General features: G+C 35.3%; 1 protein-coding gene across 1 annotated transcript; it reads right to left on the reverse strand.

Annotated features, from left to right (window-relative positions):
• Positions 1 to 24,163: 24,163 nt before the first annotated feature.
• LOC133814217 (uncharacterized) lies at positions 24,164 to 25,972 on the reverse strand. The gene is made up of 3 exons (XM_062247209.1): positions 25,519 to 25,972; positions 25,179 to 25,461; positions 24,164 to 24,338 (listed from the first exon to the last, which is right to left on the reverse strand). Exons 1-3 carry the CDS (start codon positions 25,970 to 25,972, stop codon positions 24,164 to 24,166), a joined length of 912 nt encoding a protein of 303 aa, XP_062103193.1.
• Between the last annotated feature and the right edge of the window lie 46,117 nt (positions 25,973 to 72,089).

Genomic DNA, 72,089 nt, shown 5'->3' on the forward strand with positions numbered 1-72,089 from the left:
TCGGGACTTAGTTGGAAACTCATAGAAACAATTATAGATTTTATAAGCTTAACCTATAGTTCAGAAATATTAATTATAACATAAGGTTTGATTAATATAGCTGGTCCTAGAAATATTATTTATGATAACCTAAGGTTTAGATAGAATTAATAAGAACGTGTCACTTGTCACAAGCATGTTTATTAAGGATTTAAGCATTTTGGATAAATAATTTAATAAAGGATAAATCTAGAAGATTTAGAACCTTCTAGCAGTTGTTAGGATAACGTTTTACTCAGTCAAAGTTGATTAAACAAATTCAAAATAAACTCGAAAAGTGAAAAAACATGTTTGATATATCAACGTATGCTGATATATCACAGCTTTAGGGGTCGATATATCGCCTATGGAAGATACGGAAAACACATCGACTTCGCACGAACGAAACCAAGGAAGCTCGGGGCATAGGAAGGGGCGATATATCACCTAGGGTAGGCGATATATCGACTCCTAGAGCCAATTTTTGAAACATTGTAGACGTAAATTAGAAACATCCCCCAACCACTTGGACTTACACTCGAACGTTTTTGACCGAGTTCTGGGCGTGTGGTGAAATGAAAATTCAAATATTTTCAATTTTTATTCATTTATTTATTCATTCTAAAAGGGTGTAGCGTCCCAAATTTGCTAATAAGTCTTAGGGCCTTGATTAGCGTGCATGGAGGGCAATAATTGATTTATTATGTTAATATGTGAATTTGATTATTATGTGATTAGAAATGCATGTTTAGGTGAATTAAATATGCATGTGGGCCCCATTTGGCTATTAGGGGCATGTTTGTAATTTTAGCCCGCTGAGGGCATAAATGCAATATTTGTGTATACTGTGATTGATACCACGTGTGAGTGGTGATATATTTGTGATGCACGATCCAAGACTGTAATGACCCAAATTTCCTAATAAGTTTTAGGACCTTGATTAGGAGGCCGGGAGGGCCATAATTGATTTATTATGCCATTAAATGATTATATGCATGATTATGTGAATTATATATTTTAATATGATGAGAAATGCATGCATATGGGTCCACTTTTCATTATAAGGGAATTTCGGTAATTTGGCCCGTTAAGGGCATATTTGTATATTTTCATGCATGTTGGTGAATTATGAATAAGACCACATTGTAATGTGGATTTTTTCGAGCCATTCGGCATGAGATGATCTTTGAATGCAAGTTAGCGATTTGGTCATAACGGGGTTAACTTCGGGGCTCGAGGTGAGTCTCAGGGTAATTTGAGGATTAGTACATTACCGGAAATTAAAAGGGTAATGGGATATGGTTTATCATTATTTGAGAATATTTAGAATAACGGGATTTGGAGGACGTTAATTATGATTAGCGAGATTAGATGGGAAATGAATATTTTTCCCTTAGGGGCTGTTAAGGAAAGAAGATAGGCTTGGGGGCATTTTGGTCATTTGACCTTAAGATATGTGTTAAGTAGGAAGGCTATAGAAGAAAGCTTTAGGCAGTAGAAAATAGAGCGTTTCCTTCCTCTCCCTCCCCAATCATCTCCTTCTCCTTCCCTTTGAATTTTTTGAAGCCCAAATTGAGGGTTCAAGCTTGGGAGTTGAGGCTTAAGGGTTTAGACTTGTGTTCATCCATTGAAGGGGGTTTAATTCTAAGTTTAAGGTAAGGTTTTAGTTCAAGTTTTCTGGTTTATGTTCTATTTTTCCAGCTGGTTTTTAGTTGATTCTTTGGACTAAATAGGTGGGAATTTCATGAGGTTTTAAATGATTCAAACCTTAGTTTTTGTGGTTAAACTAGTGGATATGATGTATGGATGCTTGGTTTTGATTTTAGGTTGGTTTAATGAAGGTTTGGTGAAGGTTTTTGGCTTGTTTTAATGGAGGAAATGGCAGGGGAAGTTGGGTTCGTGGGGTCAAGTCGCAACTCAATAAGCCAAGTCGCGACTTGGACCCATGTCAAAGGCTCCATGGGCTTAGTGGGGGAGGCACGCCATGACTTAGCTTGGGTCAAGTCGTGGACCACCCCTATTTATCCAAGTAGTGCTCTCTATTTTTAGGGCAATTCATGAGCCACTAAGCCAAGTCACGACCTGACCTTCGTATTTGAACTAAGAGGGGTTTTTCAAGGGTTTTAGGCTCAGTGTTTCAATTCCTAAGGCTCAGGATCGAATATAATAACTATTTGAGTATGATTCGAGGTCCCAGGAGTGAGGTTTAGAACAAGAACCTTTTATTGTTGATTTCATTAATTGGATTCCATATTTGGTTATGACTAGGTGACCGCTAAGAGATCAAAGGATCAATCATTCTCAAGGGTCATTCATTTATTAATTCTGGCTCGAACCAGAGGTAAGAAAACTGCACCCAGTTTGTGACATACATGGTCATTAATGAAGCATGTTGAGTGCTCTATATGTGGACATTGATTGCATATTAAATGCTTAGCAAATCTTGCTTATCTGTGAATGGTACTGAATTATTAGTCAAATCGGCAATGGTGTCAGTATTGATTGTCAAGCTATGACTTATCAGTCAAGATCAGCAGCGGTACTGAGCACTGGTCGTATGGTATTGGCTTATGAGTCAAGACGGTATTCGCGTGTTTAACGCAAGCCCAAAAGATTAGATCTAATCGACATAAGCATGATCATCATAAGCATGAGATACTTAACCGACCTTAAGTTCGATGAAAACTAAAAGCGCTTGTCTGGTCTAAAGGCTAGTTATTTAGAGCCAGAGCCAAAAGGCTAAGGTGACCTACATGTCACATGGCTAGGAAGGTATGGGACCTCAGAGATGGACTTATCTATCATCTATTTAGAGAGTGACTTATTAGTCAACTATTCAGAGGGACTTATTAGTTGTCTACCTCAGAGATAGACTTATTATTCATCTGCACAGAGATAGACTTATCAGTCATCTACATAAGGATAGACTTATTAGTCATCTATATAGAGATACTTATTAGTTATCTATACAGAGAGACTTATTAGTCATCTATACAGAGAGACTTATTAGTTATCTATACATCGAGACTTATCAGTCATCTACCTAAGAGATAGACTTATCAGTCATCTAACCGAGATAGACTTATCAGTCATCCACGTAGAGATATACTTATTAGTCATCTATACAGAGACAGACTTATTAGTCATCTATACAGAGATGGACTTATTAGTCAACTATTGAGAGAGACTTTTCGTCTACCTCAAAAAGACTTATTAGTCATCTACCTCAGAGCGAGAGACTTATTAGTCATCTACTCAGAGCACAGGACTCCACAAACATTTATTTGTACCTGCTTGCATGCATGAGTAGGGTTATTACTGCTAGGCATGCCTATTATGACTTAGTAACATGTTATTACTTGTTCATGAGCATATTAAGTTTTCTTGCTGAGCTTTGGCTCATGGGTGCTATGTGGTGTAGGTAAAGGCGAAAGAAAGCTGGACCATCCTTGAGTTGGAGAGCTTGGGTGACGATGTGTACATATGCGGCTGCTCGACCGCCATGGCCAAGGGTTTAAAGAGGAACTAGGGTTAAACCCTATTTTCCGCTTAGGTTGGCTGGTTGTAAATATTTTGTTGTAATTAACCTTTAAATTATATTTTTGGGATCCCAATGTATACAATAAACGTTTTAGTGAAACGTTGTATCTTAACCAAAATTTGTAACTCTAAATCATTACTCATACTTAGTTACACGATTATGGCCAAATGGCTCGGTTAGCGAGTATAGCACTGTTTAAATGCACACTGTAAAAGTCCTTGGGTAGCAGGGCATTACAGAGACAGTCCTAGGGAGCGGTTTAGCTAGAAACTCACAACGGGGTCAAATACCTGGCTTAGGAGGAGCCTAGGGGTATTTTGGGAATATAGTATGCATTCGAGAATTACTGAGTAATGGATAGTAATTTATCAATGATTTGTACATGTTGGGATTAAACAGGGGTTTATGGGAACACTTGGGGAATTAACGGGATTCGGCAAACGACTGAATTTCCCCTGGTGGCACTTGAGGATTTAAGTTAAGTTTAAGGGGGCAGTTTGGTCTTTTGGCAAGAGTAATACCTAGTTTATAATAATCTTGGGAAGCCACTGTAACAAAATAGAAGAAATTAGAAGGAAAGAAACAAAAAGAATTCTGAACTCTTTTTCTCTCTCTGTCTCTCGGTTTCTTCCTCCCTCTTTGGATGCTTGAAGGCTGAGGGAATTCTAAAGGATCTAAGCTGGGAATTAAAGTCTAGAGGCTGGCAGAACTTGGGAAGGTTGCTCAAGTGTGTGGTTATTGCAGAGGTAAGACTTTAACTTGATTATTAAGATTGGATTCTATTGGTTTTATTAGAACTTAAGCTTGCATGGAGTTTGATCTTGTTAGCTGTGTTTGAGTTGAATTTGGGTGTCATGTGAGAGTATAAATTGTTTAGAGGTTTAGTTGTGATGATTAGACTATGGGAACATAAATTCTAGACTTTGGTATGAGTTTAATTGATGTTTGAATTATGAGAATTGGGGTTTAGGCTCGAAGAAAATGCAGGAAAATGGTGGTTTTCTGGGTTCGGAGGCTCGAGCTGCGGCCTTGTCCTTCAGGTATCGTGGCCCGTGTGTGTCGAAGAGGCTGGAAGCCTTTATCTGCTAGGAGCACCATGGCCCGTTTCCCTCAACCAGTGATGCTTTTTCCTTTGACTTGAGCGCACCGTGACCCTTAAGGGGCTGGCTTGGGACTCAAGTTCGTAATGTTGGCTATTTGAAGTTTTTTGGCTCGAGAACCCAATTGTTAAGGCTTAGGAAGGATTTTACCACACCGGTTTTGTAAAATCCAGGGTCCTGGAGGCTAGAATTATATCCTAAAGTTCTTTATTGGATTAGAGCTTGATGAATGGCTATAGTTAATGCGTTGTGACTAGGTTTTCATCGAGGCTCGGGTTAGAGGATTGTGCTCAGGATTGCGGTGCTCAAGAAGCTTGGGGCATAGGTAAGAAAACTATTGCACCCATAGATCAGGGCATAGCCCTATTGATCGTATTGTTGTAATGCAGGGCATGGCCCTATGTGATTGAATTGCAAGGCGTAGCCTTATTTTTTGTGTTTAGTATATGTTTAAGTATTTGTTGATTATATGTTATGTATTGCATATGTGTGAATGAATGGCAAAGGCCGGGAATGGAGAAGGCCGAGAACAGCAGGAAGCCGAGTACGGCAAGGGGCTAGGAACGGTGTTGAGCACGTGGAGTGTAAAGCTGAGTACGACAAGGGCCGGGAGTGGCGCTAGCACGCAGAGTGCAAAGCCGAGTATGGCAAGGGGTCGGGAACGGTGTTGGGCACGCGGAGTGTGAGCCGTTAGGGCGAGACCCTCTCAGGATGCTAAAGTCATCCACTCGGTGAAGACCACGAAACCAAGGCCTGATAAAGCGCCTGGGATGGCATGGCTGCTATGTGTTTAGCCTGTTGGTTGTTTTGTTATATGCTGCTGATAGATATGCATATGTTAATTTTTTTGTGTTGAGTTTTCTTGCTGGGCTTCGGCTCACGGGTGCTCTATGGTGCAGGTAAGGGCAAAGGAAAGGTCGACCAACCATGAGTACATGTTTGGCCTACCTAGCTGCCATGGCTAGGGGTATTTTTGGAAAATGTAATGTATAGAGTTGAATTTTTCTCCCAGTCGACCCTAAGTGTATTTTGAGTCGTAAATATTTTCTAAACAGTATTTTGGGATCCCAAATGTTTAACTTTTAATGTTTTCAATGAATGACTACATTTTTTTATAATTAATACCTTAAAACGATCTTCAACACAGTTAAGCTACACTTTTAGCCTAAAAACCTTGATTAGCGAGTGAATGGCGTGTTTTAAACTCACTTAGTAACGACTCTAGGGAAGTAGGGCATTACAAAGGGGTTAGTTTCACTCTTTGAACTCTATAAATAGGACCTAGTACTCAGCCATTTCATTCATCATTCAAGCATTCTTCAGAGCCTCCAAGCTGCTAAGATTACTCTAGAGAGAAAACACTTGGGCTTTGGGATAAAAGCTTTTCCAATCTAAGCTTTTATAAATACTTGGGAAGTCAGATAGAGTAACTTTTCGATATCGAGGTGTAGATCGGAGTTCTAGATCTTCCAAGGAATTCTTATCCTCAGGTTTAATCCATCATAGTTCTTTTATTTTCTCCATTTTCTTTCAAATCCTAACTCATTGTTATGAATTTTGGTTAGGTGTTTAAGTTTCTTGAAACATTAAGGTTCTTGGTAATTTTCTACTTTGATGGTTTAGTTCTCTTTTTCATCTCATTTTCTTTACAAACTCATGGTTTTTACTGTTGGTTTTAGGAGTGTTCCAATCCCGTTGTTGTCTCCAGTATCCCTTTTTTTGGTTAGGAAAATAGGATAGATTATATGTGTTATGATATGTTTATATGCAATGATATGTTATGTGCAATTTATATGTATAAATATGTTTTGTAGCCACTTGGGGCTTATAGTTGCTTAGATAGCAAACCCCAAGATTTTTTTTATCATTATCATAGTTTAGAGTTATGATTTACCCTACCACGATTAGTAGACAGAGTACCTAGATGGGTTATCATATACTATTTTGTGATCTAACCTACCTCGATTAGTAGACTGAAGACCTAGATAATTTTATCATAGGCTATGGTAATGAGTTAATGGCCATTAATAATGTAGTCCTATATGATATACGTTTTTACGTCATACGTTTTATAGTATATGTTTTATGATATGATATTATTATTTATGATATATGTTTTTAGTAGATTTTTCTTGCTGGGCATTAGGCTCATTCTTTTTATTTTAGATGGTCCAAGAAAATGAGCTTGGAAGGCGGGATGGATTCGTGGTAGCTTGGCTTGTGTATTGGGAGAGGACGGATCGAATGGACTACTGGAAGATCAAAAAATGATGTTTTCAAGTCTTTTAAATTTATGTTTTTATGTATTTTCGCACTTAGTATTTAAACATTTGATTAAACTTTATGTTTTTATGTTTTACGTACTAAACAATGGGATCCCATACTATATTTTGTATTCCGTACTGTATTTCGGATTTTTATAATAAATTCTATTATTTTTATGTTTATATTCAAAAGCTAGTGGTATGTCTTAGTGGTTTGAATGGTCCGATGTCTTTAAGTTAGTCAGGTCATTACAGTTAGTATCAGAGCCATAGTTTATATGCATGAAGTTTTCCTTGATACACACGCGCAATCTCTGAATTTAACCGCCAATGTAGGTGTTTATGTTATGATTATTATGTTTATGTTAATAGCTAATGTTTTAGTCATTATGTTTTTAGTTAAAATATGGATGGAGCCTTTACCTATCATGATATCCGAGCCATTAAGGCATTGCAAAAGATTAGAGAGCCAAGGAATACAATAGGAGTGTTAGGAAGAATCACTCAAAGATTGATCTTATTTCACAAGGAGATAGTTCACCTTCAAACTACTAAGCAAATTATGATGAGAGCTATGGAACAATATGTCTTATTAATTAGGCTTTTTAATGATTTTCCTTCTATAATTTCAACATTAGAAGAATTATGGGAGACTGTGGATGATGAAGATGATTTACCGGTAGCCATGAGATATTATTTTCACATACTTAGGCTCACCTCTAAGTTTGAATTTCAATTCACTAATGAACAAAAGCATAACATCTTAATGAATATTCCCCGAGGTAGTTTCGAGGCTCAAGATAATGATGATTATTAGGAAAACTTATACAGGATCTTTATTTATTTTCATGTATATCTAATATTAAACAAATTAATACGAGATAGCCTAAAACATGTTTCTAAAATTGAATTCAAAGAGAAACAATGAATAGCATACTTACAGGATACGCAGCAAAAATAAAGAGTCATTCCTTCAGTTTCTCTAACTTTTGTATCCTCTCTGTCACAGAGTATTATCAAGAAATTGAACCAATCTTCTATTTTCTTCATAATCTTCCAATGTATCCTTAGAATCACCTAGAATAGTGTTGGAAATTCTCAACACATGAGATAGATATAGAGAGAAGAAGAGAAAATAACAAAGAGGCTTAGAAAATGATATGTGTTTAGAGAGAATCTAAAACTATCAAAAAACCAGTGATTAAACTTCTGTTTTGACTTCTCTCTAAGCACTCTTTTTATAGACTCAATTAGGCCATTTAATTTAATTAAAAAATCAATAAAATAATAGCCAATTTGAAGCCCTAGGTCGAAATTATCATGGGCTTTAGGCCCGTAAAATTTCTCATTTGATTATAAGCCCATTGGACTTAAAATCAAAGCCTGCATTATTTTCTATTGATTTAATTAATTAAATAATCATTTAAATCCTTTATCAAATTAATTATTTATAACTTGAACCTTGATTTAACTTTATTTATTAATTTAGATACCAATATATCTTAATTAATAAATCTGCCATAATTTCTTTTTTTTTCTCTAAATTACATAACTCTGTGAAACTATCCAAAATTGACCCGGTCAACTTTGATAATTCTAATTGATAGTTAAATAAATTAATTGAGACTATCTAGATGATTTTATCCAAGGTACAATGGAGACCATGGGCCTATGAAATCAAGCTCCAATAAGTTATCATAAATCTAACAAATAAATTTACTAACTTATTGATTCCTCGTGACTCCACTATAGACTCGAAATTGCACTTTTGAATTCATAGAACGCTCTATAAAAAATATAGATACGCTATTAATTATCCATTGTTACAATCATAATTGTCACTCAATCCTCTATAGACGGTCTACAATGAGATAGGACTAAAATATTGTTTTAGCCCTTATTGTATTTTATCCTTAAAACACTTAGTTCCTTGTAAATGACATTTCAGTAAACTAATTTAATTACTGAAATGAGATCTCTATCATTTAGCATCTTGAACCAAACTAAAAGGAAACCATCGTTTCACTTCTTCATCAGAAGCTATAGATGTTCATATCTATGATTAACACTCCCACTCAATTATACTACCGAGTTCCCAAGATGTAAGTATGGGCTAGTCCGTAGGGTAACCTGGTAACGAACAAGTCAAAGAACTCAAATAATACAATCAGTTAGATTACTAACCACTCATAATTGAGATTGAATTGACCTATGGTTAACTATATGATATGACTAGAATAGATATTAACGGTATGTTTACTTATCTTATCAACTGTCAATATCGGTGTAATGACCCACTAATCTAGACTATTTGGACCATTAACGAAACTATACATAAACTTACATTTTTACGAAAATACCACAATTTTATTTAGTAACTTTTAAAATAAGAGTTACTTACAAATAAATAAAATTCTAATAAGGATATGGGATCCCATTGTCTTTAAAAACAAAAGATGATTTTAAATAAAAGACATTACATAATTGGTGCGGAAAATACACATAAAACCATAAAAACATAAAATGAGACTACATCCTCGAATCGAATAATGCTCGGCCCCTTGACTCCATTCACCATCGATACACATCCTCTAAGCGTCACGAATCTTACCGCCTCTAAAGTTTATTTTCCTGCACATAAAACAGAAAGGAATGAGCCTAATGCCCAGCAAGGAAAATCTAACACATAGTCATATACATAATTTCATAAGAAACATAAAGACTTAACATAATACATATAACATACACTTATTATAATGGCCATTATTACTTGGGGTCCCATAGACTAAACAAGCATATGCCCATGGAATTAGTGGGGTCCTACTAGCTAAGTAGGTCATATGCCCATAATCCATTTGGGGTCTTGTTAGTCATATGGGTCATATGCCCAACCTACAAACATACATACATATCATAACACATTAATAACATAAAACTTATAGATAACATAAGCACATAACATATTGATTCTAGCCTATTTTCCTTACCAAAGTTACCGGGATATAATGGATTGAGTTGGGACTTTTTGGAACACTCCTAAAACCATAAGAAAGAGTGAGTCTAAAGAAAGGAGATGAAATGAAAGAGATAGAAAGACTAAACCATTTGAGAAACACGCTTACCGAACTTATGTGCTCAAGAACTTAGATTCCCTAACCAAAATGAAGATTAAGGTTAGAGATTGAGTAGAAGACTATGAGAAAGAAAATAACATAATACAGAAAGGAACTAGAGTTTTGGTTACCTCAAAGACTTGAAAGACCAATCTACACCTCCACCAAAATACTATAGAACTCACTTCCCAAAGTGTTTGATAAGCTTATGATGTTTAAGCTTATAGTTTTCCCAAACCAGGAGTTTACACTCTCACACTCACTTAACACTAGCAGCTTCTGAACTTAGAGCAAAAGGTGAATAATGGCTGGGTACTAGGTCCTATTTATAGAGTTTGGGAATGAAAGTATCTTGATTTTACTTGAATAAAAATAATGGCTTTTTAGGTGAAAATCCTTTGAATAATCGTTCAGCAGAGGCTGAAGACTCGTTCAAAAGATGCTGGACTGTTGAAGGAGTTTGAATGGCTGAAAGGAAATGAATTCAAAAACGTTTGAAAACATACTGGAGGAGGCGATATATCTCCCCCTATAGGCGATATATCGCCTGGGCCAATATGCCCGAGGCGACCGTGCATCGTTTCGTGTTTTTCGTATTTACGTGCTGCGATATATCGCCCCCTATAGCTGCGATATATCGGCACACGCTGAATAATTAAACACGAAATTACACATTTTTAGCTAAGTTTGAATGGAGTAAACAGCCTTGACTAAGCCCTCAACGTATTCAAAGCTGCTGACTGACCCTATAACATTCAAACTTTACTCCTTATTAAATTAAATCCTCAAAAATCTTTAATCCTTAATCACCATTCATAACATGTGCTTAAAATCCTATTGGTTGATGTCTAAACCTTATAATATAATAAATATAATCCTTAATATCAGTCACATTAATCAAACCTTAGGTTATACTTAATATTCTTAAACTATAGATTAAACTTAGAAAATCTATAAGTACTACTATGAGTGTCCAGATAATTCCCCGTCTGAACCAAAAATCCATAGTAACAAAGATAACACTAAACATACTATAACACTACTAAACAATTAGCTAAGTAAAGTTCTTGGACTCTACAATCGGTCCTGTCCGATGTAACAAATACATCATATCTTATCTACTTTGCTAATGTTCTGGAAAGAACATAACATTGTAATGTGTAAGTAGATCATATCGTAGATTGGCAAGTCAGTGTAAATCCGGTGTACTGACTAATCTTAGGACTAACTTATTTTGAACATATAATCATATGTATATTCCACTGTGATTACGTCACTATAAATAAGATGAGCTATATGCTCAGGATTTAGTAAAAGTTTATATTATACAAAAAATCATGAAAATAAAATATGTGAGCAAAGTGATTAACCAAGTCAAAAAATGATTTCTATTCTTTTTATTGATAATAAATTGAGATTACAAAGAATTTGGGTTTTAATTAGGGCATAAAATCCCAACAATGATATGTTAGATGAAGGGTCAGATGTAGAAGATCCTGATTTTTAGATTTACCCTAGTTATTTTTTAGTTAGTTTATCTATTTCTTTATTTCCATTTCTGATCGTACTTAGTGAAAAGCTTTTTCTAAATGAATAAAATTGTTATTTTTGAATGACATGTATGAGTTTGATATTTTTTTTTAAAATCATAATAAATAATAAATTCAATAAATAATGACCAAGTTTGGTGAGGGTGGATACAAATCAATGGAGCGATTTATGTATTAAGAGTTTAGGGGGTAATAGTAGTGGGAACCATGTTACTGATCCCAGCCCTACTTCAATATGGTTAACTTTGGAACAACGATGAGTTTCGAGCCTTAGAATTAAGTCATATAGTATAATTAGAAATAGACATAGAAAATAATAAAGATGGCTAATTTTCTAAGTATAGAAACACACCCTAATTATAAAAAAGGCTTACATAATTTTTCATAAGATATCATAACTGATAGGTCTGAGTTAGGTTTGCTTAGACTAAGTTTTTTGTAGAATGTATTAGGGTATGTTCTAACGTATTTTTCTCGACTATTAGAAATTTGCTAAAGATGTCGCTCAGAAGGTCTGCATGCACAATCGGCAATGCTTCCAGCGCCGCCAACGAGACTAACAAAGCCCCTCCAGTCCGAAGAAGTGGAACGCGTGCTACAATGTTGTTGCCAACAGAAATGCACCGCCTCCAGTTGACAACACCGCTGAGATTGTCAGGATACATCAACAAGTGGAAGAACTACTGCAACAACAATTACAACAGACTCAGTCGTAGCCTCAGACTCAGACTCAGCCGCAACCGCAGCCAGCGGCTCAAGCACGCCAGCAAGTAGGTCCATATGGGGGACGGCCGATGGAGAATTATGCACTAAGTACATAGAGCCAGTCTATGAGCATTTTCGTAAGCAGCACGCTCCAAACTTTGAAGGGACAACTGACCCCTTTAAGCCAGAAGAATGGCTCAGGAATGTGGAGCCAATCCTAGAACATATGAACCTAGGCAATGCAGACTGCATATCCCGCGTTTCTTTTCTTCTTAAAAAAGATGGTAGAATCGGGTGGGATTTACTACAACGACCTCACGACATCGCCACCATGACTTGGGCTAGATTTGTGGAACTGTTTCCCAAGAAGTATTATAACTCAGCAGTCATCACTACGAGGGTGGAAAAGTTCAACAGTCTGATGCAGGGCAACTTAACAGTAGTAGAATATGCTTGACAATTCGATTGACTAGCCAAGTTCTCACCAAAGTTGGTCCCAATCGATTTCTTGAGGGTCACCAAGTTCACTAGGGGACTCAGACCTAAGATTGAGCTAGGAGTCAAGCTAGAAAATCCTAGAACCACTTTTTACGTCAATGCCCCATAAATGACTACAGAGGTGGAAAGGCTTCAAGCAAATGTTAGTAAGGAGGAGGCCAGCAAGTCTGAACTTAAGCAGCAGAATCAGATGCATAATGGTTGGAACCACAACAACAACCACCAGCACAACAATAATGGCTAGAAGAGGAAACATCCTGATAGTAACCTGGTCGACAATGACAAAAGAGCACGGAAAAATAATGGGAGTAATAGATCGGATCATGTAGAATACCCCCAGTGCTCCAAATGCTAGAAAAGGCATCCTGGGAGTGTCGTGCAAACACCAAGGGCTGTTACAATTGTGTCCGGGAAGGTCATCTAAAGAGGGAATGTCCACAACTCAAAACAGAAGAAAAGAAGGACAATAAGATGGTTCCAGCCAGAGTCTTTTCCTTGACCCAGGGAGAAGTCGAAGCTAGTAACAAAGTGGTCACAGGTCAGATTCCTATCCTCGATAATATATGTTCAGTATTGTTTTATTCGAGAGCTACACACTCGTATGTCTCGTTAGGAATGATAATGAAACTAGACAAACCTTGTGAAAGATTTAGAACTAGGTTTGTGATAGAATTTCCTTCGGGCGATATAGTCCTATCATCACGAATAGTACGAGGAGTACCGATCAAAATTGGGGGTACAAAACTATAAGGAGACCTGATAGAGCTAGAAAACAACAACTTTGACGTAATACTAGGCATGGATTGGCTAGCAAGGTAAGACGCCACCATCGAATGTATACGTAAGCAAGTGACGTTTGAGACTCCTGACGGCCAGAGACTATGTTTTATGGGAAAGGTTTCAGGACTATGAACACCGCTTATCTCATCTCTCAAAGCTCAAAAAATGATAGAGAAAGGATGTCACACATTCTTGACAAGCGTCACTGATGTGGAAAAAGAAACAACACTAAAGGTTCGAGACGTTTGCATTATAAAGTAATTTCCATAAATATTTCTTGCAACTTACCAGGGTTACTGACTACTCGGGAAATGAACTTCACAATCAAATTAGTATCGGGAACCGATCCTAACTCAAAGGCACCATACCTGATGGCACCTACCGAACTCAAGGAGTTGAAGACGCAGTTGCAATAACTTTTAGACTTGGGTTTCATCAGACCAAGCCATTCGCCATGGGGAGCACTGGTTCTATTTGTGAAGAAGAAGGATGGAAGCTAAACAACATTACAATTAAGAATAAGTACCCGCTACCCCTGATCGACGACTTGTTTGATCCATGACCAAATCTATACATGGACAATGAACTCTTTCTGGATCAGTATAATTTGTTTGGAAAAATTCTAAAAATTGGTTAAATCTATCTTGAAATTGGTGTGTTTCTCTATTCACAAGAATTCATGATTTATCCATAATGATAATATCTACCTGATTCCTAAGTCAATAATAAAAAGAAAATGAATATTTTAATTGAAAAAAAATATGTTCAATTAATAAATTCTAAAATGAAATGGCTAGAGTTGCCTCTATTTCTATAACATATCCAAAATTCATATGTATTAACAATTTCACATAAACAAACATAATTATTATACATATTAACCTATAAAACATGTTCAATTAATATATTAATCTTAAAAAATAAATTGGGCAGAATTTCCTCTGTTTTTATAGTATATCTTAAGTTATTACTACCTATAAATTCAAATCAAACAAAACATACAACAAACAACATGCATGCTCTCAACCATAAGCCAACGCATCACACACAAAATTCGCAGAAATTACTTCACTAAGACACACGTGTTATCAACCTTCTGTTATCTTTGCAACACACAATTTTATCTTAGAACCTACTTCACTATGGATGAATATCTAATATATTCAAACTCCTCTAACAATAGTTTGTAAATATCAAAAATAAAAAAAAAATTAAGTATAAATTATTACTCACCTTCAAAATTAATCTTCAACAATTTCAACACACGTGAAATTCAAATAAATATTTCCTACAATAAAAGTTTAAACATTGGTTAGTAATCATATGGTAATTGAATTGATCCTAAAATACTATAATTAACAAAAATAAACTTTGAAATAAAATTCATAATGTAAATAATATAAAAAATCATGTAAGAAATAATATTATAATATAAAAAATTAAGTAAATAATATTATAATATAAAAATAATGTAACATACAATACATTTTAAAGATTTAACATAACAAATATTAACTTTATTAGAAAACCAATAAATTAGGTAAATAATATAAAGTAACTACCCAAAAACTGAAATATATATTAAAAAAATCAAGTTCTAGTGATCAATACTTGTTTTGAACAATAAAAATGTCTTCTAATCCTCTATAAACGTTTAAAAACATTAGAAAAGAAGATTGAAAACCAACCTATAAACATACATTGAAACTCCATTAAACTCACCCACTATTTCTTTATTTTCGCCTTAAAACTTCAAAATAAATCAATATTAGGTATATATATATACATGATTCAAAGCGTTAATATGCAAGAAAATGAAAAAAAAAATGGTGAAAATGGACCTTACCTGTGGTTGGGGATGAAGACGGAGTCGTTCTCTCTTCTTTCTCATATGTCAAATGGAAAATGAGAGGAATAGGGTCTCGGGTTAGTTTTGCAAGGAAGAAGGAATTTTCTCCGCAGTTTCTTAGAAAAAACCACAGTGAAAAGTGTACTTTTCTCCACAGTTTTCTCTAAAGAATCGCGGAGAAAAGTCCCCACCTCCCCACACTTCAAACTTTAGATTGCGTTTTTTTAACCCGCAATAAAATAGTACGCGTGTATTAAATGTGATACTTTAGAGTCATTCAAACCTTTTCTCTGTGCTTTTTCTTTATGGTTGAAAAAAAAGCGCAGAGAAAGCCTATATTTGTAGTAATGGCCTAACTTGCTGAAAATTGATCTAGCAAAGTAAAAAAAAAATCAAAATTTGACTTTGTCCCAGCAGAACACACTCAATTCACCACAACAAAATAAGTGTTTAATGGCTATATGGGGGAGACATTGTAGACATTTGATGTCTCCACCCAGGGGAGACATTGTTGGAGGAGCCATCATAGATGGACCTACAATGACTCCCATGGGGAGACTTTGTAGACATTAACCGTCTCTCCCTGGGAGTCATCGTAGGGTGTACAGTATACACCATACGATGACTCCTAGTGGGAGATGTTGAATGTCTACAAAGTCCCTCTGTGGGAGTCATCGTAGGGTACCGACAACATCTCCCTTGGAAAGACTTTGTTACATTCAACGTCTCATATCGCAAGTCATCGTTGATTTTTGTATTTTTTTTAAACAATATATATAAATAGTTATTTTTACTATATTAATTAATAGAATAAAATATATATTTTTTTGTGAAATGGAATTAAATAAATTAATTAAAAAATCTAAATTATATGCAAATTTAAATTGTGAATTTTCATTAATAAAACTGAAATGTGTATATAATATGTTTTAGCTAGCTAAATATACAAAAATGTAATATTTATTATTAAACATACAAAATTAACAAATATTGCACTAGCTAGCTTTACATATAGTAAGAAAGAAAAAAATAAAAAATAACAACAAAAACCTAATATTTGGGACAATGATTGTAATACCTAAATTTCTTGAAGCGTTAACTTGACAATTACCATAATTAAAGTTTAAAATAAACATACTCTTTTATATATAAAAGTAGTTCATAGAAACCACTTAAACGTTAAAAAAAAATGAAACTCCGAAATTTCGCAGTTTTCATAAATGAAGTAAAATAAACAACATAAAACCCAATCCATATAACAAAAAACTTTCTAAAATAAATACTTAATAAATTTCCAATGTACGCCCGATCCTTTATGATCATTAAATCCTTGACATGTACGCCCTCCGCCAAAGCTCTCCAACTTATTTCGTTGTAACCACTTCTTTGCCTTTACCTGCAGCACAGAGTACCCATGAGCCAAAGCCCAGAAAGAAGAGTTGTGTAGGAAACAACCCCATAAATTTAACCGTGAATTTAAATCAATAATAGTAACAATAATATAACATAAATCATAACTCATGAAAAGACATAGTCCAAGTTGAGTTGGACAAGTATCGTATAATGTAAGCATGCAATTTTAACATATCATAAGCATGCATTTTCGTAGCGTAGGCATGCATTTTAAATGTAAGCATGCCAAATAGATTTCGCATACACATACACAGCACATAACCATAACTTCATTTAAGCTCATTAAACATAAACATTCACTAGCTCAAATCATGCATTAACATAAACATATCACATAAAATAGTTTCTACCATAGAGTACGTCAAGCGTACACCCTGCGTGCAGGTGTGCACTTTTCTTACCTAAATTCTAGCAATTAATTTGATAAACAACCCAAGTGTGATTCTGTTCAAGTGTCTCTAGCCAAACCTAAAGAAATCCAATCAAAATCGATTAATACCAAGCTTAGTTCATGATGTTGACTCCAAAGTAATAACATCTAAACTTGGAATAGGTTTTAGGACTGTATATCTTTTCACAAGCTTTCCAACCTTATAAAGAATGTTCAAATCCGACATCGGGGTCAAAAGTTATGGTCAAAATACAAAACCCAAAAATTATAACAAAAAAATGTATTTAAGTCGCGGTGCTACCGAAGTCAGAGAGAAAATATTAAAACCATTGTCTACCACAATTTCTTTTAGGGAAGATTTCCTAACAACATGTAACGCTAAAATGATTGGAATTTGTAGTCTTGTTGCTGTCCCCATGAACGCAAAAGGCTCATCTCTGTCAACCTTAAACACCACCATTTTCTACTTGCAATCGATGGTAGTGTTGTACATTGTTAGCCAATCCATCCCAAGGGTTTCATCAAAGTCAGTCATATCCAAATTAATCAATTCTGCATATATCTCCCTACCAACTACCCTCAAAGGCATGGCTCTACACCACTTCCTAGATATTACCACTTCCCTTGTTGGTAACGTGGTCCCAAACCCCTTAGCAGGCATCTCATGAGGTCTATTAAATCTATCCACTATTCTCTTAGAAACAAATGAATGAGTGGCTCCAGAATCAATTAAAACATGACAAACAATTCCAACGACAAAATCTGACTTGAGACCGCAGAAGTGCTTGGTTCTGTCTGAGGCTTGGTGAGAGCGAACACACATGCTGGAACCAGATTATCGTCCTTCTTATGCTGCTCTTTAACCCCTTCCTGAGTCTTCTATTCGCAAATCCCCTTGATTTGTCCTTCCTTACCATAACCATAATGTGTTTGCCTAGCATTCACCTTGGTGGCGCTTCTTACATTTATCACACTCTAGGAACCATACCCATTCCTTGTTACTATTGCGATTATTTCCCTTATTATCTCTCGCCCTCTTATCTTGGCTTGTTTGGCCTGCCTTGTCACTTCCTTTCCTTTCCTGATCATTAGAGTTATGACCTTGGGAGGCGTTCTTTCTTGCCTCTCTTTTAGTAGCACATTCCTTCCAAATTTTGTCTTCCACTCTTTCAGCAGTGAGGCCCTTCTCTAAAACCTGAGCATATGTATTGTTTCACCCTACTGATACATTCTCTGTGTCTCTAGCTATCATAGGCTTTAAGCCTCGAACAAACCGACCTACTCTAGTTTCATTGGTTGCCACTAAATCTACCGCGAACTTGGCAAGCTTGTCAAACTTTAGTGTGTACCCTGTCACCGTCATATTCCCCTGAGTCAAGGTGGCAAACTCATCAACCTTTGACGCCCATACTGCAACATTGTAATACTTGTCATCAAAACATTGCTGAAATTTTGTCCATGTCATTGCAGTAATGTCTCTTGCCTGGGAGATAACTTCCCACAAGATTCTTGCCTCGTCCATCTGTGAGTTGCACAGGCTACCTTGTCATTTGCATCAACTCGCATGAATTCCACAATTGAGCCCATCATGCTCATCCATTGCTCTGCCTTCCATGGATCAATACTCCTATAGCATCCCAAAATTTTACATAGCTAGATAGTAGTAGTAGTAGCAGTAGTAGTTGTAGTAGCTGTAGAATTTTAGTTTTCGTGGATATTGGTCAAAGCCGGGATTTAGTTGGAAACTCGTAGAAATAGTTATGGATTTTATAAGCTTAACCTATGGTTTAGAAATATTAATTTTATCATAAGGTTTGGTTAATGAATATAGTCCTAAAAATATTATTTATTATAACCTAAGGTTTAGATAGATTAAATAAGAGCGTTACACATGTCACATGTTTAGATAGATTAAATAAGAGCGTTACGCATGTTTATTAAGGATTTAAGTATTTTTGATGAATAGTTTAAATAAAAGAAAGATCTAGAAGCTCTAGAACCTTCCATTATCTGTTAGGATCACATTTTACTCAGTCAAAGTAGTTTTAATCAATTTCAGATTATCCTGAAATGTGCAAAAATGTGTTTGAAATATCATCGTATGCCAATATATCACAGCTATAAGGGTCGATATATCGCCTATAATTAATATGGAAAACATGTCGACTTCGTACGAACGAAACCACGGACCCTTGATATCATGGTAGGGGTGATATATCACCTACCCTAGGCGATATATCGGCTCCAATGATCAATTTTTTAATTTTTGTAGAATTCTGAACTACAAATAGTCCTCAACAACCTTGACTCGTTCTTGAACATTTTTGACCGAGTTCTGGGCATCTGTTGAACAGATAATTCAAATTTATTCATTTTTAATCATTTATTTATTCATTTTAAAGGATTTAGTTTCACTCCTTGAACTCTATAAATAGGACCCTTCACTCAGCCATTTCATTCATCATTCAAGCACAGTTCAGAGCCTCCAACTTGCTAAGTTCATTCTAGAGAGAAGCACTAGGGTTTTGGGGTTAAAGATTTCAAATCTAAAGCTTTTATAAACACTTGGGAAGTATGTTTGGTGTGATTTCGGTGTTCGAGTATAGATCGAGGTTCTAAGCTATCCTAGGTATCCATTGTCTTTTGGTTTAGTTCACTATAGTTTCTATTATTCTTTCATTTTTCTTCAAATCCTAACTTGTGATAGCGAGTTAGGTGTTCAATTCCTTTGAAACATAAAGTTTTCAGTAAGTTCTTATATCGATGGTTTAGATCTTCTCTTCAACTTCATTTCATTAGAAACTTATGGTTTTCTTATGTTTGGTTTTAGGAGTTCCCAATCCCGCTCTTGTCTCCAATATTCTGGTTTTTGTAAGGAAAATTAGGTAGTATAGTATTATGACTTAGTTTATGTTGTTTATGATATAGTTTAGGTTTGTATGGCCTAACATTTCAGGTACCATAAAGGGGTAAGTGTGTCTGGACCTAAGGTGTCCAATGATGTATGACGAACTATGTCCGGTAAGCTCGGTTGCTAAAACTTTATGACGGACCTAAGTGATGTCCAGTGTATGACGAACTTATGTCCGGGGCTTAATTTCCACCCCTGTATAAACACTTATCTTTTTATTATATCTAACTTGTTATTATGACCTATGACATATAGTTAATATTATGACTTATGATCTACGATTTATGATCTATGACTTATGCCTTAAAGTATGATTTATGATTTATGACTTAGATTATGATGTAGAATTATGACTTAAGCTATGATATGACCTAGAGATTTGTGTGACTTTGGTGAAATTTATGATATGTTTGATTATATGACTAATGTTTGTTTGTATTTTCCTTACTAGGCTTAGAAGCTCTCTCCTTATGATGTTGTTATTTCAGGAAATTGAGGATAGAAAGGCCGGTGGCGAGGGGGACCTAAGAGCTTCGTGATGTACTCGTGGGGACCATATAGTCGAGAAAGATCAAGCGGGCCTATTTTTATAAAAGCATATTATTTTAAAGTTTTACTTAAATGTTGCTCATTTTTGTGTTGAAGACAAATATTTTGTTTTTTTAAAACCATGGATCCATGTATTTATTTTCAAGTTTTTATTCAATAAAGGAGCAATATTTATGAATTATGATCCAACGTTGTGTTCTCGGTAATCTATGACAAATTAGGGCGTTACAACTCCCCTCAAACATTGGAGGATGTTGCTTTTGGAACCTTTCATACAATGGTTTCAAATGATTGCCAGCTTCAAGAATCACTACAATCGGTGCTATAGACTATTGAACATGTCTGATCAATGGTGTTTGCTGAGCTTGTTGCTGCCTCAACTGTCTCAGTTCCCTTAACTCCTCGACATGTTTCCTCACGTCTTCTTGGATGGCCATAAACTGCGCCTCCAACCTTTGGTAGGCGATATGAGAATCTTCCTCGAGCCTATTTCCCCCATCAGCTAGTGGAGGGTTTTCACTACAGTTAGCTCTTGTACTGGGTCTCACAACACATTGGTCGTCAAGGTTGCGATTCACCCCAGTGTTCCTGTGTACTGTTCTTCTAAAATCCATTGTTTCAATTCATTACTAATACCAACAGTGTATCTTAATGTAACTCTTTCAAATCAGGAACCAAAACATACTTTAAAATCCATTAACAACTAATCTCCAATTATTCATAAAGCCCAAAATATTCGGAAACATCCATCATTCTCAAAAGTTCCTAACCTAAAAAGTAAGAATCAACTAAAACTGATCCGTTTACAATGAATTGTCGACAACCACATCCTATGCACAGGAAAGTAACTTTTGAGCTTATCTAAGAGCTCTACTAAAATTCCTTAATCAGATGGCTCATTGGACATTGCAAACCCTTGTAGTCTTACAAAGGCCTTAAGCGTACACTTGTACTTAGCACCTTCCTGATCTTTGTCTTGTACATGCTTCCACACCACCTGAAGTTCTTATAGCATTCTGCAAGAGGAAATTGTGTCTCTGAATACTTCGTACTTCTTCTTGTAACTTAGCAGTCCTCCTTCCCAGATCAAATCTTAAGTGCACTTATTGATCGTTATACAATGGTCCACTAAGTGCTCAATACTCCATTCTGCAAAAAGTTGCACCCTTATCCTTCATACCATTCTTATCCTTCTTGCTAGCTTCCTTCATTGAGTCTTGTTCAAACGAACCTTAGGGGCTCTAAGCAAACAAACCATACTATCAACTCTATACATGCAGATAAGGCACTAAAACACATAAGGCAAATAGTCACATAACCAAAACAACTTAAACAAAGCTTCCGAACAATAAGTTGAGCTTTTCTTCATCGGTGAGAGTACATGTCAGGATAGTCTATAGGAAACAAAACCATTTTGTCTAACACCAACTGTAACGCCCCAATTTCTTGAAGCATTAACTTAACAATTACCATAATTAAAGTTTAAAACAAAAATACTCTTTTATTTATAAAATTAGTTCATAAAAACCACTTAAACGTTAAAAAAATGAAACTCCGGAGATTCGTACTTTTCATAAATAAAGTAAAATAAACTACGTAAAATTCAATCCATAAAACCAAAACAACTTTCTAAAATAAATACTTAATAAATTTCCAATTTATGCCTGATCCTTTATGATCATTAAATCCTTAACATGTACACCCTTCACCAAAGCTCCTGAACTTATTGTGTTGTAACCACTTCTTTGCCTTTACCTGCAGCATAAAGTACCCATGAGCCAAAGCCCAGCAAGAAGCGTTGTGTAGGACATAAATCATAACTCCTAAAATGATGTTGTCCAAGTTGAGCTGGACAAGTATCGTATAACATAAGCATGAAATTTTAACATATCATAAGCATGCATTTTTGTAGCGTAGACATGCATTTTAAATGTAAGCCTACCAAACAGTTATCACATACACATACACATACACAACACATAAACATAATTTCATATAAGCTCATTAAACATTAACATTCACTAGCATAAATCAGGCATTAACATAAAAATATCACATAAAATAGTTTCTACCATAAAGTATGTCAAGTGTACATTATGCATGCAGGTATCCACTCTTCTTACTAGAATTCCATCAATTAAGTTGATAAACAACCCAAGTGTGATTCTGTTCAAGCGTCTCTAGCCAAACCTAAACATAACTGATCAAAATCGTTTAATACCAAGACTAGTTCATGCTTCTGACTCCAAAGAAATAACATCTAAACTTGGCTTGGGTTCTAGGACTGTGGACCTTTTCACAAGCTTTCCAACCATATAAAGAACATTTAAATCCTACATCAGGGTCAAAAGTTATGGTCAAAATACGAAACTTGAAAATTATAACAAAAACATGTATTTGAGCTGCAATACCTTTCCATAGAGTCGCAACGCTAACAAAGTCAGAGAGAAAATTTCAGCCTAAAAGAGAGGCATTTGAGCCAAGATGCTCATCACTTGAGCTGCAGCGCCACTACCAGAAAAATTTAGAAATTTATGCAATTTCTCAACCCTTTCGACTCAATACATCCCAAAACTGTAGGGAACTCAAACCTTACCCCACAACAACTATGCTAACATGGTTATAATCCTTGGAACTCAGATATTAACATCTCTAAACCTATATTAGACATTCATCAACCAAGAAAAAATAACAAGAATCTCATAATTTTAAAACCTTAAATTGACAAAAACCTTAAACATAAGTTAAACACTTATACATAAAGATCTAGCCACCAAAACTCAGACCCTTGCCGCCTATGAGATTCCTAGCCCTTCAATAGCCCAGATTTGTGATCTCCTTCAAACTTCAAGGTTTCAAAAATCTCAGATCAAGAATGAGAGATTGTTCTTGGTTTGTTTCCCTTTCAGTATATCGTCAAAAACCAGATCTGAAAATCATACTAAACCTAAACCTAATTTTTGTATAAATAGATTAATTAATCCGACCTAATTCGTATAAAACCAAATGACCTCTCTGTCCCCAACCTCAAATTTATTCTTAATAATCACTTAAGATCCTTATTGTAATTTCCAACCAAAGCAAATAGTTTTAACTTTTGATAATTACGCTTTCCATCATAAAACCCAAAATTATACTTTGACCCCCAATACACAACTTCTATTACACTTTGGCCCCCAATACTTGAAGAAGCACGTGTGAGTGGATTGCTTGACATAACATATAAAATGAACATACATCATAAATCATGCATATCATAAGTCGTATGATTAAATACATACTTTCATATAATTTACCATAATACCCTTACTAGTAAAATCAGATATTACAACTATCCTCTCCTTAAAAAAAATTTCATCCTCAAAATTTACCTGAAAATTTTTGGGTATTGTTCCCTCTTATCGGTTTCCAACTCCAACGTTGCATCTTTGGTAGAACCATTTTTCCAAAGAACCTTGACTATCCCATTCGTCTTATTCCTTCATTCTTTTTCCTTCTTATCAAGAATCTTTACTGGCTTCTCTTCATAAGATAGGTCTGGTTGCATATCCAACGCCTCATAACTAAGAATGTGAGACAGGTCCAAAACATACTTGCGTAACATGGACACATGAAAAATGTTGTGCACTTCTGACAAAGCTGGAGGCATGACAAACCTATAAGCCACTTCCCCAATTCAATCTAAAATCTCAAATGGTCCTACAAATCGAGGACTTAAATTTCCTTTCTTACCAAATCTCTTAATTCCTTTCATAGGCGAAACACATAGAAATACATGATTTCCTACTTTGAACTCAACGTGCTTACGGTTAAGATCAGCATAACTCTTTTGTCGATCCTGCGAGGCGATCATGCGCACTCTTATTTTGGCAATATCTTCATTCGTTTCTCGTACTCTCTCTGGGCCTAAATACTTAATTTCGCCCGTCTCATCCCAATGAATTGGCAACCTACATTTTCTTTCGTAGAGCATCTCGTATAGGGCTACTCCAATAGTCGCCTGATAATTATTATTGTACGAGAACTCTATTATTGCAAGGTAACTACTCCATGATCAATCGAAATATGACATCCATGCCCTAAGCATGTCTTCCAGAATCTGTATTGTCCTTTTTGTCTGCCCATCTGTCTTAGGGTGGAATGTTGTACTGAATCTCAACTTAGGCTTTCTGTAATCCTTCCCAGAACTTACATGTGAATTTTGGGTCTCTGTTTGAAATGATTAACTTTGGTACACCATGAAGTCTCACAATATCTTGCACATAAAGCTCTGCATATTGTCCTACTATAAATACTGTTCTGATAGGTAGAAAGTGTGCCGATTTTGTGAACCTATCAATGATCACCCAGACCGAATCATGTTGCTTTGTGGTCTTAAGTAACCCCACCTCAAAGTCCATAGCAATTTCTTTCCACTTCCATATTGGAATGTTTAACGGTTGTAACAAACCAGACGGTCTTTGGTGCTTGCTTTAACTTGCTAGCACATGAGGCACCTTATGACATATTCAACTACGTCCTTCTTCATCCCAGGCCACCTATATAACATCTTCAAATCATGGTACATCTCCGTTGTCTCTGAGTGTAAATTATAAGGAGTAGTATGCGCCTCATCAATAATCTCCTTCTTAATTTCTAAATCATTTGGCACATATATTCTTTCCTTATATCTCACTGTTCTACAATTACTGAGAGTAAAATCTTTGCTACTTCCATCTTGGATTCCTTGTTCATACTTTTGTATTTGCAGATCTTTATCCTGTCCTTCCGTAATTTTATCTAACAAAGTTGAATGTAGATTCAAGTTTGCTAAACCCTAAACGATAAACTCTATACCTGCTTGTTCTACTTCCTCCATCAACTTGGCAGGTATATTTCTTATTGCCACTACCTGCCCTTGGCTCCTATGATTTAGGGTGCTGGCTACCACATTTGCCTTCCCCGGATGATACAATATTTCATAGTCATATTCCTTAAGTAATTCTAACCACCATCGTTTCCTCATGTTTAACTCCTTTTGAGTAAAGAAGTATTTTGGGCTCTTATGATCTGTATAAATTTCACATTTCTCCCCACAAAGATAGTGCTGCCATATCTTCAATGCGAACACTACTGCTGCCAACTCCAAGTCGTGTGTCGGGTAGCGTTGTTCATATTCTTTCAACTGCCTAGATGCATATGCTATCACCTTCTCCACTTGCATCAACATACACCCTAGTCCCTGCTTTGATGCATCACAATATACCACAAATTTCTCATTATCTGTGGGTAGACTTAATACAAGTGTCATGATAAGTCTATTTTACAACTCTTGAAAACTCTTTTCGCAATCCTTAGTCCATAAAAACTTGATACCCTTTCTGGTCAGCTCTATCAAGGGCGTTGTAATCTTAGAAAACCCTTCTACGAATTATTGGTAATACCCTGCCAACCCAAGAAAAATTCTCACCTCTGAAGCATTCTTTGGTTGTGGCCAACATTTTACGGCATCGATCTTGACTGGATCCACCTTAATGCCATCCTTACTAATAATATGTCCTAAGAATGCTACTTGAGTTAGCCAAAATTCACACTTTTTGAATATCGCGTACAATCGATGCTCCGTCAACCTTTGTAGTATCAATCTTAGATGTTCCTCATGTTCCTCTTCAGTTCACGAATAGAATAGAATGTCATCTATAAATACTATCACGAACTTATCCAAGTAGTCCTTGAAGACTCTATTCACGAGGTCCATAAATGTTGCAGGGGCATTGGTAAGTCCAAATGACATCACAAAAAATTAATAATGGTCGTACCTAGTACATAATGTTGTCTTTGGTGTGTCCCCTTCCTTTACCCTTAACTGGTGGTATCCCGACCTCACATCTATCTTTGAGAATACCGCTTTTCCTTTGATTTGATCAAAAAGATCGTCTATCCTTGGCAAAGGGTATTTATTCTTGATGGTGATTTTGTTAAGTTCCCTATAATCAATGCACATCTGATTTGACCTGGCCTTCTTCTTTACAAATTGTAATGCCCCAAAATTCCTAATAAGGTTTAGGACATTGATTAAGAGGTGGGGTGTGCCATAATTGATTTATGATGTTATTAAATGATCATATGCATGTTTATGTGAATTATATTATTATATGATGAAAAATACATGCATATGGGTCCATTTTTAATTATAAGGGCATTTTTGGTAATTTGGCCCGTTGAGGGCGTAATTGTGTATTCTCATGCATGTTGGTGAATCATAAATAATACAACATTAGATGTGGATTTGTTCGAGCCATTCAACATGAGACGATCTTTCAATGCAAGTTATCAGTCTAGTCATAACGAGGTTAATTTCGGGGCTCGGGGTGAGTCTCGCGGTAATTTGAGGATTAGAACATTACTGGGAATTAAAGGGTAATGGGATATGATTTATTAGTATTTGAGGATATTGAGAATAACGGGAATTGGAGGGTGTTAATTATGTTTAACGAGATATGTGAGAAAGGACGGTTTTGCCCTTGGTGGCTGTTAAGGGTTTTAATTAGGCTTAGGGGCAATATGGTCTTTTAACCCTAAGGTTATATTTAGCCATTAGAAGGATGTGGAAAGCAAAGCAAAAATAGAGCCTCCTTCTTCTCTTCTCCCATTCATCATTTCCTTTTGAATTTTGAAGCTCTTTTGAGGAACCAAGCTAGGGAACCAAGCTTTGATGTTCTAGGGTAATGTTCTACCATTGAGGAGGGCGTGATTCTGAGGATGAAGTGAGTTTCTAACCAGTAAAACTCTGGTTCTTGCCCTATTTTCGTTTTGGTCTTTCAGCTCAATTTTTCAGTTGGATAATGGGAATTGATTGTTTAGAGCTCGAGTCGCTGCATTTGTGCATGATCATAATTATGCTAGCGACTGTTAAGTAAGCATGTTGAGTGCCCTGCATTTGGATATTTGATATATGATATATGCTTGATTGCATTGCTTACTTGTGCATGCCACTGCCTCATTAGTCAAAATCGACAACGGTGTCGATATTAACTATGAAGTTGTGACTCATTAGTCAAGTTCAGCAGTAGTACTGAGCACTGGTCGTGTGGTATTGACTCATAAGTCAAGAATAGTCTTAGCGTGTTTAACGCAAGCTAAAAATATTAGATCTAATCGGCATCAGCATTGAATGACTCATCATGAGCATTAATGCCTGACCGACCTCAATCTTGATGAAAACTAAAAGCGCTTGTGTAGCCTTTGGCTAGTCACTTAGAGCTAGGGCTAGAAGGCCCAAGTGACTGCATCGTCAGATGGCTATGGGTGTTGAGCCCACGTAGTGACTCACTCATCAGTCACTGATCTGGTTTAAGTTAGGGACTTACTCATCAATCACTCATCTGATTAGGGCTACACGCCCCATCAAGGTTAACAGAACCTCAAGTGTTAAATCCCTCATCTGATTAGGGCTACACACCCCATCGAGGGTTAACATAACCTCAAGTTTTAAATCACTCATCTGATTAGGACTACACGCCCCATCATCGTTAAGAGAACCTCAATTGTTAAATCACTCATCTGATTAGGGCTACACGCCCCATCATGGTTAAAAGAACCTGAAAGTGTTAAATCACTTATCTTATTAGGATTGACTTGATAGTCATCCATTCAGGAGGGCAGGATCCCCCATCATTATCTAAACCTACTTGCATGCATGAATAGGGCTATTATTGCTAGGCATGCACATTATGATTTGGTAACATGTTATTACTGTTCATGAGCATATTGAGTTTTCTTGCTGGGCTTCGGCTCACGAGTGCTGTGTGGTGCAGGTAAAGGTAAAACAAAGCTGGACCATCCTTGAGTTGGAGAGCTTAGGTGACGATGTGTACATATTCGACTACTCGACCACCACAGCCAAGGGTTGAAAGAGGAACTAGGTTTGAACGCTATTTTGCTACTTAGATCGGCTGGTTGTAAATATTTTCTTGTCATTAACCTTTAAATTATATTTTTGGGATCCCAATGTATACAGTAAACATTTTAGTGAAACGTTGTATCTTAACCAAAAAATTTAACCCTAAACTGCTAATCATACTTAGTTACACGATTATGGCCAAATGACTCGATTAATGAGTTTAGCACTGTTCAAAATGCACACCGTAACGGTGATTAGAGTTTAGGGCGTTACAACTTGGTATCATAGTGAGCCAAGGTTAAGGGTTTTTGAAGACAAGGTGGGTATTTACACTCGTCACTAAAGATAGCTTCACTCTGGGAATGGTAACTATTTCTGTAGTTATGTGCTTAACTGCTTAAATAGAATGTAAATGCTTTACCTGTACATCGTATTAGGGAGCATGAGATTTTGATAGAGCCTGGCTCTTGACTATATGATTACCTGCTCCATGAATATATATATATATAAATGTGATTATTTGTATGCTGGATTTGGAGGCATGGTAGGTATGTTGGAAGAGCAGGGACTATGATTGATTTATGAATGCCATGGACATGATTCTACCACTGCAGTGGGTTTGTGAATGTAAAGTGGTTTGTGATTATAGTGTGGTAAGATTGTTCCTGTGGGGGGGGAAGCTCTTGATATGCTCATCATGTTTAATGGGTCAAGTTATTGACTGCAGATTCAACCAGCAGGTATGTATCCAAGGTAGATAATGAGACCTAGTGGTGGTTATACAGAGGCTGGGATTTACAGCTAGGGTTTGAGTTTTTCATCTACCCCTCAGAATTTCCAGCAAATGTTTACAGATTTGCAGTTAAGATTGCAGAGGCAAGAGGAAGAGATTAGGTGTTTGAAGAAACAGCGGAACCTATTGGGGAACACCTCTTCCTTTGTTTTGCAAGGAGTGGCACCAGTTTTGGCTTAACCTAGGGTTGAGAACAGATGGGAATTTCTTTGTGGAAGATTCCAAGAGTATTACCCTCCAGTCTTTGAGGGAGGCCTAGATCCATTCAGAGCAGAGTAATGGATGGGCATGAGCAATTCCATTCTTGACAGTATGGGGGTGGTAGGTCACGATAGGGTGATCTGTGCTACATATGTATTGCAAGATGATGCCCAGACATGGTGGGAAGTAGTATCCAAGGCACGAGACATAGTTGTGATGGACTAGAAAGAATTTAGGCAATAGTTCAATGAAAGATATTACTATGATGCAGCCAAGACTACTAAGATGAATGAGTTTATGAACCTGGTTCTTAGAAATGTAACAGTAATCGAGTATGTTATCATATTTGATGGGTTGTCCAAGTTTACTTTTGATATGGTACCCACAGATGTAGCTCGGAAGGAAAGCTTTATCCAAGGATTGAATCCCAGGATAGCTTAGGGCATTAGGGTTGCCCCAGTGCATGAAATCTTTACTTATGCTCAAGTGGCAGGGAAGACGCTTGCTATTGAGAGCACAAGAAGTCAGATTGAGAAGGAGAGTGCTGGAGCACGGAGCTCAGACAGTGTTACCTCCATTTATTGGAGCGAGTACGGAAAAGAACTGGAGGACTTATCCAGAATGCACTCAGTGTAAGAGGCGTCATCTGGGAGAATGCTAAGAAAGGCATGTTTTTTTATGTGAAATGGTTGGGCATTTCAAGAAGGATTGGCCAAGGTGAAGGAAGGATAAGCAAAATGGGGTGGACAACTCGACTCCAGTTCGAGTGTTCACTCCGATGAAGTCAGATTCGAAGACTGAGACTGAGACTGCTTCCTCAAAGATCACAGGTCAACTTTCTAGTTTTGATTTTTGCATTATGCTGACTGGTTTTGGTACCATGTTGCTTCTTTGCTTGTTGCATCTAGAGAGGCATAAAGATGATATGCAGATTGCATGGTTATGTTATAAAGAGAATGTGATACTCTATTGGTAAACTCTAAGGGATGAGTTATATTATGGTGGAAAGGACTCATCAGTGGTTTTGATAAAGTTGGTTATGACTGACTTCGAGATGATCCTAGATATGGATTGGTTAACCAAGTGTGGGGCAATGCTAGATTGCAAGGAAAGGATAGTAACTCTTGAGCTTGAGAGTGGGAAGCCTTGTGGTAGTTGGCACTGTGCATGGATCTTATATGCTGATGACATCTGTATTGAGAGCTAGAGATCTATTACAGGAGGATGCATATAACTCCTACCTAGTGTGGTGGATACCACTTAGGTTGTGCCAGTGGGACCAGGAGATTGGATTAGTTTGTAAGTTCATGTGTCTCCAAGGGATTTTTCAGGATTACATTTACATATAAAGAGATAAAATGGTGATTGGATTGGTGCCAGGGATGGAATGAGCTCTAGGGCACCGTGTTGAATGGTTTTAGCAAAGTTGTAAGTAATAAAGGCTCAGTTATTAAGTAAGATGGTATTCTCCAAGGTGGATCTTTGATCTGGTTAGTACCAGCTGAAGATCAAGGAGAAGGATAAACAGAAGACTGTTTTTATATCGGATATGGGCACTGAGAGTGTTGAGTTATGATTTGAGATTTTGATTAATCTTGAGTTGTTTTGATGGATCAGATGAACAAAATAATCAAGAATTATCTGAATTGAATTTTTTAATGTCTTTATCGATGGTATTATAGTATATTCTCAGTTGGAGATTTGCCAAGGTCAAGGAATGCCTCAGAAGGCAGGAGTTTCCTTGGACAGACAGGATATTATATGTGCTTTGGTAAAGAGTTCTGACTCTTCTTGCATATCAAAATCAGTTTGCAAGTTTTTATGACACCTCAGTGACAAGGAAAAAGTGATTGCCTATGCATCATGTTGGTTAAAGGATCTGACCAAAGCTAGAGTACACTTTCTAGTGGGCCAGGTGGCCTGTTTTATGCTTGAGTTTACTCCTTCAGATAGGATCAAAAGGAAAACAGCTAAGTGAATCATAGATGGGAAGAATTGAGAGGAATTTCTTAGCTAGATTAGTTGTGGATTATGCAGTGTCAAGTATGGGCTTATTGTGATATAAGGATCGGATTTGGGATCCGATGGACACTGGGATTAATTGGGAGATTCTGGATGAATCTCATACTACTCTCTTATTCTCTTTATCCAGGCATAATGGAAAATGTACAGAGTTTGAAAGCCTTATATTGATGGCCTTGGATGGAGATGGACATAATGGTATATATGTCAAAGTTTTTAACCTATTAGCAGGTCAAATCAGAGCATCAGAAATTAGTAAGGCCATTGCAGCCCTTGAGTATTTTATAATGGAAAAAAGGAAACATCGCGATAGGTTTCACGATGGGGCTGCCCAAGATAGTGGGTCAGCGTGAATTGGTTTGGGTCATTGTGGACCGGTATTTAAATTGAGTTCACTTCTATCAGTAAGGATGAATAATATAGTTGATCAGTACTCAAATCTTTGTGTGAGAGAGGTGGTATGCCTTCATGGGAATTCAAGGTCCATCTTATCAGATGAAGACTCAGTTTTTACTTCCAAGTCATGAGGAAGGTTGCAGAAGGTCATGAGTATATAGATGGAATTTAGTACAGTTCATTATCCTCAGATTGACGGTAAATTAGTAAGAGAGAGTTATCCAGTTATTGGAAGGGCATTTTATGAGATAAGATATGATAGAGAATGTATATCACCCATTCATTGGAATGAGATGGGTGAGATGCTGATTTTGGATCATGAGGTAGTTCAGGGGACCATTGAGGTTATTGAAAAGATTAGAATTTGGATGCTCACTTCTCAGAGTAATTGGAAAAGTTTTGTTGAATTGAAAAGTAGGAACATGAAGTTCTAAATAGAAGATTGTATCTTCCTTAAAGTATCACCATGGAAAAGGGTGAGGATATAAGGGCAAGTTGAACCCTAGATTAATATGACAATTTGAATCCTGGACAGGATTAGTCAGGTTGCCTTTGGATGGGCCTTAGTTTTGGCACTATCAGTTGTACACAGTGTATTTTATATTTCCATGTTGAGAACATGGGTTAAAAGAAACTCATGAGTTGAGATATGAGAATCTGGAGATCGAGGCTAAGTTATCCTGTGAGGAGTAGCCAGTTCAGATCTTAACAGAAGGAATAAGGTTCTGAGAAGCAAAATTGTACCTTAGGTTAAGGTATGATTCAGAAACAGTGAGGTCGAGGTAACGACCTTGGAAATTGGAATCAGTTGTGCGGAATTCACTACAACAATTTTTAGTATATATTACATTAAAAAATAACACATATTTAGAAGCGTTATTAATGGGTGATTAAAATAAAAACACGGAACTATTTTGGCGCCATATGAAATACACCTCTAGGTACCAAATGAATTTTTTTTTGGGTCTAATCTCTCTCAGCCAAATTTTAATCCCTAAATCTAAGTTACCCAAACAATTTCTCTCAGCCTCCATCTCTCACTCTCGTCTCAACTCATCTCTCTCTGCCTCACGAAGTCACGCCGATTATCTCAAGCTTCCAGAGTTCTCTCTCTGCCTCACGACTTCACGCCGACTATCACAAGCTTTAGGAGTCCTATCTCTGCCTCACGTCGACTATCTCAGGTAATATTCTCTCCTGAGAGGCTTGGGACGATGGTGGATCGTGTGGCGACAGAGGTATCTCAGTACCTTCATTTTTCTCGTCTTTCACTTGCTCACCCTCTCATCTTTGTCTCTGTCCTCTGCAGGTAGCGGCGGCGATGGGCTCTCAGTGAGGGAGCTTGGGATGTTGGCAAATGGATCTCGGTACCCTCCCTTCTGTTTTGTTACTAAAAGTCCATTTTTCCATATCTATTTTGTTTTTGTATTTCTCTCTTCCCTTCTCTATGTTGGTCTTTTTCCCATTTTTTTTTCTTTCTTTTTAATAAAATGGCCAAATAAGCTATATGTATTTCTGATTGTTTGTTTTGGATTTAGACAGAGTTGGAAGTTTTACAATAGGTTTTCTTTCATTTGTAAATCCAGTGTTCATGTTTTTCTTAGTTGTTCGAAGCTTTGTTTTCTGGTTTTGTTGCTTGTTAATTAGGAATATATATTTTGATTTGTATTTTGAAATTGATTTGATAATCTGATATGGGAAATTAGTAAGGAAAGATGCTTTCATGATTCTTGATGGTGGTTTTGTACCAGGTCATCTCAAATTATATATTTCGCTTCTTTGTTTCTTTGAGTATTTCTTCATTTTCTTGTTGCCAAGGTTATTATTTTCAATAACTCAGATTTTATGGCTGTTAATGTTTATCATAACAGGAAAAAATTGTATTTCTCACCCAGTTGTGAATTAATTCAAGCAAAATAGATGGTTAGATAAATGAAATAGAAGCTACTTGTGCTCACCTTGTTTTTTATGTTCAACAGATCTAATTCGACCCTGAAGTTAGGTTGGGTTTTCTTTAACTTTTTGTTTTGTTTTCTTGATTTATTCAGAATTTCTTTCAAAGCTCCATTTTCCCTTTCCTCTGTTTTTTCATTTCCTTCTCTTTCTACTGTTTTCTATTTTTTTCTCCATTGATTTAGATACATTCTCTATGCCTCAATATCTTTTTGCTAAGTAATCCCCCTTGCTTATGAGTAATTTTATTGATTTGATTTATCAATTTTGAAAAACTAATTAATTGTTTTAATAAGGCTCAAGGAGTATTGAAAGATCCAAAATGTTCATGTGGGTCTTGAGGTATGTGCATCACTTGAAATAGAATTTTATCAATTCCAATTCTTAAGTATTTATATTGAAAAATTCAATCTGACTTGGCTTTTAGGTTTTAGTGCTTTTTCTTGAATGGTTTTTCAATTTTGATTTTTACTAATATTATGTGCTTAATATGTGCACATTTGGATATATAGCTATGGAGATTTCTTTATTAATAATAGGACAAATCCATAATTCATGTGTTTTGATATGAAGTTGAAATTTTGCTCTTGTATCCAACTCTAGTTTCTGTTGGTGGTTATAGTGAATTAGTGTTGGAAGATTGGGATAAAATATGTTTGCACTTTAATCTATTTGGTTATCCAAGACAAAGATATATACTTCAATTATATATGTTTTGCTTTATGTTTGGTTATACAAAATCATCTTCCCTTGTCTCTGGTGGATGGCAAATCAATGGCATCTTTATCACCTGCTGCTAGTTTCCGTTGGTGGTACTACATATTGTTTTTTTTTTTTTTTTTTTTTGAAAATGAATATTGAAGGATATTGTTATATGGATATTTTGTTATTGTATGAATGAATAATACATGTACATGTAATATATAGAGGAAAAACTGCTAACCATACACTTGTGCTACTCCCATTGGCTAGACAAAAAAATCAATATAGAGACTAATTTGAAAACTGATCTGTACACTGATTTTATTTTGCAAATGATTAGTTTCATTTGAAAATCTTGAAGAGCATGTGTTTCAATCAAATTAAAAATTAAACACTAGAATCTACTTTTATAGAGACATCTTTTTTACAGGTTAACTAACTAGTTAACACCTTTATTTTATTGCTATAGTTGAGAAGATGTTGAAATATGTAACTTGCTTCCATTCTTTTAACTAAGTCTATTATAATCAGTTATGAGATTCTTGTTTTTGCAGCTTGGTAAATTGCTTCCATGGGCACTACTTCAAGAATTTCACTTTCACTGCTTCCTGGTATGTCTTCTTTTGCAGCAGCTTGGATAGATGCAAAACATGAGTGCATCACTGGTTAATTTCTTTTGTATATTAGTGCACATTTTTTACAGTATATTTTGGAATTTATTGCAGCTCTCCCATCGATTGGCAAGGAAATAGTTGAAGTTCTGGATATACTGCTGAGGTGGTTTGATTTACAACACATGTTTGTTGAAGGTGTAGTTTATTTATTTATTTTTCAAGATTTTATATATCTTTGATTTTTTGCTCTCTTTAGGTGCATTTCCTAAATATTTAGTTCTGTTTTTGACATGAATAACAAGTGCTGGAATTAAGTATTTGTTAGAATATAATGATATATTAATTATTTTTGGTATTTTTAATGTTAGATGATAAATTTTAAAGTTCGTAATTAAAAGACGTAAAAAACTTATGATGAAGAGTGCCTAAGTAAAGTAATGCCCTCTTCTGATTCCATATATGGTGAAATCAAAGTGTTAGATAGATCTTTCATATGTTAAATTAGTCATGGTTTATTTTATTATTTGGTTTTGAATAACAAATATGTATTTTATCCGTGTTTTGCTTTTGTTTGAATAAGGTGTCAACCTATTTATATACTCTTGCTATTTACAATTTTCTTTTCTGTTCTATACAGAAGCTGAAAGTTATTGTAGGAATTATCATTGATACATTAATAATGCCATTTTAATCTAAATTAGAGTTTATTTATTTTATATAATTCCTGCTCTAGTTTTTTATACTATTCTTCTTGATTTCTCATGTCTTGATCTGGTTCTAACATAGCAGTCCTTCAAGAAAATAAAAAAGTGAAATTTATAGTAGTACTTGTTTTAAAAATCTTATGGTTTGGTATATTTGTGGACTTGCTGGTTTATGAATTCGCTTATCTAGATTTGTTGAAGGTATGGTTCTCCTGTCTTTTCTAAATATGCTTGGCAACAACTAGTTGATATGTGCACACTTCAAGTGTCCTCTTGCTTTTTATCAAAGATTTTCTCTTTGTTCAGTTTCTAGGAAGAAGTATAGTAACGTTTGCTTTTCCAGCTTTACAATGGCATGTTGATTTAGCACTAAAGTTTGTGTGTTTGTTATCTATTTTTTTTTTTATGTATTGTTTTAACTAGTAAATTGTTGAAACAATAAATTGCTGCTAGTGTAGATATTTCAACTTAGTAGCTTACATAAGTACCCATGATTTCTCTCATCACTTGTTCTTTTTCTGCAACTCATAAGATTTAACCCTAAAATTTAGAATGGGTAAATCATTTTCTTTGAGCCTTAGTTATGTATTAGTGTTAGTATTTTGTTTATTTATTTCTTTAACTTTTAGTTTTGCTTTTTTGATTTATTCAGATTTTTCTTTCAAAGCACCATTTTCCCTTTCCTCTGTTTTTTTCATTTCCTTCTATTTTTTCTTTCAACTGTTTAGTCCTTAGTTCATTTCATTATTTTTGTTAGGTGGTCATACTCACATATTTGAATGTACATCAAAGTTGGCCATTTAAACTCAACTGTGCAATTTTCATTTCGAACTCCCATGTAAGTAATAGTCCAAGTCCTCTAAATAATACTCTATTGAATTCTGTTCTCTGTAGATTAGCTTGTGTACAAGAATTAAAGACAACAGATTATGAAATATATTTAGGTGCAATTCTAGTAGGTTAATGAAAATTTTAATATATATTATGATTTTTAATTAAGAGTTGAATTACTTGTTCCAAATAGGCTTGCCTCTTTTGAAAAACAGCTGCAGTGCAATATGTAACTATTAATAATCTAAAGTATATTACATTAATGTAAAATCTCATAGTAACACAAGTTTGTACTCTACAAATGCTAGTAATTTACTTATGTAAATTTAGGATTTAAGGGCTAGATTATTGGCAAAGAAATTTAACTGATTCATTCTGTTTCTGTTATGTTAGTATTTTTTTAATTCTTTTTGTTTGGAAAAAGTTACTGGTGAAATATATTAGTCATAAGTGAAACATAGTTGCTTATGAACCTCCCTAAAAAAAGGTCAGAACAATGTTTGTTTTTCTATTATTTTTTTTAAGGAATCCTTTTCTTATTTTTAATCACATCTAGATAATTTTTATCTCAATTTCTGTGTAAGAAAAACACTGAGAGACTGATGAGATTTGATTGAAAACTGTCAAGTAGATGAAAATTAATTTTCTACTTATTTACTATCATCTAGCTCAAAGATGTTGGCTTTGCATAGCATCAGAATGATTTTTTTGCCATCGTAGTTGATTTTAAGACTAGTTTGGTTGTTTCCTAACTATTTTATGAGTTTCATTTGACTAAGATTTTTTGTAGTGCACCAAAAAAAAAAATTTAGATTATTTAAATTTTTGTGATTTATTTTATTTAAATGTTAAGTGTGATGAATTGTTTTATTTAAGTGTTGTTATTTTATTTGGTTGATTATTTGTTTTATTTGATTGTTTATTATTTTATTTAATTGTTAGAATTGTTTGGTATAATCTTTTGAATTTAAATTTGTTAATTGTTTGTTTGGTTAATTAATTTAATAAGTGAATAATTGTGTAACATGTTTATTTTACTATTAGTGTTACATTTTAAATAAGTGTGACAATTGAGGTAATTATGTGAGATTTGGTTGAATGCACTAAGGTGCATGGTAGATAGTGATGCACCCTAGTGATTTAGTGTGTGCTAGTGCATGGTAGCATGGTACACATGTGTAGATTTTCTACACACTTTTTATTTCCTTATTTTAGATTTTATTTGAATTAATTAAAAAAAAAAAAAAAAGGGAAATAGAGAGGTTGGACGTGTGAACCTAAATGGGAAAGGAAGATTGAGGTTTTTATTGTATTTGGGTCAATTATAACTATCATCTTATTTCCATAATATTTTTTTTAAGATAAAATAAATTAAAAATAAGGTGATAATGTTATTTTGGGAAAGGAAGTGATCATCTTTATTTTTCCACCCATTGAGATATAATTAGATAAATATGAATTAAGGCAAATCTTGGAAGAGAATAGGAAAGTTGCCTTTTTTCTTTTATTGAGTCATTATGGGAAAATTAAGATAAAGAGGGAATGGGAAAAATGGAAGAGCATTATGCTTGGGGCTGCCGAATTATAGAGAGAAGAGAAAGAGAGAGAGGGCGTGACCTAGAGAGAGAAGGAGGAGAAGAAAGAAAGGAAGAAGAAGAAGAGAAAGGGTTCAAGCTAGGGTAAGGCTTTTGGTTATTTTTCCTTATGATTAATCTAGTATTATTTCTTGGGTTGTCTCTAACCTTGTTCATCTTCTTCTTCATCTTGATCATTCAAAATATACAACCCCCTAGGGTTTGAGCAAGGAGGATTATTGGACTCTTGGTTGGATTTGATTCTTGATTTTCTATCAAGAAGTGGTATTGAAATCCTTTCTAAATTTTTTGATGGTTTTGATGAATAGATTATTAGAGGGATTATGGTTAAAAGGGGATTCATGTTTTGGGTAGAAAAAAAAATGGGTACTTTGTGTTCTTGTTATCTTGTTGATGATGAGTTGTTTGATCTTGCATGAAGGGTATTATGGTTTAGTGTATAAAAGGGTTTTGGTGTTGATCTTTCTATGTATAATGATTAGTGATAATTTATGAATGCATATATGGAGATTTCGGCCTAGGCATACCTAAGGATTATCTTGATATTTTGTTTGATGTTGTATGATTTTCGATATATTAGATCCATGTTTTAGGACCTATGTAATATGGGTAAGATGATAATTGGCAGTCTTGATATTTGGATCCATGAAATTTTGATAGGATGCATGTTATATTGTGAATGAATAAATTATAAGATGCATGAAAATAATGATAGAAACATGTTAGGTTTAATATAAAGGCATGTATGAATAATGGTGTTTATGTAATAATATATGTTGTTATCATTGTTTTGTTGGATTTCATGTATAAATTCATTGGAATAAAATAAGGTTTTATAAGGTTGCATATGAATATGTGTTAGTGATATTCTTAGAATTATTTGTATAATAAGAGCATGATAGGATTTGTGAGTTATTGTGTTTATTGGACATGTATGATTTTATGTAATTTTTGGGATAAAAGATGAGTTTCATGAGGAAGTAAGCTTGCTGTTTTTTTGGAAATAATTGGGTAAAAGTTGATAAAAAAAAAGATGATTTGCATGCATAAGTAATGTCCTTGATGTTATGTTAATTATATGAAATTAAAAAGGGGATTTTAAGTCTCATTAAAATGATATTTTACTCAAATAATTACCTACAGAATTTTTATTGATTTTTTTGAGAAAATATGAGCTTTTAAATTGAACATGGTGATTTTTAATGATAAAAATAGTTGCTGGAATTTTTGTAAGAAAATATGAAGTGAGTTTCACTAAAATGAGTTTGATGAGTTTTTGGAATAAATTATTTTTCCTAAGTTATGGTAATATTGAAAAATGATATTTTTAATGGTATGATTGCATATTTTGATAAGTTATGATTTTTCCTTTATATTGATTGAGAAAAATATTTGGATTCTATTTATTTGTGATTTTTGAAGAAAATAAATGGTAGCTGAAAGTTTGTTTTAAAAATGTTAAAAAACGTTATTTAATTGTCACATATGGATTTTGTTACATAAAACTAAGTCTTAAATAATTTAAATAAAAATATATTTTTTCCACACTTAAAAATATATTTTTCACATCATGTATGTAACACAATGATAGAATTTATTTTTCTAAAGAAACATATTAAAAATAGATATTTTAATTAAATTCAAGATTTTTGGTTAATTCTTTGTAATTTGAGATTTATAAATGAAATTGTCACATATTTTATTTTTAAGCTAAAATAAAATAATTTTATGAAATAAAATAATGTTTTGAGAAATTTAATCAACTTAGAAATTTTAAGAAAAATAAAGCATGTAATATGTCTATTGATTTTAAAATAATAAAAGTAAGAAATGTAGAATTATCGTTGTTTTTTTAAAACGTCTCTATTACGCAATGTTCCCACATATGCATGTTACATGCAACTCCACTTTTACTTCCAAAATTATGTTTATTATTCAACTATGTGGTTTTTATAAATCGATCATGCTAGTAAAATGGGTAAGACGAGCATTATTCTTTTATGGCGATAATTGCATGTTTTGTGTAACTGTTATTACGTGTGCATGGCCCATGCACACATAAGTTGTATGGAAGGGAAAAATAGTAATTTTATGAACCTAAGAAATGTTATTTTGATTATGATATAGGCTCGTCGAAAGGTTGTGAAAATTCTTAGCTTGGACCTGAGGTAAGGAAGTTAGATAGATTCTATGATTTAATGCTATGAATTGTAAGATTGTTGTATGAATGAATTGTTATGAATTATGAATGCCATAACGTGATGATATGTTGAATGTGATATGTGTATGGATGTTAGATACATCAAACCAGTTACGATGTCAGATACATTAAACAGATTACGATGTTAGATACATCAAACAAATTACGATGTCAGATACATCGAACGAGTTACTAAGGACATTGAGACGTAACTCCTAGGGCGGACGCACCGAGGTTATTCAAGGACCAGTGATCTCATGTTTACCTCATAGGGTGACATGGACAACTAGCGATCCATGCTCATCATGTATGTTGAATGTTTGTGATATGATGATATGTCACTATTATGTTATGATATGATGATATGTTACGATTATGATATGATATACCATGATGTTTTAGATGAACGTTAGTGTTTGTATTTGTTGTATTCTTACTTGCTTATTTGTTGTACTTCCTTACTGGGCTTTTAGCTCACCCCCCTTACTTTCCTTCCAGGTAGCAAATAGGATTTCTTTATGGCACGCGTGGTGACGTGAGGAGTTCTTTCATCATGGGGTGTATGGCGTGGGGTAATCCTATGGACGGAAAAACGATCAACGTAGAACGCCATTTAAATTATGTTTTGTTTTTAAGAGACTTTTCCTAAATTATCAGTGGGACTCAGTTATTTAATTTTTGGGTTTCTTTGGACTTTGCATAAAAATCTATGTTTTATTTTAAAACTTATGGCGCCAACTTGCATGGTTTTAAACAAGTCCCCCTGAGACTTTGATAATGAATGGTATTCTTTTATAAACTATGTTATGCGAATGTTTTGTAAGTATTAGTCTAGGGCGTTCTTTATATTTTTACTTTGGAATTCATATTGCATATTTGTAGTATGTGCTAATGATTTTTGTTTTTGTGTGTTTCTGAGTGAAGTAAGAAAATTGTTTGATGAAAGTTCTAAGTTAGATGTTGTATTTTAGAGTTCTATAATTATGGGTTTTCTAAACATGGAGAAGTAGATAAAGTTATTAGGTTGTTTGATTGGATGCCATCAAGAAATCCCATTTCTTAAATTACTTGATTGGTGGGTATTTTAGCTAGGATGCCATCAAGAAACCCACCATCTATTTGGTAAAGGTTCTAAATTGTATTTTGGATTAGATTTCTCTGTGATAATACAAACTTTTTAAATTTACTTGAAATTAGTAGTCGTAGTAGTAGTAGTAGTAGGAGTAGTAAACCACTATAATTTTTCTTGCTAGCTAGTTACATCATAGAAAAGAAAATCCCATATCATGTAAAACATATTAAAATTTGGGTCTAGTTTGATTTTCTATTTCTTTATACATTTCAAGGCCACGAGATTATTTTATTGCAAGAAGTTCTATAAAATCAAAATATTAAATACATTTCTTTCTAGTTTTGTGTTCCCTTCCCCACCTGCAACTTTCTCATTTTGACAAATTGGTTTTTTCTACTTTGTTTGGTGAGTTGTATCTCTGTTTGTATTCATTATTCTAGTGACAAACCTCACTGAGTTGTATTATATGACCTATCAGTTCTTAAGTATAACAAATACTTTTGTATATATGTATGTACAATATGTAATGCAAGCTTGTGTAGTTTTCCACGTAAACTATACAATATGTTTGGATCATATAAATAAACTAAGTATTGGGTTTTACTGTGCAAGTAACATCATGTCTTATGAGTATACCATTTTCCTTTATTCTTCTTTTTTTCGGGTATTTTCTTTGTTATAGTTTATGCTTATTTAAGAAAATTTATAACTATTGTAAAATGACATTATTTTGTCTTGAAATGGTGTGGCTAATGGATTCTTGATGCAAACAATTTCACTGGAGGGTTCCTTTTGACTCTCACTAATCTCGCTAAACGGTAAGAGTCAATGTGTACTATAATTCTATATCTGAAATGATCAAGATATTTTGGTTGAATAATCATTAGTATTATGTCACTTTAATCTCATTGCAGAAGGATTAGTAGTGATAACTTCACAAGAAAGATACCTGAGTTTGGAAATTGGTGATACCTATGTAAAGCTTTTCCACTTGCAATGTTTTATGTTATCATTTTTAATTACCTTCTCCATTTTCTGTTTACACTTTGTAGCATTGTTAATTTTATCTTCATTTTTAGACTATCTTTTCTTAGATTCTCTTTTCACTAACTTATTTATGTCTAATATTTTATTTTTCATTAATCTACCTTGGGTGAGGTTAGTGATGATTGGAAGTCATTACTATGAACCAAACTTGTTTCTAAGACTTAAGACTTATGTGTTGTTATACATTTGCAGTACCCTTCATTTAAACAACTTTTTGTCTTTCTCATTTAGATTATAAATAATAGAAACTGTTCTGTATTGCTGCTTGTTGGACTTAGAAGTTATTTGTCAGTTTCAACTTTCAAGACTTGCACTCTTTAAAAATTACATATTCTTTTCCATTTTTGTGAAGGTAGAAAATTATTGTTTGGATAACTTACATTAATTTTGTTTTTGTGCTGGCAGCTTGGAGTATTTGAAATGTCACAATTAGGAATGCAAGCAGTTTTAAATCCCAGTGAGATGTTTTTAAGTGAGGAGTATTCAAGCTCATATGTTTTAGCGGTGGTTGTTGCAGTTACTATGGATGGATCTCAAAGTTTTCTTGTAGAGATTCAAGTAGCTTTTCTATAGTTTGATGACATTATTTTTCCATGTTGGAGATTCTGATTTACATTTTGAAATGACAATGTCTAACTGGGAGCTTTTTTCATTTTCATTTATATTTTATATTCTCCCGCTTCCTTTGTAATCAGACAGTGATGAGGTTATTACACCTGAAAATTTTACCCTTTATTTATTTTCCCTGTTTAAATAAAGTAATACGACAATAATAATTTCCACTTGTCAAAGTGAATTTATGTCCTGTCTGTTAAGAGTGCTGCTGGGGAACTTCAAGCGCACTACATATTCCCTAGGTATGGAGCTCATCCCTTTCTCATATATGTTCATATCTCATGCCAGATTTGGAGGTTTTGGGTGTTGTTTATATATGTGAAATGAGATTCTTCAAGTAAGAGTTTGGATAGTTACTCATCATTTAATATTAAGTTTTTTGTTTAGAATTCCAAAAATTGGCTTTGGCCTCTTTCTCATGTAATACAATCATTGCTCAAGGAAGTTATATCAATAGTTTCATAGAGAGAAAATTAGAATCAACAACAGTATATGACCTGTTTATATTACAGTCATATTTTTTCTCTTCAAAAACATAATATTGACGTTCTTTTGCAAAATTTTCCAACCAAATATTAATATATAGCTTAGCCTCTTAAGCTATATAGTTTTAGGCATTTCCACCATGCATAACAGCCTAGTTGACAATACATAACTCAAGTTATTCCCACTTGGCAAATGTTGAATATTTCAGTGCCATTAATCACACCAGAAGGTTCTATACGATTACAATTTTTCATAGCCAAAAAAGCTTAACCATGGAATAATAATATGGGTTGACTTTTCACATCTTAAAGTGAAACAAGTGGTCCTTTTAATCAATATTATATTAGCTTTGGTATGCTCTAGTAAACTTCATCTGAAATAAGTGTTTGTGTTGATGAGAAAATGAGATTTTGTCATTGTTATCTAACGGATATGTTGCTAGATTCTGAAGCATGTATTAATCTTGTCACAGTAACCCATTAACCTTTTTGTTGTATGAGATATTAGCTAGCTTCCTATTTTTTTAGTGTATACATTATATATATATATAATAATAATACTTAGGTTATAATCGGGTTTATGATTTTTTTTCCTAATTCAAATTCTGTTTTTACTTGGTGTATATTATGAGTTGTGTATAATTTTGATTGTATATTGATGGCAAAAGGACTGGCTAGTGATGGGTGGCATTCTCAGCTGTAGTAGTGGACAAAATGTGCCATCCATTGGAAAGTCCAAGAAATCCTCAATGCCTTCTGGATAGGTCAAAATTTTGAATATTGGAGGTAAGAAAGCTGAAACGACTCGGAGTTGTATTGAAAATGCTTCTATTACTTGTATAAATAAATTAATGATTGAATGGAGAGCTCCATGTGAGTGTTTATTGGTTGGATCATGGTGCTCTCAAATGTTAAGCTGTCAATTCTTATCTAATTTAACATTTGTTACAGCTTCAACCAGGCATTTTAGTATTACAGATGCTCATTTTATTGTTTTATATTTATTGCTCAGAGTTTTTTCTTCCATTTATAATGCACTCATTTGTTTTGCTTTTTCATTTCTGTTGTAGACTTGTTTTTGCTCCCATAACTGATTCTGCTTCAAATCATGGCCTAATCCCAACAATTCTCTATGGGTGAGCAATTTTGACAGAGTAAGAATCTTGCAACTCTGACCAAGCTATGATTTGTTAACCAACCTCACTCTGTTACAGTTTGAATTTGTACTTTTATTTATAAGTAACAGATGTGCTAGGTCTTGGAAATTATGCCACTGATGATGATGATGATGAAATTCATATCTCTAGCTTTCCAAATTCCAGGAATAAAAAGCTTCAGCATTCAAAATTTGAAAAATCTTCAGAAGACAAGCATGATGTTGGTGCAAATGGCAGTTTGGTAGCCCTTGTTGCAGAAAAGTGCATACAAGATGCAACTTGTCATGCTCCCTGTCACCTGGCAAGTCTAGAAGTAGAAGAAGGTATTTTTGTGAGAGTTTCATTATATTTTACTTGTTCTGTAAAGTAGTTTTAACAACAAAATTTTATAGTGATAAGAAGGTTGCGACTTAATCTCCTTATAAGGAGGTTGTGGGTATTAGTAGACTCTGTCTTTTGTTAGCTTCAAAATGATTTAGAGTGATAACTCGAGCACTTTAGCTTTACTTATTTATTTATTTTATATAATTGATTATATCTGTGCATATAGACTGTATCTTTCTCTCTTCTTACTATATATCTCTAACTTAATTGTTAATACTTATTGATTTCATACATTGATTGCAGTCATGTTGCACCATGCTTAATGGTGTACTTAAACTTAATTGAGTTGGCACATGTAAATTAAACCCTTTAGAATCTAAACAAATAAACATTACTATATATAATGTAAATGTTATAAAACTAATACTAATAAAAAATGAGATTTATTTTGTATAAAAGTGTTTAAAAAAAATGAGATTTCTTTTTACTGGTGTATTTTGGTGTCATAGTGGCTGAAAGTATTGTGATTGGATTAATGAAAAAATATGACAGTGGTTGAATTAGTATTTTTACTTGATACTGGATTGAACATTGGTATTTTTATTATCTTCCTATGGCAGAATTAGTGCCTTGATTATCTTGTTTAGATTAGTCTTTTTGGTACTGTAAAATACGAAAAATTGAATTTCATTTTTTGTTTTCAAGTGTCTTTAGTTTTGCATTTTCTTGTAATTTTCATGTCTATGTGAAGCAAGTACCCCATCCTTCTCCCTCTCTATGTAGTTTTCAGTAGAGCGATTTCTCAACTTTTTTTTGTGTCCAGGCTGACTCTATTTTCTCATTCTCATAATTCATTAGAGTAAAACTAACCCTCCAAAAAGTTAAAGTATTAATTATTTAAATTTTGTTGTAGTTAAGCAAATGGACTCACAACAAAGACAAGTGCACAAAGGATGATGAATTGAAGAATGGAGCAAGTTTCATGCATGGTTTACTTTTGTGTATCTTGTAATGTTTCTGTTTTTCATTTTTGAAGTAAAAAAATTTCAAGATTATAAAACTTTATTATGTTATGCTTTCAAACTTAAGTTAGAACTAAGATCTCATGAAGTAGACACATTCATGGTTTGAATTAGTTATTCTTTAATGTAATACTTATATTTTATCAATCTATTGAGAATTATATTTAATGATTAATTTTGATATTTTTTTATCAAAATACAATAATGAAAATCTTTTAATTAAGAAAAACCTTACAAGTATACTTATTAAAATAAAATTTAAAATATATTATCCACACTAAAGTAACAAAATTTTATTACAAGACTTTTAATATGTTATGATTTAGAAACATATTATAAGCGTAACAAATCGTTATGATTTATATAATATAACAAACTAAAAAGCTATCAAAATAATCAAATGTAACAGTTGAAAAGTGTTATGCAAAAAGTATAAGATTAAATGACAAATTTATAACCAAATACTCTAACTAAATGTTATTATTTGAATATTATAGCAACTCAAAATGTGTTATTGAATAGTTTAAGATAACATCGAACATAACATTCAAATACTGTTATAGAAAAGACAGGACTTTTAATAACAGGGGCTATGTTAGCGTTTTCAGAAGTGTTATCAATACTCCCGGTTAGCAGTTTTTAAGTGTTATGAATACTGTTTTTTCTTGTAGTGATTCTTATTCCAGGCAGTTCAAATAAATTTCGAGGACGAAATTTCTGTAAGGAGGGGATAGTTGTAATGCCCCAAATTTCCTAATAAGGTTTAAGACCTTGATTAGGAGGTCGGGAGGGCCATAGTTGATTCATTATGTTATTAAATGAATATATGCATGTTTATGTTTATTATATTATTATATGATGATAAATGCATGCATATAGGTACATTTTTAATTATAAGGGCATTTTGGTAATTTGTCATGTTGAGGGCGTAATTGTGTATTCTCATGCATGTTGGTGAATTATGAATAATACCACATGAGATGTGGATTTGTTAGAGCCATTCGGCATGAGACAATCTTTAAATGCAAGTTATCGGTCTGGTCATAACAGGGTTAATTTCAGGGCTCGGGGTAATTTGAGGATTAGAACATTACTGGGAATTAAAGGGTAATGGGATATGATTTATTAGTATTTGAGGATGTTGAGAATAACGGGAATTGGAGGGTGTTAATTATGATTAACGAGATAGGTGCGAAAGGATGGTTTTGCCCTTGGTGGTTGTTATGGGTTTTAATTAGGTGTAGGGGCAATATGGTATTTTCACCCTAAGGTTATATTTAGCCATTTGAAGGCTATGGAAAGCTAAGCAAAAACAAAGCCTCCTTCTTCTCTTCTCCCGTTCATCATTTCTTCTTCATTTCCTTTTGAATTTTGAAGCTCTTTTGAGGAACCAAGCTTTGATGATCTAGGGTAATGTTCTACCATTGAGGATGGTGTGATTCTGGGGTTGAGGTGAGTTTCTAACCATTAAAACTCTAGTTCTTGCCTTGTTTTCATTTTGGTTTTTCAGCTGGATTTTTGAGTTGGATAATGGAAATTGATGCTTGGGTTATGATTCATAGGGCGTGTGTATATGGTATTTGGGTTCATTTGGGAGTTTAATTGAGGTTTGGAAGCTTGTTTTTTTAGGTTGGAAATGGAAAACTCGAAGGAGGGAAAAATCAGGGCTAATCAGCCTGGTCCTAGCGCTACAGCGCCCAAGGGAGGGCGCTACAGTGCTAGCCTGGGTAAATCAATCCGGGTTGTAGCATTGGGGGGGGGGGGGGGGGGGGGGGAGGGGCGGTGGTGTAGCGTTACTCTGTTTTTCTGTGATGCATATTTTGGGCACATTTGAAGATTTTTGGCTCGTGGTTTCAATTTTTAAGGCTCTGGATCGAATCTACTCACCGTTTGGGTACAATTCGGGGTCTCGAGAGTGAGGTTTTGGTCAAGACCCTTTTCATTGTTGATTTCATTAATTGGAGGTTATATTTGGTTAAAACTCGGTGACTGCTAAATGATCAAAGGATCGATCGTTCTCAAGGGTCGTTCAATTGTTATTTCTCACTCGAACCATAGGTGAGAAAACTGCACCCAGTATGTGATGCATGAGAAACATGTGATTAGGGCATGACATGAATGTTGAATATGAAATTGTTCAGAGCTTGAGTCTCTGCATTTTTGCATGATCATAATTATTCTAGCGAATGTTAAGTAAGCATGTTGAATGCCCTACATTTGGATACTTCACTTATGATATTTGTCTGATTGCATTGCTTACTTGTGCATGGCACTGCTCATTAGTCAGAATCGGCAATGGTGTTGGTATTAATTGTGAATTTGTGACTCATTAGTCAAGTTTGGCAGTAGTACTGAGCACTGGTCGTGTGGTATTGACTCATAAGTCAAGAACGGTCTTAGCATGTTTAACACAAGCTAAAAATATTAGATCCAATCGACATCATCATTAAATGACTCATCATGAGCATTAATGCCGGACCGACCTCAAGTTCAATGAAATTTAAAATCGCTTGTCTAGCCTATGGCTAGTCACTTAGAGCCAAGGCCAGAAGGCCAAGGTGACTGCATCATCACATGGCTATGGATGCTAAGCCCACGTAGTGACTCACTCATCAATCACTCATCTGGTTTAAGTTTGTGACTTACTCATCAGTCACTCATCTGATTAGGGCTACACGCCCCATCATGGTTAACAGAACCTTAAGTGTTAAATCACTCATCTGATTAGGGCTACACGCCCCATCATGGTTAACAGAACCTCAAGTGTTAAATCATTCATCTGATTAGGGCTACATGCCCCATCATGGTTAACAAAACCTCAAGTGTTAAATCACTCTTCTGATTAGGGCTACATGCCCCATCATGGTTAACAGAACCATAAAGTGTTAAATCACTCATCTGATTAGGATTGACTTGATATTCATCCATTCAGGAGGGCAAGATCCCCCATCATTATCTAAACCTATTTTCATGCATGAATAGGGCTATTATTGCTAGGCATGCACATTATGATTTAATAACATGTTATTACTGTTCATGAGCATATTGAGTTTTCTTGCTGGGCTTTGGCTCACGGGTGTTATGTGGTGCAGGTGAAGGCAAAAGAAAGCTGGTCTATCCTTGAGTTTGGGAGCATAGGTGATGATGTGTACATATGCGACTGCTCGACCGCCACGACCGAGGGTTGAAAGAGGAACTAGGGTTAAACCTTATTTTTCCGCTTAGATCGGCTGGTTGCAAGTATTTTCTTGTAATTAACCTTTAAATTATATTTTTGGGATCCCAATGTATACAATAAACATTTTAGTGAAATGTTGTATCTTAACCAAATATTTTAACCCTAAACCGCTAATCATACTTAGTTACACAATTATGACCAAATGACTCAATTAGCGAGTTTAGCACTGTTCAAAATGAACATTGGAACGGTCCCTGGAGTTTAGGGCGTTACACAAATAACACTGGTGCTCCCCATTGTGAGTAACTTGGCCTAATGAAACCCAGATAAAGTAGTTCCTATAGCTGAACCTTTAACTCCTTCAACTCAACGGGCACCATTCAATAAGGCGCTTTCTAGATTGGCGATGTATACATTGCTAGCTCAATTGTGAACTCAATTTCTCGTTGTGGTGCCAATCCGGGTAAGTCTTCTAGAAATACATCCAAGTAGTCATAGACTATCCTTGTGTCTTTCAGCCTCTGCATCGCCGTTCTAGCTACATCAACTACGCGCACGAAAATTCCCATGCATCCATGTTGTAGCATCTTCCTACTTCTAACACTGAAATGATTGGAATTCATAGTCCTTTTGTTGTCCCCATGAACACAAAAGACTCCTCTCTGTCAGGCTTAAACACCACAATTTTCTTCTTGCAATCGAAGGTAGCGTTGTACTTTGTCAGCCAATCCATCCAAAGGATTATGTCAAAGTCAGGCATATCTAGCTCAATCAAGTCTACATATAGCTCCATAGCATCTACCCTCAAATGCAAGGCTCTAAACCACTTCTTAGATATTACCACCACTCCTGTTGGTAACATGGTCCCAAACCCCTTAGCATGCATCTCATGACGTCTATAAAATCTATCCACTATTCTCTTAGCTAAAAATGAATGAGTGGCTCCAGAATCAATTAAAACATGACAATAAATTCCAGAGATAAAAATCTGACATGAGACCGCGGAAGCGGTTGCTTTTGCCTGAGGCTTGGTGTGAGCGAACACATGTGCTGGAACCTAATTATCGTTCTTCTTATGCTGCTCTTTAACCCCTTCCTGAGTCTTCTGTGGGAAAATCCTCTTGATGTGTCCTTCCTTACCACAACAATAACAAGTGTTTGTCTGGCATTCACCTTGGTGGCGCTTCTTACATTTATCACACTCTAGGTACTGTACCCACTCCTTGTTACCATTGTGATTTTTTCCCTTATTATCTCTGGCCCTCTTATCTTGGCTTGACTGCCCTGCCTTGTCACTTCCTTTCCTTTTATGATCATTAGAGTTTTGAACTTGGGATGCATTTTTTCTTGCCTATCTTTTAGTAGCACCTTCCTTCCAGATGTTGTCTTCCATTCTTTCAGCAGTGAGACCCATTTCCAGAACCTGAGCATATGTATTGTTTCCCCTTACTGATACAATCTCCATGTCTCTGGCTATCATAGGATTTAAGCCTCGAACAAACCAGTCTACTCTAGTTGCATTGGTTGGCACTAAATCTGTTGCGAACTTGGCAAGCTTGTCAATCTTTAGTGCGTACTCTGTCATCGTCATATTCCCTTGAGTCAAGGTGCAAACTCATCCACCTTTGACGCCTGTACTGCAGCATTGTAATACTTGTCATTAAAAGTTTGGTCAAATTCTACCCACGTCATTGCAGTAACGTCTCTTGCCTAGAAGATAACAGCCCACCAAATTCTTGCATCGTCCCTCAGAATGTGAGTTGCATAGGCTACCCTATCATTTCCTTCATCTCACATGAAGTCCAAAATTGACCCCATCATTCTCGTCCATTGATTTGCCTTCCATGGGTCAGCACTCCCCACAAACACTAGAGGATGTTTCTTCCGGAATCTTTCATACGATGGTTCCAAATGATTGCCAGCTTCAGGAATCGCTACAATCGGTGCTATAGACTGTTGAACGTCTCTGATCAACGGTACTGGCTGAGCTTTGTTGCTGCCTCAGCTATCTTAGATCCCTTAACTCCTCGGCCTGTTTCCTCGTGTCTTCTTGCATGCCCATAAATTGTGCCTCCAACCTATGGTAGGCGATATGAGGATCTTCCTCATGCCTATTTCCCCCATCAACTGGTGGAGGGTTGTCACTGCGGTTAGCTTGCGTACTTGGTCTCAGAACACGTTGGCCGTCAAGGTTGCGATTCACCTCAGCGTTCCTTTGTACTAATCTTCTAGAAGCCATGGTTTCGATTTGTTCCTGAAACCTACTGTGTATCTTAGTGTAACTCGTTCAAATCAGGAACCAAACCATACTTTTACATCCATCAACAACTAATCTCCATTTATTCATAAAGCCCAAAATATTCGGAAACATCCATCATTCTCAAAAGTTCATAACTCAATCTGTTTACAACAAAACGTCTACAACCACATCCTATGCACAGGAAAAGAGCTTTTGAGCTTATCTAAAAGCTCTACTAAAATTCCTTGATCAGATCATTCGTTGTACATTGCAAACCTTTGTTTTCTTATGAAGGCCTTAAGTGTACACTTGTACTTAGCACCTTCCTAAGTTCTATCTTGCAAGTGCTTCCACACCGCCTGAAGTTCTTCCAGCATTCTGCTACAAAAATGGTATCTCTGAATACTTCGTACTTCTTATTGCAACTTAGCAGTCCTCCCTCCCAGACCACATCTTGAATGCACTTATTGACCGTCACACAATGGTCCACTAAGTGCTCGATACTCCATTGTTCAAAATGCTGCATCCTTATCCCTCATACCTTTCTTATCCTTCTTGCAAGCTTCCTTCATTGAGTCTTGTTCAAACGACCCTTAGGGACTCTAAGCACACAAACCATACTATCTACTCTATACATGTAGATAAGGCACTAAAACACATAAGGAAAATAGTCACATAACCAAACAAACTTAATTAAAGCTTACAATGCAACATGTCGAGCTTGTCTTCAATGGCGAGAGTACATGTCAAGATAGTCGAAAGGAAACAAAACCATTTTCTCTGATACCCACTGTAACGCCCCAATTTCTTGAAGCGTTAACTTGACAATTACCATAATTAAAGTTTAAAATAAAAATACTCTTTTATTTATAAAACTAGTTCATAAACACCACTTAAACGTTAAAAAGAAACTCCAGAGTTTCGTAATTTTCATAAATAAAGTAATATAAACAAGTTAGAATCCAATCCATAAAACCAAATCAACTTTCCAAAATAAATACTTAATAAATTTCCAATGTAGGCCCGATCCCTTATGATCATTAAATCCTTGACATGTACGCCCTCCGCCAAATCTCCCCAACTTATTGCGTTGTAGCCATTTCTTTGCCTTTCCTGCAGCACAAAGTACCCATGACATAAAGCCCAGCAAGATGTATTGTGTAGGACATAAATCATAACTCATGAAATAATGTTGTCCAAGTTGAGCTAGACAAGCATCGTATAACGTAAGCATGCAATTTTAACATTTCATAAAGCATGAATTTTCGTAGCGTAGACATGCATTTTAAACGTAAGCATGCCAAACATTTATTGCATACACATACACAACACATAAATATAATTGCATATATACCCATTAAACATAAAGATTCACTAGAACAAATCATGCATTAACATAAACATATCACATAAAATAGTTTCTACCATAGAGTATGTCAAGCATACACCTTGTGTGCAAGTGTCTACTCTTCTTACTTGAATTCCAGCAATTAAGTTAATAAACAACTCAAGGGTGATTCAGTTCAAGCGTCTCTAGCTAAACCTAAACAAAACTGATCAAAATTGATTTATACCAAGAATAGTTCATGATTATGACTCCAACGTAATAACATCTAAACTTGGCTTAGGTTCAAGGACTGTAGATCTTTTCACAAGCTCTCCAACCATATAAAGAACATCGAAATCCGACATCGGGGGTCAAAAGTTATGGTCAAAATACTAAACCCAAAAATTATAACAGAAAAATGTATTTGAGTCGCGATGCCCTTCCATAGAGCCGCGACACTAACGAAGTAAGGGAGAAATTTTCAGCTTAAAAGTGATGCATTTGAGCCTCGACGCTCATCACTTGTGCTGTGGCGCCACTACGAGAAAAACCTAGAAATTTCTGCGATTTCTCAACCCTTTCGACTCAATACATCCCAAAACACTAGGGAACTCAAATCTTACCCCACAACAGCTATCCTAACATGTTTCTAACCCTTGGAACTTAGATATTAACTTCTCTAAACCTATATTAGACATTCATCAACCCAGAAACAATAACAACAATCTGAGAATTTTAAAAACATAAATTGACAAAAGCCTTAAACACAGGTTAAACACTTACAGATCAAGATCGAGCCACCAAAACTCAAACCCTTGCTGCCTATGAGATTCCTAGCCCTTCAATAACCCAAATTGGTGAGCTCCTTCAAACCTTAAGCTTTCAAAAAACTTAGATCAAGAACGAGAGATTGTTCTTGGTCTGTTTCCCCTTCAGTCTATTGCCCAGAACTAGATCTGAAAATCGTACTAAACGTAAACCTAATTTTCTTATAAATAGATTATTCAATCCGACCTAATTCGTATAAAACCAAATGACCATTTTGTCCCCAACCTCAAATTGATTCTTAATAATCACTTAAGACCCTTATTATAATTTCCAACCAAAACCAATAGTTTTAACTTTTGATAATTACGCTTTCTATCATAAAACCCATAATTCTACTTTGACCCCCCAATACACAACTTCTATTACACTTTGGCCCCTAATACTTGAAGAAGCACGTGTGAGTGGATTGCTTGAAAGAAAACATAAATGAACATACATCATAAATCATGCATATCATAATTCATATAATTAAACACATAATGTCTTATAATTTACCATAATTCGTTTACCAGTAAAAGCGGATATTACAATGACTTTGAACTATTGGTAGCATATGTTTCGCTTAATGTTGTCGCATTTCGTTAATCTGTGCTGGTGTCTATGGCGTAGTGTTTAGCTACAAAAAAAAATAAAAAGTAAAATATATTAGTTAATTATTATTATTTGATTATATATACTTTAATAATAAATAAATTGTTAACTTTTTATAAATTTATATACATACCTCTTTCTTCATGTAACGTCTAGGATGTGAATGTTCAATGTAATCCTTCAACATCCTTATCACATAATATCCACATGCCACATTGTCAGATCGGTGTGGACACTAATATTTAAATAAAAGTTCAAGCAATTAATATAAAGAATATTAGTAAAATTCAAGGATAGATTTTAAAATTAATTAAAGTTGTAATTACTTACTTTCGGTTGCACAATTTCTATATTATTTGGAATTTCAGGAGGTTTTGGTAGACTGGTCAGAAATAGGTTGAAAGCATTGCCCATTACTACCACAATTTATGCACGGTTTCCAGTTTTGAGTTCACCGAATCACAATTAACACATGGGCAAGAAGTAAATTTTAGGTCTTTTACAATTTCCAAACAAAATCTTAAGAACAAATGGACCTCGTTTTTATATTCCACGGATAACCTATTCGCAGACATCCATTTTCTATCAATATATTCTCCTATGTCTATGAAAAATTAAACAAATAAAACTAAATGAGCATACGACCGAGCATATGAAAAATTGGGCAGCATTTCCCCTATATTAGTAACTTAACTATCTGTCAATCTAATTAAATCCAATCAAATAAGCACAACACAATTCAAATATAATAATAAAATACATAATTCTAGACAAAATCAGGAAGCATTTCCCCTATAATAGTGATTTAACCATCTATGAACAGCAAGTCCAACAATTCAAACAACACACAATAAGTTTCTTCCTTATATATGCGCAACACACAAACAAATTTTCTAGAACCTACATCACTAAAACACACATTTCTCAACCTTCTGTTATCACCGCAATAGACAATTTTAATCTCATAACCACCTTCACTATGGATGAATATTTAAGATATTCAAACTCCTCTAACAAAAGTTTAATAATACTAAAACAAGAAATTAGATAATATATGTACCTCTTGCAATTAATAATCCTAGCTAACAAATTTACTTCACTTTGCAATGCACTTTGCTATTAGATTCACAGCCTGCAAAATTAAATTAATTAATAAATAAAATATTACTAAATAATTGGATTAACAGTAATTTATTCTTGCAATTTTAGAAACTTAATAACCTTAAATGTGTGCTCAAAATAGAAATGTTGAGGCAAAAATCTCTCTAGTTAAAATCATAACCTACAAAATTAATTTAATTAATAAATAAAATATTACTAAACAAATAAAAAAACATAACTATATATAATTAACCTACTTAAATGTTAATAAAATATTTAAAATATATATATAATTTTTTACTTAAATAATAATATAAATTAAAAAAATCATAAACATATATACTTGAATTACTTATATCTATACATGCAATTTAGTATGTTAAATTAAAATTAAATTATTTTCCTTATTTTACACATATATATACTTAATCAACCTAAAAAAATTAATTAAAAAAATCTATAATCTTCGGATTAAATAGTAAAAAAAATTAAAAATAGTAAATAATGTTGATTAAGTAATTCATACTTTAAATAGTAAGTAAATTAAAAATAGTAAAAATCAAATCTTCATTAAAATTATTTGTCATACATTAATTAAAATATTTATAATAAACCCACAAATCATATAAAAGAATGCACAAAGTTGATTTTTTCTATGCTTGAAATCATACCTCAAATATGCTTGAAATTACTTTATTAAGCTAATATTCACCCAAAACCGCAACACACAAAAATTCTAAGAACTCAATATTAACTAGCTAATAATTAAAGAAAATAAACAAAAAGCATTATTATAACTATTATGCATTCATTGAATCTTAAAAACATACCTAAAATTAGTTTTTAGAGTCAAAAATCGGCCAAAAACGCACCAGAAATTGATGTTAGTTGCCTCTAGTTTGTGTGGCTCCAGGAAGAAGAAGGAAAAGCAACTTATATATTTAGGGGAGGCCTCTAATGTCTCCCCTCAGTAGACGTCGAGACATCTAACATCTCCCCAGGGGAGACGTCTGATGTGGCACATGTTCCCAAGGGAGACGTTAGATGTCTCCACGTCAACCGAGGGGAGATGTTAGAGGCCTCCCAAAATCTCATATTTAAAAACTTAATTATTTTATTCCAAATTATTTAATTTATTATAATTAACGTCTCCCACCACTTTTAATTACTTACACACTTAGTCATAAACAAGAACTTTTAATGACTTACACCCTTAAACTTAAAATATCCCTGAATACTTTTAATGTCTTACACCATTGGTGTAAGTCATTATAGAGAGTCATTAAAAATGAAAATTGTTGTAGTGATTATTTTGTGTAGTTTGATTTTGATTGTATAAAACAAATCGAATCTCCTGCATTATACATGCATGATAGGAGTAGGCTAACTATTTGACCAATATGCTAAAGCTAGCAATTCATCAGCGTACTCTAATTACCCGAACTGGTGCAAGTTATATATCTAATAAGAGATAAATTTATTATCAGCACCTGAATCCCTTTGTTACACCTGAATAAGGTGTTCCCTTACAATTAACATTGTTAAGATTATAGTTGGAATATATTGGAATATGTAGATTGTGAAGATTAAAATTGAATTAACTTACTCTCAAAATGCTTTATTATTAATATAATTATCCAATATGAATCACTCGTCAGTGTTTCGAGTCTTTTTGTCAAGGGACACAAGAGTTCTCTTACTAAGTTGATGACATTGAGATTTAAACATTGTGAGGTATATCTTTACATATAGTACATCTTCATTCCGACCAGGATGATTAAATTTTGTTTCCACACCTTTGAAATACATTGAACAAAATGTCAAAGCCTCATCTACAACATATCCTTCTAGTGTGGATCCTTCTGGACGAGTTTTATTCATGACGTGGTTTTTTGGTATTATTTCATGTATCTTTCAAAAGGATACATCCATCTCATAAATACGGGTCCTCCCAATATAACTTCATAAATAATACAACACTAGATGGATCATTATATCGAAGAATGTTGGAGAGAAAATCAAGTTCATCTTGCATAAAATGATAGTCAACTCAATTTTTTCTTTCTCCATATTGTTTACATTCAGTGTCCCAGAGCACAATTGTTTGAAGAAATTGCACAATTCTATAATGGTTGTAGATATAGATTCTGATAGAAACTTCTGAACACATACTGAAAGTAATCGTTGATCATCAAATGACAGACATGGGATTTCAACCCAACAATGTTTGAGTCATTATCAATGACTTTTTTATTTAAATTAGAACAAAATCCATTTGGGAACTTTACTCCTTTCAGAAATTGAGGAAAGTCTTATCTCTATTCAGGAGTCAAAAAATACGAAGCATGAAACTTCATTAATTTTTTATTGGTGTCTTCGTAAATCCACAACAATTTTCTAACTCCCATATTCTTCAAATCATGTATTGCATTGGTGTTCTCCTTAGACTTATCATTAACCAACAAGGTTCCAAGAAGATTGTCGCATACATTCCTTTCGACATACATCACATCATGTTTTAACTGGTTTGAACTCCAGTATTCGAGTTCATAGAAAATACTTTTTTTCTCCAATTCCCCCAGATCCATAATGTTTACCAAGAACATGATGCGGCAAAGCATTGACTTGTTCTAAGAGTTGTTGACAAGTAAACTATTGAGGAGGATGTCTCCTCTCAACTTTTCCACCAAATTCTGTGTATTTTCTATACTTATAATTACTAAATATTTTTAATTTTTCTTGAAGACTAAAATGAGTAGTTTTCGTAATTATAAAATTTATAAATAATTTTTTTATAATAATGTATATATTTTTTAATTTACATGGTTCATTATTATTAATTAATTTTCTAATTATTCATACTTTAATTTATTATTTAATTTAGTTCCCTAATACAACCAAAATTTTGGCACCACAACGACTATATTCTAATCTATCCCAAAATTTAAAAGCCTGCAAGTAACACTTAGAAAATTATCATAACATTCCCAATATACATACTGTGGATCAAATTCAAACATTAACACACCGTACACATAAACACATATTAATAACACTAAACTTTTCCTTACACATTCACAATATATTTTTCTATCCATATTATTTAACAAATTCAAACACTAAACATGACTAAGTTTCTATACATAATTACTAAACTAATAACAAACACTAATATTACCACAAAATCAATATTAACAAATACATATATAGGTTTTTCTTTAAGTACACTAATTTAATTTTTCTCAATACACAATAATTCAAATATTATAAATCCAAGTATTTTTTCATTAACTAAATTAAATTAATTAAAACAACATAATAATAATAATAATAATAATAATAATAATAATAATAATAACAAAAATACCTACTACGAAGATATTTTCCAATGCCCTGGAGAAAGATTTTACGAGAGAGCTTTCTTCCAATTTCTACACAAACACAATAAATATATAATTATCACAAAAAAAATCCTAATATATATATATAAACATACCATGATATATAGAGGGGAAGATCTATGGTGGTGATCAATCCGTGAGAGAGAGAGGCAAAGATCAATGGTGGAGGGAGAGGGTTTTTGGAGGTGAGGAGAATGGGAGAGTCAGGTTGAAAATGGGAGATTTCTTGATTTTTGGAGGCTTTATTTATTTTTATTTTTTTGTAAGAATTCCCTAAACTATCTACTTTGTAAAATGTCGCTCAGTTCATATTTATTAGAAAATACAATTTTAGAGAAAATGTTCACTGGGGCCTAGTCAAAACATGCAATTTTGGCCCAATAATTTAAAATAAAAATATAGTTTCTTTATGTAGTCTTCAAAATAAAATAAAATATAAAGTCCCATTGTGATGTAATGAAAACATAAACCATAACATAAAAGTTCATAAAATGTATTGGCATTCGTCTAGGTCGTTAATCGCTCATGGATATCCTGCGTCATACATGCCTAGACATTGGAATTCCCCACATGATAGTGTGTGCCTAGAAGAAACCATATTGTCTACCTGAAAGAGAGAAAGGAAGGGGTGAGCTAGAAGCCCAGTAAAAAAGTACAAGTAAAATACAATAATTTACAGAGAAACATAAAGCAATTAACGTTCATATCATAAACTCATAGTATATCATAACAAATCATAATCATAAAATGCATAAAGCATAAGCATAATCATACTGCATGTGATCATAGCGCCCCTATTGTCCATGTCACGTTACTACTACAAAAACGGGATTTCTCGACAGTTTTTAACTGTCGCTATTGAGCAACGATGACAGTTGACTAACTGTCTTATTTGCCTATGCCGGCGTAGGGGTTGCTACGCCGACAGTTAAAAATTGTCGCTATTGCAGGCAATGCTGACAGTTATTAGGTGTCACTGCTGCTCGCAACGCCGACAGTTAAAAATTGTCGCTGTTGTGGGGCAACGCCGACAGTTATAATTGTTGTTGTTGCTGGCAACACCAACAATTATTAGGTGTCACTGTTGCTGTCAACGCCGACAGTTATTAGGTGTCATCGTTGCTTGCAAAAAAAAAAAAAAAATTTAAAAATAATTTATTTTTTATTTTAAATTAGAAATTATGATTTAAATAAAACATTTATATACAAATCTAAAAAATTATAGATTAAAATAACAAAACTTATATAAAATATTTACAAACCTAATAAAACAAATTTTGGAACGAATATAATACTACTGCTTGACTCAAAAACCATATAGGCTTGTCTATAAACATAATCGTCTTGACTTTAAAAAATATATAACTAGATTTACAATGTAAATAATTAACCACGAAAAAAAAGAATACTTTACTCTAATAAAAATTACAAATAAAATAAAACACTAAATTCATTGTCAAACAAAATATCTTTCTTCTTCTTGTCCTTGTACTCACCTTCGTCACCAATAGTCTTTCCAAAGTAAGAATTGGCTACCATGAATTTCTTTATAAAATCATCTCTGAAACATGAAAAATCATATTATAATACACCAAACATGAAAAATTATAACTAGATTTTTATTGTAGTGTAAATAAATAAATTTACTCACAATTGTTACACAAATGTCTTGCTACCAATGTCTCAGTCCAAGTGTGACAACATATTCATTGCGATATTATTTATAGGAGTATTGTCATTAAAATTTTGAAGAGAAAACATTGAAGTATAAAAGTAAATTAAATAGAAAATCGGACAGCATATCCCCTAATTTACTAGCCTAGCCATCTATCACAATCAACACAAACAAATCAAACAACACATAAGTTTTCATCCATATATCACGGCAGCACACAAAATTCTCATAACCTACTTCACTAATACATGCAAGTTTTCAACCTTTAGTTATCACCGCAGCTCACAATTATAATCCCAGATGTTACTTTACTATGGATGAATATTTAAGATATTCAAACTCCTCTAACATAAACTTGTATAATATATAGAGAAACAATTAATGAACAATATTAATATGATATGAAACCAATAGCAGCATCACTAAAAAAAGGTCATACTACTGCACTTAAATAATGTTAATTTTGTGGCCAAAACCAAGCTATTTGAAAAAAATGTAAGTAGAGTACGTTAATAGCATGCCACTCTCAACAAAGCTATATATAGTTAGAATCCTCCATTATCTATGTATAGAAATGGTTACCGTCTGTCATTATAAGAATTAAAGTTATCAGTCTTAATAATTAAAATTCAACTAAGATAAGATACTTTAAAAATTTGCCTCAAAATTCATTTCAACAAAACATAATGACCTTTTTATATTAAGTCCGGTAAAAGATCATAGAAAAGGGCTAAAGTAGTAATTCAAAATAAAACTTCTGCCCATCAAGTGTGTTGACGGTAAGAACTCGTCAACGAAATATGGATGGAAAACTCAGAAACTTCAATCAATATCGAATGAACACAAATGAACTTATAGAAACTTGAAGGAAAATTGCAAGTAGAAAATAGAAAATAGAAAGAAAACTCGTATATTGCCCTCAGATCAATCTAATTTTACAAGAATTTCCAACCCCCTTCAATGATGAAGTGAAGTTCCCTTTATAGTGGGCTCTAATGGTTCCTAATACATTGTGGTCCCAAGGGACCAGATTGTTCACAAGTACGTTGTCTGTAACAACCTACTGCCTTAGAGTCGTTACTAAGTGAGTTTAAAATGTCCAATTAACTCGCTAATCGAGGTTTTAGGATAAAAGTGTAATTAAACCATAATAAGAGTCATAAATTTGAAAGTAAACCTTTCATTGAAAATTATAAAGCATTTAACATTTGGGATCCCAAATATATTGTTTAGAAATATTTACAATTCAAAAATATAACCAGAGTCGACTAAACAACAAAATTTAAGTTTAGCACAATCATCCCCCAAAAGTACCCCTGGTCGTGGCAACCAGCCAGACCAGACATGTACGCGCCGCTCATCGCGCTCACCATACTCAAGGTTGGTCAACTTTCCCCTTGCCTTTACATGCACCATAGAGCACATGTGAGCCAAAGCCCAGCAAGAAAACCCTCACAAGCAGATAATATATGTAATGCCCCGAATTTCCTAATAAGGTTTAGGACCTTGATTAGGAGGCCAGGAGGGTCATAATTGATTTATTATAGTATTTAATGATTATATGCATGTTTACGTGAATTATATTATTATATGATGGTGGATGCATGCATATGGGAGAATTTATTATTGTGAGGGTATTTTGGTAATTTGGCCACTATGGGCGTAATTGTATATTTTGGGTGCATGATTGTGATTAATTAGTATAGCCACATTATAAGGTGGATTGGTTCGAGCTTATCGACATGAGACGATCATGGGGTGTAGGTGTTCGGTCTAGTCATAACGGGTTTAAGTTCGGGGCTCGGAGTGAGTCTCGGGGTGAATTTAATGATTCGAGCATTACCAAGAATTAAAGGGTAATGGGATATGGATTATTGGTGTTTGAGGTTATTGGGAATAGCGGGAATTTGAGGGTGTTAATTGTGATTAATGAAATAGGTGTGAAAGGACGGTTTTGCCCTTGGTGGTTGTTAAGGTTTCATTTTAGACCTAAGGGTATTTAGGTCTTTTTACCCTAAGAGATATATATCATCCATTATGGCTGTAAAAGAGTAACAAAAACAGAGTCTCTCCTCCTTCTCTCCCGATAGATTTTCTTCCTCTTTTCTCTTTGGATTTTCGAGCTCAGTTTGAGGAATCGAGCCAAGGAACCAAGCTTAGCCAAGCTAGGGTTATGCTCCACCATTGAAGAGGGTGTGTTGCCAAGATTAAGGTGAGTTTCTAGCCACTAGAACTCTTGTTTTTTTGCTCTGTTTTCTAAGTTAAGTTTCAGCTGGTTTTTGGGTTGGAAACTTGGGAATTGGTTGGAGTTTTAGCTAGGATTCTTGGGGTTGTGGTCCCTAGGACATGTGGAGATGGTATTTGGGTTCATTTGGGAGTTAATTTGATGTTTGGAAGCTTTTGGATTAGGTTAGAAATGGTAGAATCGAAAGAAGGAAAATCTGGGAATTGGCTGGCTGAAGGTAGCGCTACAGCGCCCAGTGTAGGGCGCAGTAGCGCTACCTGCAGGGAGGTTGGGCGGTTTGTGGTTCTGCCTTGAGCGTTGGGACGCTAGAAGGGCAGCGCTGTAGCGCTACCCTGTTCCTTCAGAACCCTGTTTTGGGTGTTTTTAAGGGCTTTTGGCTTGGGGTTTCAATCCTTAAGGCCCGGGATCGAATCTACTCACTGTGAGGGCATGTTTCGAGGTCCCGAGAGTGGGGTTTGGGTTAAGACCCTATCTTTGGTAATTTTCATTAATTGGAGATCGTTTTGGTTATGGCTAGGTGACCATCAAAGGATTAAGGATCGATCATTCTCAAGGGTCGTTCTTGTTTTAGCTTCTACTCGAACCGGAGGTAAGAAAACTGCACCCTGTGTATGTGTGACATGCATGGCTATTATGATGCATGTTGGTTGATTATTGAGTATGACATGCATGGTTATTATTGATGCATGTCGGTTGATTATTATGTATGACATGCATGGCTATTCTTGATGCAAGATGGTTGACTATTAAACGTGACATGCATGGCTGTTATTGGTGCAAATTGGATTGCTGGATATATTGCATATGATGCATGAGAAACATGTGATTAGGACATGCTTTGTATACTAGGTATGCTATTGTTCAGAGCTTGAGCCTCTATGGTTGTGCATGGTCCTAATTGTACTGGTATCTGTTTAGTAAGCATGCTAAATACCTTGTTTATGGATATTGAACATGTGGTATACGATTGGTGGCATGACTTGCTTGTATATGGCACTGACTAATCAGGGACCGACTCTAAAGTCAAGAATCACGCATTGAATGGCTCTATGGCATTAATGTTAGACCGACCCTAGGGTCGAAGAACTTATAAGCGCTTGCCTGGTCTACGACCAGATGACTATAGCCAAGGTTTATGACCCCGGTGACCGTTTGTCACATGGCTAAGGGACGTTGTCCATAGTTTCGACTCTAGAGTCGTGAGGAAGGTTATGTTGGTGACTAATCACCATGCACCTGTCCTAATCAAACTTATGAAAGGATCATTTATCAGTTAAGCCCTGGTGACCCTATCGTCACATGGCTAGAGGGAGCGATGCTCATTATTGTGACTTTTGGCTACTGTCACCTATCTGTATGGACCGTTGGTCCTAAATGGCTGTTACAATTACTGTTGATATTATATCATGTTATCTGTTGGTATTATAACATGTTACCTGTTGATATTATATCATGTTATCTGTTGGTATTATACCATGTTATCTGATGATATTACGTCATATTATCTGTTGCTATTATATCATGTCGGATTGTGTTTTTTTGCTGGGCTTCGGCTCACGGGTGCTACGTGGTGCAGGTAAAGGCAAGAGGAAGCTGGACCATCCTTTAGTTGGAGAGCCTAGGTGATGACGTGTACATATGCAGCTGCTCGTCCGCCACGGCCGAGGTTTAAAGTGGAACTAGGGTTGAACGCTGTTTTGCCGCTTAGAACGGCCTGTTGTAAATACGTTCTGTAATAAACTCAGAAACTTTATTTTCGGGATCCCAATGTATATATTAAATGTTCTAGTGAAACGTTACATCTTAACCAAAATGTTTAATCCCTAAACCGCTAATCACACTTAGTCACACGTTTTTGGCCAAATGACTCGATTAGCGAGTTTAGCACTGTTTACAAGGCACACCGTAACGGTCCCTGGGGTTAGGGTGTTACAATATATGCATATCAACTACTTAACGTATAAACAAGTCATCATCAGGCTATACACATACAGCCATGTCGTCCCAGGCGCTTTACCAGGCCCTGGGTTCGCGGTCCACACCGTGAAGATATCCCAGGTATCCTTTGGGGTCTCGCCCTGGCAACTCGCACTTCGCTTGCTAATCGCTGCTCCCGGTCCCTTGCCATTCTCAACCTTCACCGTTCCTGGCCATCGTCGTTCATTCATTTATATGTACACATAATATAATTAAACAGATACTTAAACACATATAGATTCAATCAAAGGGCTACGCCCTATCACATAATCATATAGGGTCGAGCCCTGCAACTTAATCATTAAGGGTCGTGCCCTACAACTCAAGCTCTATGGGAACAGTAGTTTTCTTACCTGTGTCCCAAGCTTTCCAAGCACCGATGTCCCGAGCACAGTTCCCTAGTCTTAGCCTCGCTGAAACCCTAGTCACAACGCATTAACAATTTCCACCCATCAAGTTCTAATCCATTGAGTAGCTTTGGGTCATAATTCTAGCCTCCGGAACATTGAATTCTATCAATCCGGGTGATAAAATCCATCCCGAGCCTTAACTATTGAATTCCTGAGCCTAAAACCTCTCTACAACCCAAAAATGCACTAAGTTCCGCGGCCCTAGGAACTCATTCCGCGACCCCCGCTCAACCCGAGGCCCTACCTCAAATCAGCCTACACGCGCCACGGCCCTTCCTGAAGGGCACCGCGGCGCGCCTCCAATTCCAAACACCCCTTTGTTCTAAGGGGTCGCGGCTCATCAAGAACAGCACTGCAGACCGACCCCTCAAGCCCAGAAAAACTCACCATTTTTACCTCAAAAACCAATCCAATTAACCCCGAAAATCAAGCCAACAATCCAAACTCGTCATTACAAATGTTATACTATAGTTTCAGCAACAAAACCTAACAATAATTGTAGTTCAAAGCCTCATCAAACTTAAGGTTGAATCTTCATCTCTCCAACATGCAAAAACTCTTAACACACCATCAGAAATTACAAGCACAATTCAAATAATTTAAAAGCTTACGCTTGCTTAATTGAGTCTCTGAGTTGATCTCCTAAGCTTCAAGCTCCTAGCCTCAAAAGTTCTAACTATATTCTTAGTTTCAAATTAGTTTTCACAAAAGTACCTCCAAGCTTTCAAGGAAGAAGATAAGAGAGGGAGATAGAGTGGGTGGGTCAGTTCCTAAGTTCTGAGTGTTTCCTTAACTTTGTATTATTCAACTTAAGCTTCTAAGGTTACCTCAAAGCTCGGGGTACCAAAAACGTCCCCGATGGAAAAATAGTAAATTTCCCCAAAATTCCCTCCTAAACATTCTAACCTCAAATATATCTCCAAATATTTATTTCCATAAACCGATAACTCCATAAAATGTCTAATACCCGAAATGCCCCTCGACTCATCCCGAGTCAGATTTTCGACCCCGTTGTGACTTTCCAGCTAACCGCTCCCTAGGACTGTCTCAGATCGTGCAACATAGATATATCACAATTATCACATAAATTCACACATTATAGCAATAATTCACTTATTGCCCTCCAGGCACGCTAATCAAGGCCCTAAGCCTTACTAGAAATTGGGTCATTACAACTATCCCCTCATTACAGAAATTTCATCCTCAAAATTACCTGAACAACTCGAGATACCATTCCTACATCTCATATTCAAGTTCCTACGTTGCCTCCTCGACCTTGTTGTTCCTCCACAACACTTTTACTAAGACAATGGTCTTGCTCCGCAAGACTTTGTCCATCCGATTGAGAATTTGAATTGGCTTCTCCTCATAAGACAAATCTTGATCCAGCTCCAAACTCTCATAACTCAGAACATGCATTGATTCAGACACATACTTCCGGAGCATGGACACATGAAACGCATCATGAACCCTTGATAAGGTTGGTGGCATCACCAATCTATAAGATACCTCCCCGACCCGCTCCAGAACCTCAAAGGGACCAACAAATCTAGGGCTCAGCTTGCCTCGAACACCAAATTGTTTCACTCCCCTCAAAGGTGAAACCCTAAGGAACACATGGTCACCACCCCGAAACTCCACGCTCCTACGTTTCAGATCTGACTAACTCTTCTGGCAACTCTGGGAGGCGAGCATTCGAACTCTAATATTCTCAACCGCCTCATTGGTCCTTTGAACCATTTCAGGACCTAAGTACTGATGAACCCAAAACGGGTATGTTTTAAAAATTTATACTCGCAAGCGTACGAATCGTATATGGAATATAGTGTTCGTGTAAGCACGAGATTGAACCCAAAGGAGTTATCTAAAATAAAAAAGAAAACTATTTTAAATCAAAAGTAATAAATTCTAACCTAGCTCCAAAGATTGATGAGTTTTAATATTATGAACATAAAATAAAAGATTGAAAAATAAAGCTATTTAAGAGAATAAAAATAAATCAATAATGATTTGAAAATAAGTGTTAAAAGAAAAGATTATTAAGATACTAGAATCCACAAAATGTAAGTTTAATAATATTTATTAGTATATTGATTCCCAAGTTTTAGTGATAGTTAAAATAATTCAAACTATCATTTTCCAAATAGATTTATAATTTTAAGCACAAATTACTTCTAAAAAGATAGGATTTTTCTTCACTTTTCAAAATTATAATTTCAAAGCATTTAGTGTAAATCAATCTAATGAAATAACAAATAAATCAATGAACATTATTTATAAGGCAAAACATAATATTTTTGTTCTAAGCATGGATGTATACAATTTAATGACACATCTTACACAAAGAATATTATGTTTTTGCACTAATGAAGAGCAAAGTGTAAATATTATCTAATAATCCAAAATATGAGATATTAAAGATGAAAGACATATATGAAGAAGAAAAATCCATAAACTTTGTTGCATTACAAGGGAAATCAACATACAACATAAATATTACCTAGTTACAAGTTGCTTCATCATGATCTTAATAATCTTATGAAAAAGATTAGAAGCACATAACTAGAGTATAAATTACAAAATAAATGGCATACATACTTGCAAAATGCTCTTGAAAAACCCAAAATGGAAGAGAGAATGGTAGAGAGAAAATGGGAGAAAAGAATATGGTAACCAAAAATTAAGCACCCCAAATGGTCTTGAAATACCATATTTATAGCCAAAATGAAATTGTTAAAATAATCAATTTAAATTGATTAGATTAATTAAATAAAATAAATATGGTATGTAGAGGTAAACTATAGGGTGTAATGATGATGTTGTGGAGAAAATGTGTAGAAAAATGGGTAAAAAGTGTGGCATTTTTAGACAAAAGGGACAAAAAGTACATTGTGGGCTCAAGAGGGCTGTTGGTGGCTGGTTGGGCATGGTTCAGGCGGTTGGGAGGCAGGGCCGAATGAAGGAGGGAGCACGGGTCTAGCTGGGGCAGCTAGAAGGTGGCACCTGGTGGGCTTCGTGGGCTGGGCTTCGGTGGCAGCTGTTGGAGGCTTCATGTGATGTTGGGCCGAACTGGCTTGGGCCAGGAGTTGAAGGAAGGCTTGCTATGTGGTGTGAGAAGGAGGCCAGGCATGGGTGCTTCAATTCAAGAGGCAGCTTGGGTGAAGGAAATGGCCAAATGGTGAGGAAATAACTGGGATAGGTGGCATGGGGAGCTGCTGAGAAAACTTTGAGGAGGCACAGCTGGGGTTCGGTTGGTGGCGTGGGCCTGGTGGGCTTGTGGGCTTCGGTCTGGGCAAAGAGTGGCAGGAGGAAAAATGCCACAATCTCTTTGCTTTTTCCACAAAAATGCCACTTTTATTTCCTTTTTCTCTTCTTTTTCAAGCATAAAAAATTGCAAAGTACATCCTACAAAATAAGTAAATATTAAATTAGAATCAAATATTTCAATTATAAAATAACTCATATTAAGTCCATGAAAATACTAATTGAAATTTAATTTACTTTGGCAATTAAGTTCAATAAAATCACATTTTTTTAACTTATAATCTAACAACACAAATTTCAAATAATTAAACTACAACATATTATAATAAAATATCTATAAAAACATATGAAAATCTAGAAAACTACAATAACACTAATAAATTAAAAATTACATAAAAACTTAATAAGTTAATTAAAAACTCAAGAACTAAGCAACAATTAGCATATAAAATATGGTAAAATAACTCTATTTTGTAGAGTTATCAAGTACTTTCTCTCACCGATCTCATCCCAATGGATAGGTGATCTGCACTTCCTCCCTTATAGCATCTCATACGGAGCCACTCCAATAGTCGCTTGATAACTGTTGTTGTATGAGAACTCAATCAAAGGGAGATACTTACTCTAAGATCCCCCAAAATCTAGCACACAGGCTCGTAGCATATCCTCCAATATCTGAATCGTCCTCTCAGTCTCACCATTTTTCTGAGGATGATGAGCGGTACTAAATCGTAACTATGTGCCCATTGCCTTCTGTAGACTCTCCCAGAACTTGGAGGTGAAGGTGGGGTCCCTGTCGGATACTATCGACCTTGGAGCCCCATGAAGTCGAACAATTTCCTTCACATATATCTCAGCATACTGCTCCACAGTATAAGTCATTCTAACTGGTAAAAAGTGGGCGGACTTGATGTACCTATCCACAATCACCCACACAGAATCATACAGTCCCACGGTCTTCGGCAAACCAACCACGAAGTCCATGGCGATATCTTCCCACTTCCACTCCAGAATCCCTAGAGGCTGCAGCAACCCTACTGGCCTTTCATGTTCAGCCTTGACCTGCTGACAAGTTAAGCACTTGGCCACATAATCTACCACATCCCTCTTCATGCCCAACCACAAATACAAAGCTCTCAAATCCTGGTACATCTTCGTCGTACCTAGATGTAAGGAATAGGGAATGGTATGCAGTTCATCTAAGATCTCTCGCCGGATATCTGAATCCATCGGAACACAGATCCGCCCCTTATACTTCAGTAACCCCATCTCCGAGATAGAAAAGTCCTTAGCCGCTCTGACTAAGACGTTCTCCCTGTAACCCCTCAACTGGAAATCATTCCCCTGTGCCTCCTTGATCCTCTCAAGGAGCATAGACTGAAGAGTGATGTTGGCTAACCGACCAACCACCAACTCTATACCTGCTCTAGTCATCTCCTCAGCTAGCTTATCAGATACCTGTCTCGAACTGAACAACTATCCTGGGCATTTCCATCTCAACGCATCAGCAACTACATTAGCCTTCCCATGATGGTATAGGATGTCACAATCGTAATCCTTAACCAACTCCAGCCACCGTCATTGGCGCATATTCAGATCCTTTTTAGTAAAGAAGTACTTTAAAATCTTATGGTCGGTGTATATCTCGCACTTCTCACCATATAGATAATGTCTTCAAATCTTAAGTGCGAATACCACCGCTGCCAATTCTATCTCATGCGTGGGATATCTCTATTCATACTCCTTTAATTGTCTCGATGCATAGGCTATTACCTTTCCAACTTCCATCAGCACACATCCTAAACCCTGTCTAGAAGCATCACAATAAACCACAAACTTCTCGCTACCTGTCGGCAGACTCAACACTGGCGCGGTTATCAGTCGCTGCTTCAACTCTTTGAAACTATTCTCACATCTGTCTATCCAAACATACTTTGTCTTCTTCTTTGTTAATTATGTTAATGATGTAGCTATCCTGGAGAACCCCTCAACAAACCTCCGATAATACCCTACCAATCCCAGAAAACTCCTCACTTTAGGAACACTGCTCGGTCTAGGCCAGTCTCTCACTGCCTCAATCTTACTTGGGTCAACCTGAATCCCCTCCTTGCTTACAATATGGCCCAGAAATGTAACGTGCGGTAACCAGAACTCGCACTTGTTGAACTTAGCATATAACCTATGCTCATACTCTGTCTCTGACTTGTGAGTACACCAGAATGTCGTCGATGAACACAATCACAAACTTGTCTAAATAGTTCTTGAAAACCCTATTCATCATGTCCATAAAAACTGATGGAGCATTGGTTAATCCAAAGGACATAACTAGGAACTCATAATGTCCATACCTCGTGCGGAAAGCGGTCTTTGGTATGTCCTCCTCTTTGATCATTAACTGATGGTAACCTCACCGGAGATCTATCTTAGAAAACACTGTCTTTCCCTGCAGCTGGTCAAACAAATCGTCAATCCTAGGCAATGGATACTTATTCTTAATGGTCAACTTGTTCAGCTCTCTGTAGTCAGTACACATCCTAAGAGATCCATCCTTCTTCTTGACAAACAACACTGGAGCACCCCATGGCGAGAAACTTGGTCTAATGAACCCCAAATCAAGTAACTTCTACAACTGAATCTTCAACTCCTTCAACTCCGCCGGAGCCATTCTCTAAAGTGTCCTAGATACTGGCTCCACTCCTGGTACCAACTCTATAACAAAATCAATCTCCCGCTGCAGCGGCAGCCCTGGAAGATCTGCTGGAAATAAATCTGGAAACTTGCATACCAATCTGGTCTCCCCCGGTCCAACGGACACAGCCTTAGAGGTATCCACAACATTCGCTAGGAATCCTATGCAACCTTCCTGCATCAGGTCTCTAGCCTCCAGTGCTGAAATCATAGGTACCCGCGGCCCACTAGTTGTTCCCAGAAATACAAAGGGTACCTCCCCTTCCAGTTCAAAGGTCACCATCCTGCGCTTGCAGTCAATCATCGCCCCATACTTCGATAGCCAATCCATCCCTAGGATCACATCGAAGTCATCCATCGCAAGTTCAATCAAATCAGCAAACAATTCCCTACCATCTACCTCTACTGGTAAAGCTCTAATCCACCTCCTAGAGACTACCAGTTCCCCAGTCGGCAACAAAGTCTAAAAACCCCTAGCATACAGAACACTAGGTCTACACAGCTAACCTATCACTCTAGCAGACACAAACGAATGAGTAGCTCCCGAATCAAACAATGCAGTATAAGAACCAGTACTAGAAATCTGACCTGTCACAACTGAGGAGCTAGCCTCCACCTCAATCTGAGTCAAAGTAAACACCCTAACAGGTGCGAGATTGTCGCCTTACTTCGGCTCCTCCTTCCTGACTTGTGGATAGTCCTTCTTCAAATGATTGGCACTCCCATAGAAAAAGTAGGCCCTAATCATGCACTCACCCTGATGTCGTCGTCTGCACCAAGGACATACTGAAAAACTCCTCCAGTTGTCACTTTCGCCCTAACGGCCACTAGAGCCACCCTGTTCCCTCCTATCTGAACTGGGAGGAAC

This window comes from Humulus lupulus, chromosome 2 (assembly GCF_963169125.1).
Source record: "Humulus lupulus chromosome 2, drHumLupu1.1, whole genome shotgun sequence".
Taxonomy (NCBI): domain Eukaryota; kingdom Viridiplantae; phylum Streptophyta; class Magnoliopsida; order Rosales; family Cannabaceae; genus Humulus; species Humulus lupulus.

Coding starts and splice junctions, on each gene's coding strand:
- LOC133814217 (XM_062247209.1), bottom strand. CDS start 25,972: ATGACACTTGTATTAAGTCTACCCACAGATAATGAGAAATTTGTGGTA. Junction 25,462..25,518: donor GGAGGAAGTAGAACAAGCAG/GTATAGAGTTTA, acceptor CAACTTTGTTAG/ATAAAATTACGGAAGGACAG. Junction 24,339..25,178: donor GTAGTTGAATATGTCATAAG/GTGCCTCATGTG, acceptor AGTGGCTTATAG/GTTTGTCATGCCTCCAGCTT.